Below are 72,089 nucleotides of genomic sequence, written 5' to 3'. Positions count from 1 at the left end.
TAGAGCGAAGTTCACACGGCCGGTGCCCATGTGCAATGAGCCGGACCGTGGGTAAAGTTACACGGACACCAATTATGCAGTGGGTCAGGATATGTGTATAATAGTCTATGGTTTTTGTTTGTGATGCCAATTGGTGGTGTAATGTCTCTGTGTAGCAGTAGTAATAGTGTCAACGATGTCTCATACCTTGGTATGCTGGACTCCTGGATCCTGGCTCACTTGCAATAAAATGAGTGTTGCTAGTAGGAGTAATTGAGGAACTTGGTAGCAATGAATGAGATCCAGACTTGGAATATAATTCAAACTGGTCTTTAGTTGATGCAGCAGTAATCCATGTGAGATACAGCAATAGTCTTGGGTCCCAGCAGGTATTGGCAATATGTGGCAGGAATTACTATCTTCTGCTCTGTCTATCTTCTGCTGTGTTGGGGACTGACTAGCTGAGGAGGAATTTGGCTTCTCCTGGTCTCTGGATGGTACTCACAGTTATGCTCACAGGGTATGGTTCTTCCTGGAATACTGGAAGTGGCTGCTTGCTTTCCACCAGCTGAGGCTGAAGGCTCAGGCTGGGAATAGTGATCTTTTGTCTCAACCGAGACAAGATCCTGGCTTGGATCCCTATTTCTGGGAGCTCCTACTCGCACAGCCTTCCCCTTGCAGGGAGAGCTGGAACACACCGGATCTAACTGGTTTTTCCCTCCCTTGCCGCAGGGCGTGGGAAACTCCACTTCCCTTAAGCGGGGGGAAGGGGGGGGGAGAACAGAACTGGAATGTTCCATTCTGAATGGCCATAACATTAACTATTCCTACCAACGATGCCGCCACCTGCTGGTAGACCTGAAACATTACAAAGAAAATATCACATTTAAAATGGTTTCATCTGCACAGTTGTGAATGACATGAGGGAAATCACATCAAATGACTGGGTTGATGTTCTTAGCAGATATTAGCGGGGTAAAAGCATCTAGTAACCCAACTCTGGGGTGTTACATTCCCCCTTACTTTGAATCAAGCAGTCCTCGGCATGTGCTTGGGATAAGAGGAATGAGCTCTAGGGTACCCAAATTAATACAAAGGGCTGCATGTATTACACATATGACATACAAAAACAAACATGAAACGGCTACCCTGAGGTTCCTGCCCGCATGAGTAGGGTGTCCTATTCACAGTTTCCCTCTTGGTATAACCAGTGAACCAAGGTCTGCACTAAGTAATCAATATTGACTAACTTTGGAGTGTTCTGGCCGCGAACACCAAAGAAAGCATGGGGGTGTCTTTACTCTGTAATCCCACCATAGTGTAATGAAATACTGGCAAATGGAAGGGTGGCTTTATCCTGTATTCCCTTTCCTGCACCAAAGTCTGAAAAATATGGCTTATAGAGCGATCACTATGGTGACTAAGGGTAGCTAAATTGTGGCTCTAAGGTTTGAGGGCCCGTACCTTAGGCAAAGGCTCAGAAGGGGAGGTATTTAGCGTCTTCATGCACTTCTGGCAATGTCACAGGATGAGGACATAGTGATCCTTTGGAACTCCTGGAAATAAAACACCTGAGGATGGGAGCAATCCTGAACATAAAACAAATGGGAAGGAGGGGTACCTTATTCCCCTAGCCATTCCCAAAGCAGCGGGGTTACCCTTGCTGGACCTGCCTGGGACTTACCACTTGGTCCTACCCTGGGTACCCGGGATATATGACTCCAGGAGTAGGCCATTAGTATTAAGCGTCCATATAAAGGCAGTCCGTGTAAAGACAACAGAGCTGTAAGGCAAGACACACAAAATTAAGGTGCTACTGCTCTGGCTAAAGGCAAAAGTTAGTGCAGTTTCTCAAACAGTGCATAAATTCACATTGCAGCATCTGTAAAAGAGTCCATACAATGGGCACCAGTGCTTGAACGTTGCTCAACCTGTAAACATTTAAGCAAAATTAGTGCAATATTTAAACAGTATAGGTCACAAAGAGCTCAGGTACACGTTTGAGTCCTTTCTTTGGGTGCAAGCGTGTAACGTTGCATAACTTGTAACAAGTAGGAAAAAGCACAAAAATTATTTGTAATCCAACATGAAGCATGGTTTGGTTGATAGATGGAGTCCATTAAGTCCAGGCACAAAAAGGTGAGATGAAAAAGGCCAAAAATGTCAACAATAAATAGTAGGCAATGTTTCTTACCAGTCAAAATGTGTCCATGGCTTGGCTCCTATTGTCTCTCTAGATAAATACTGGTTTCAAAGAATTCCCGATAACGGGCAGGTGGTTTACTTTTATTGGTCCGTTGGGATCTCCGCAAGGGCAGTTCTGAGTCTCCAGGGGTAGAAGTAGAGTCTTGGACTTGTGCAGGAGGATCAGCTGTCTGACTTGGAGTAATCTCAGCAACTGGCATCAGGACTCGAATTTGAGGCTGGAGTAACCACTGAAGGGGGTCAAGCATGGAAGGCAACTCTGTTTGAGTCTTACTTTCTGAAGACAATGGCAGCTCAGGTAATGTATCCTCTTCTCTTAGCTGCTCTTGAACAGGTTCCTGTAGGCATTTCTTGAGCCTGTTACGATGGACTCGCTGAGTACCTTTATCCTCTCTCTGGATTTCGTAGACCTCTGATGAGAGAATGGCCACTATTGTATATGGCTCACGCTCCCAGCGACTATCCAGTTTGCTTACAGGGTGATGTTTTTTAGCCAGACCTGGTCTCCAGGCTGTAAGGGCTCAGCATGTGCATGCATATCAAAGTCCTGTTTTTGTTTTTGTTGAGCCTTCTCTATTTTAGAGTCCACTATTTCTTTGGAGTCCTCCAGATGCTTCTGATGCTCTTTGACCCACTCAGATTGGGGAATGAGTGGTTTAGCGTCCGGTACAGGTGCGTCAAGGACAAGATCTACGGGTAGACGGCCATGTCTTCCGAACATGAGGTAGTATGGAGTGTTCCCAGTGGAGCAATGAGTGGTATTGTTGTACAGGTACACTAGTTCAGGGAGGAGTAACGGCCATTCGGCCCTCTTGTGAGGTGGCACAGCCTTGAGCATGTTGATCAGTGTCTGATTCATTTTTTCGCACAGTCCGTTTCCCTGAGGGTGGTATGCGGTAGTTCTCCGTTTTTTGCAGTTGTACAAGGCACAAAGTTCATAGAATAACTGAGACTCGAATGCAGATCCCTGATCAGTGAGTATTTTGTCAGGACACCCATACGGCAGAATGAAGCTCTTCCACATGGCAGCAGCTGTAGTTTTTGCAGTTAAGTCCTTTACAGGTACAGCCACATCAAACTTGGTATAGTGGTCTATGATTGTCATAGCATAGACATACTCGGATCTGCTGGGTTCCAGTTTCACGTGGTCGATTGCCACGATCTCAAGAGAACCTTTACTCACTATTGGATGAAGGGGGGGCTCGCTTATCATGTCTTTCCCCTTTTGCTACCGGTGGGACACTGTCGACACCAGGTTTCAATGTCACTTCTCATGCCAATCCAGTAGAAACGTTGTCTCTTAATGCAATGAGCCGGACCATGGGTACAGTTACACGGACACCAATTATGCAGTGGGTCAGGATATGTGTATAATAGTCTATGGTTTCTGTTCGTGACGCCAATTGTAGCGTGCGCAGGGTACTAATACAGGGCCCCTTTAAGGTGTTGCAACTCACGTACCAGGTTAGGATTGCCAGAGTGGTGTAATGTCTCTGTGTAGCAGTAGTAATAGTGTCAATGGTGTCTTGTACCTGTATCTTCTGCTGTGTTGGGGACTGACTAGCTGAGGAGAAATTTGGCTTCTCCTGGTCTCTGGATGGTACTCACAGTTATGCTCACAGGGTATGGTTCTTCCTGGAGTTCTGGAGGTGGCTGCTTGCTTTCCACCAGCTGAGGCTGAAGGCTCAGGCTGGGAATGGTGATCTTTTGTCTCAACCGAGACAAGATCCTGGCTTGGATCCCTATTTCTGGGAGCTCCTACTCACACAGCCTTCCCCTTGCAGGGAGAGGTGGAACACACCGGATCTAACAGTTTTTTCCCTCCCTTGCCGCAGGGCGTGGGAAACTCCACTTCCCTTAAGGAGGGGGGGGGCAGAACAGAACTGGAGTGTTTCATTCTGAATGGCCATAACATTAACTATTCCTACCAATGATGCCGCCATCTGCTCGTAGACCTGAAACATTGCAAAGAAAATATCACATTTAAAATGGTTTCATATGCACAGTTGTGAATGACATGAGGGAAATCACATCAAATGACCGTGTTGATGCTCTTAGCAGATAGTAGTGGGGTAAAAGCATCTAGTAACCCAACTCTGGGGTGTTACACATGTATTGTGGACCTGCTGTTTGCATTCCACAACATGGGCATGATGACCATATAGTCATGTGAATGAGCCCTTATTGTAATCATATGGTTACATGAATTTCCAATATTATATGTGTCTTAAAAAAATCTATTCCTTTCCCTTTACAGTTCCTGCCATCTACAGATGTAGCAGGGTTAACACACAAACTCTTAACTCAAATTTCTAAACTCATTGCGTTATCTTAAAACAAAAGCCAATGAACAGCAATTGAAGGTGATTTCTTAAAGCATTTAGTTAAGATAACACGTCTCATAAAGCATGTGTGTTAACTCTACAACATCCGTACATCAGCCTGATGCATGATTTCTTTCTTTACTTATGATGTCCATTAGATTCCAGTCTGACAATTCAGCTTGTTTTGTTCCCATTTGTGACTCAATGTCCCTCTGAGGGTGTATTTGTAGGAGGACTCCATACAGTACATTGAACAGAGGGGGCATATGAGTTCAGAAAATTGTGTTTCCTAACAGCAAAGCAAACAAGCAAAATTCTAAAGAAACAGAAGATAAGAAAGTGTTCAGACAGCTGTGATCACTAAGATTGATGTTCTCATTGTTGAGATGAAAAGGTTTTTTTACTTGGATGTTACAGCTTGTTCTTAATTATATTTGATATGATGCAACCTTTATATTATTCTCAATAAGTGAAACTTGGTTTCAAGGGAACAAGTGCAATGAACTATGAAAACTGACATTTTGGACTATCCAGATAAGAGTTTATTTTACCATGACATTAAACAATGTCAGGCTCTTGGATAAAGGCTTCTGTTTCCAAATATCGTGCTAGAATTGTTCCACATAACAGTCAAAACCGACTGGGAAGACATCCAGGAAGACAATGACAAGAACACATAGGCAGCATGAATAAACACTTGTGGTATGATTGAAGCTGACTACATAAGCGACATTTAGACATTGAACTGCTTAATACAATATTTGTATTTAATTTATTCTGCATTTTATTTAGCAATATAGCTGTGTATTCCCTATTCCTTAAGTTGTAATAATTTAAACAACCAAACTATAGAAATAAGAAGCACCCATGTATTAACAGCAATGCACTGAATGTGCTGTAAGGTCAAACTGTAATGTACTTAAAGGGTATGTACATTTGGGCAACCTTTCTTTTTCATTGCTCCAACATATCTAAATGACTTTGCAAGCACAGTTTATTAAAAATGTAAACCTGCTTTAAGTCGACAGCTTTATGCAATCTTATGTATTTCCATGGTAATAGACTATAAAGAAGTTTTGTGTGGTCTGATTCTGTAGCATACTACCCTTCCATCTGACCCCTACGTCTTGTTAACAATATGAATTACCCAGAATTAGGAAGCAGATGGGAGTACGACTGCTGATCAGACTATACATGGTTGTTTGCAGTCTGTAACCACGGAAACATATAGGTCTGGAGTGTAATAATATTACAGGTTATGGTTACTAGAGATGGGTCTTTGATCCAGGGAGTTATTCTGATTGCCTGATTGGAGTTGGGAAGGAATTCTTTTCCCATAAAGTAAGGAAAATTGACTTGTACCTCACAGGGTATTTGTTGTCTTCCTCTGGATCAACTTGCAGGATATCAGGCTGAACTGGATGGACAAATGTCTTTTTTCAGCCTAACAAACTATGTTACTATGCACGGGAGATGTAGAACCTAAGCAGCAAAAAAAAAATGAATCAAGACTATCTGCAAAGTTCTTTTATTTTTTATTTTAGAAAATGTTTGCCTATGTGGACATAGACTTTAATGGGGTCATTTATCAAGCTGGTGTAAAGTAGAACTGGCTTTCATTTTAGACAGCTCCTTTGGAAACTGAAAGGTAAAATCTGATTGGCTGTTATGGGACAACTAAGCCAGTTCTACTTTACACCAGTTTGATAAATGACCCCATGAATGTTATACTTACATGGATTAATGCTCTATTCTTTTAAATATGTGTTCCTGGCCATATAAACACATTCCCCCGTTGTATGTTACTTCTTTCAGGTTTATAAAAAACATTTGTCAAATTGTAATGCTAGTTTTGCTTTTCCCCTACAATCGAGGTATTAAATATTAATATTTAGAATGCCACTAAACTGTATAGAGAATATTTATTGCATACAAGCAGCAGACCTATCTAGTATCCTCAAAGCCAATGTCATGTTTGGTTGTGTTCACCCGTCCAAGGGACAGATTTGCCTGCTCCTGAAAAAAAAAAAATCCAAGCAGCACATACATTTGCCATGATCTGAGGAATCTGCAGCAAAGTCCAGATTGAAAGAGGTTGTACCAAATTTGCAAGGTATCCGCTATCTTCAGGATAGGGAACTAACTGATCACTCAGTGTCTGACTGATGGGATCTGACTGACAGAAATAGCCAAGCATTGTACTCATCTTCTTATGTCCATACTGTACTTACGTGTTCCTTATACAACTTGCTAAGTACAACACTGTGCACATTGGATCTGAGTGCTACTGTACAGGCTCCTTCAGATTCCATGTATACTGGGATATTTCCCTCTATTAACAATGAGAATCCGTGCATACACACAGAATGCAATGTAGCCATCAGCCCATGCGCCACGAGTGTATTAGTAGTAGATAGGTCAAGTATCAGTTTGCCCTATCTACCCTATAGTTGGTCTGGCCACATACTCTCCACATCTGGACTGTGGTCAAACTTTGCCTCTGTGCAGTGTTCGCTTTTGACATAATTGTCAGCGTTCCCTGCACAGTCTCAGCCCAAGCTCCGTGTTTCCCCTGATGGGACTAGGCAGCTGAGGGCTTTCTAGGGCGCACAAATTCCAGGGGTAGGTTCCTGCATTGGCTGATCGCGGGGATCCGTGATCAGGCCATTTAGGCCATTGTAGGGCCCTAGGGTATCATCACGGTCAGCAATCCTAGCATCCCTAACCCTGTTCTACACGTCTGCCTTCAATAACGGTGTGCACATCTATCAGCACTGGATGGGCAGTCGCGATACCAAGGAGCATCTCATCAGAGCAGTAGGACCACCGGTTTATAATTTATGAGTGCCGCCGAGCACCGCTTATTATGTTATGTGTTCTGGTTGCTAGCACTTGTTTTCCGGTGTGGTATACCACCGCGTCGCTCCTTTAATTCTGTACAATTGTATCCTATTATCATGGGACCTATTATTCTATATTTAGTATATTAAACGTTAAGTTTTAAATTTTGATCACTATATACTCCATCCCTAAATAATAAATAAAAAAAGGAATATGCTTTAATTTCCTCATTAAAGTGGCTCTGTCACCAGGATCAACCCTATTTAACCAGCTGCGGAGATATCAGCGTTTTTACCAATATGCAAATGAGAAGTTCGAGTACCAGGTGGTGGGGCTAAATCGTTTGAGCTCTGCATTGTAACACCCTCCCCTTCATTGACAGGGCTAGACATGCTGAGGGCAGAGCTGTGTCCTAGCATCTATATATCATACTGTATGCTCTATGTACTATAGCTTCACCATATTGAGATCTGTTCAAAAAGCTAATATACATATTACTGTTTTATTCATAAGAACAATATATGATTATAAAGACACCAGTAATAGGTTTTCGCTTATAAGCAAATAAAAAACTGGCTTCTTGGTGTTAAATTGTCTGCCATGCATGTAGATAATCTTTAATTCAAGTACCATGAGAGACTTACATAAGTTTATTTTTCTGTTATTTTTTCTCTCTCTCTCTCTCTCAATTAACCCATAATAAAAGGCTATACTATAATAAATAATATATAATCATATAATAACAATAAAAGGCTTTACTATATAGAGATCTTTTTTTTCTTAGAAAACTTAAACCTATTACTGGTTAATTTGCAGATAATATATAATTATAAAGAAACTAGTAATATTTATTAGCTTTTTATGCCTAAAAACATTATTCTCTATATGATAAGAACATAGACTTTTATTATGGGTTTAATGTTGAAGAAAAAAAATATCTGAAGAATAAACCTAGAAGTCTCTTCTAGGATTCAAACCTGGGATCTCTACATGCAAAACCATAAACTTACTACCAAGCTTTAGCATTACCACATAGAGATGCCTGTTTTTCTATGCTTATAGGATTACTGGTGTCTTTATAATAATATATTGTGCTTGTGAGTAAAGAAGTAATATGTAGATTAGCTTTAGTGTGGTAAAGCTATAGTACATAGAGTATATGATATGTACATGCTAGGACACAGCTATGCCCTGAGCATGTCTAGTCCTGTCAATTAATGGGAGGGGGGTCTTCAGAGCACAGGGAGTGTTACAAAGTAGAACTCAAATGATTCAGCCCCGCCTCCTGGTGCTCGAGCTTCTAATTTGCATATATAGCTGTTTAACATACAGACAAAAGAAAGGTATAATTTTAATCAGCATGATGAGCCCTACCAGGCGGTATGTCTGGTTTAGTAGGATTGATCTTGGTGACATAGTCGTTTTAAATGGGCTTTCTTATGAAGAGAACCCCTTCCTTACCCATGGCAGGAAGACCTACCTAGGATAGAAAAAACCGATTACATGACCTGTAGCAGGATCGTGGACCTGATTTCCAAGGCCTTGAAAATGTGGCTGAAACCATAGATAAACATTATTTGTGAAAAAACCTCTATAGTATTTAATTTAGCATTTTTGCCACTGAAAATGTTGTCTAAGTCATTAGATGCAGAAATGTGTGCAGAGTCAAACTTGGCAGAACTAAGAAGTTAGAGTAATAGTTTTGCCAGCTCATACAATGTGTGTGTTTTTTAAGATGTCCTTGTAATTACTTCTTCAAAACACAGATTGATGGAAATGATGTAAAACACTTGTTTGGGATGCCAGTGTTATGTCTGCACCTGTTGTCTTCAGTAATTATCTAGTTCTTTTCTTCATCTGTACTAAATACATTATGTGGTTCTTTCATGAAAATGTATAAGCCATAAAAAGTAAAACACACTCTTCAAATAATGAATAATGCGATACCTATACTGTATAACCTTGGGAAGTAACAATAAGAGGATGCTGAGGTACCATTTGCATGAGCTTTGGTGGATCTAATGTGGCAGCTTTAATCCCCTTCTGGACCTATGTATCTGATCCTGCCTGTTTCCAGCTGCTTCCTTCATCTATGCAAGATATTATAGAGAAAAACTGAGCTCTGTGATACAGTGCCTTGCAAAAGTTTTCCCCCACTTGACTTTTTCTTATTTTCGTACATTACAGCCTTAAGTTCAATGTTTTGTTAATCTGAATTCTATGTGATGGATCAGAACACAACAGTTTAAGTTGGCGAAGTGAAATGAGAAAAATATATAAATAAAACTATTGTTTAGAAATATAAAACAGAAAATTGGCATGTGCGTATTGTAGGAAGGAACAAGGGGCCATCATTGATGGTCGGTACGTGTCACCAAGGTTCCTGGCCTCGGTGAGGTCAACGCCGTTTTTTTTCCTGAAGTGTCATTATTGCTTTGCAGTCTGACACTTCAGCTGTTTAGTATGGCTGTAAAGCCGATCCGGGACGGCTCTTACTGGGAGTAGCCAAAGTGCTGGGTGGAGGTCTACTCACGACGTTCCAGGCCGGGTCTTGGGAGGTTTATAAAAGCAGTCATTAATCAGGTGGTGTGGATTATCCTCCATCTCACAGTGAAGCTGTGGAGTCTCTGTGGTTTGGGATCTGTAGACGTGTGCCGTGCAAAAGGGCTGAGAGCCACATGCTGATAAACAGGCCCCTAAAGCCTGCTGGGGACCGCTGATGCAAAACTGCTATCATGGTGAATGTCTGTGTTCTGTGGACTTTCCATGGTGTGAACAAACACTAAGACTGCAAACTATTATTTTGTTTTGCCTTCTGTGTGAATAAACACTGAACTATTTAAGTTAAAGGGAGTCTGTCATCAAAGTTTCACCTTTTTAACCCTTCCCATAGCATTCTAGCAGCCTTACAGTTAATAAAAACGTTACCTTTATGAGCAATCCTGGACTTATAAAATTGGCAAAAAACAACTTAGTAGCATATGCAAATGAGGGCTCGCAAGTGCCCAGGGGCAGCGTTACCCTCGTAGGTGCCCAGCTAGCTCAGCCTTATTGTCACTTCCCCCCGCCCATTCTTTCCCTCTGACCGTCCATCTACTTGCTTCTTGTTTCGCCGAGATCCCGCGCCTGCGCACTCAGTCCGTCGGCCGGCGCATGCGCACTGCGATGCCCATTCCTTGTACAGCATCACAGTAATTTGCTTCGCCGGATGCGGGCAAACGCAGTGAGGCAGGCCTGAACATTTTTTGTTTTTCCTGGGCACGAGTATATGTCCTATATTAAGCCGGCAAGGTTACGACCCGTGTCCTCTGACAAAATGGAGGCAGTCATGAAGCCCTTGTGGAGGCTAACTTTCAGCAGCGGGAGGCTAACAAGCAGCACCAGGAAACTAACCAGCTGTTATTACAACATGTGATGGCGTTGCAAGTGGCAGGAGCGTCCCAGAATGTCCACCATGCCCGGAAAGCTGTCCATGCGGCGATCCCTAAGATGACCACCTTCAATGACGTCGAGACCTATCTGGCAGTGTTCGAAAAGGTCGTTGTGAGAGAGAGGTTACCCAGAGATCAGTGGGCTGAGGTCGTTGCTCCGTTCCTGGCGTCTGGACCCCAGGAAGTGTTGTTCGATCTACCCGATAATCAATCGGCCGACTACCTGACCATAAAAGGTAAAATGGTTGCAGCCTGACGTATTGACTCCCACTGCTATGCTGTACCGTCTGTTGGCGGATGTGTTCTGGAGGGCTTTGCCGTACCCTCTCCACCAATGGATCGGCCAGGTGTCTCCTGGTAATGCTTTAGGCGAGAGGCAAGAGTCATCAATACACATGAGACAGGAATAATCGTAGCAGGGTGGCCCAGCTCAGAGGGGAGACCAGAACCCTGGGAACCTGAGACCGAAGGAGGAGACAATCCCGCTAAGTGTGATGATGGGAAACGTGGAGGACTTGCCGACGGATCCGGAGTTGGCAGACCTCAACATCACCAGAGATAATTTTGGTACAGCACAGCACCAGGATCCGACTCTATCTCGAGCCTGGGAAAATGTGGTAGTAGTTGAGGGTGAGCCGCAACAACTTGGAGCCGAGTCTATGTTCCCCCGTTTTGTGGTTCAACAGGAGATGCTGTATCGGATAAATCAACTATGGGGTGAACAGTTGGTGGTGCCCAAGGCATAACACAAGCTTGTGTTGGAGTTAGCCCACCAACATGTTCTTGAGGGACACCTGGGCCAGCAGAAAACAGTGTGTTCAGAGAGGTGGAAGAGAATTGCAAGTCTTGCCCAACCTGCCAGATAACCAGCCCCCAGCCACATTTCCGTAGTCCACTGGTCCCTCTCCCGAATATTGAGGTTCTATTCGAGCAGATCGCTATGAATCTCATAGGCCCAGTACCAAAGTCCGCTAGAGGGCACCAACACATCTTTGTAGTCCTGGACTATGCCACTCGATACCCGAAGGCTGTGCCGCTGTGACATACCTCGGCCAAACTCATAGCCAAAGAGTTAGTGGAGATGTTTCCCCGAGTGGGCCTTCCTAAAGAAATTCTGACCGACCAGGGGACCCCTTTTATGTCCAAGGTCATGAGGGAACTCAGTAAACTACTACAGATCAAACAGTTGCGGACGTCCGTATATCATCCGCAAACAGACGGCCTGGTAAAAAGGTTTAATCAAACTTTGAAAAACATGTAAAAGCGGGTGGTGTCTAAAGATGGAAGGGATTCGGATCTGCTCTATCTCATGTTCCCAGTGTGAGAGGTGCCCCAGGCCTCTACGGGGTTCTCACCCTTCGAGCTGCTGTATGGCCGACATCCGCGTGGGTTGTTGGACATAGCCAAAGAGGCGTGGGAACAACAACCCACACTGCATAAAAGTGCGACTGAGTATGTCACTCAAATGCAAGAGCGGATGGAGACAGTGTTGCCGCTGGTTAGGGAACATATGTAGGCAGCCCAGCGAGCCCAGAGTAGGGTCTATAATCGCCAGGTTCAGGTTCAAAATTTTAACCCGGGAGATCGGGTTTTGGTTCTGGTGCTGACGGTGAACAGTAAGTTCCTGGCTAGGTGGCAGGGTCTCTACGAAGTGCTAGAAAAAGTTGGGGAGGTAACCTACAAGGTACACCAGCCCGGGCGGAGAAAGCCAGAGCAGGTGTACCATGTAAACTTGTTGAAACCATCGAAAGATAGGGAGACCAGTGCGGACAACAGCCCCCGGCCGGGTTTTCTGGTGGTAAGGTTTCCAGTCCTGCGGTCTGATACGAGGGAAACAGTTGCCACAGTAAATATTAGAAGAGACCAAGTACCTGGGGTATGTAATTGGACGCGGAGTTATCAAACCTCAGGTGAACAAAATTGAGGCAATTCGGGATTGGCCCGACCTGTCACTTCTCGGCAAGTAAAGTCATTCCTGGGAATGGTGGGATACTATATGAGGTTTGTGCCCCACTTTGCCACAATGGCCACACCATTGACAGGCCTTTTGAAGGGACGTAAGTCAGTGACGGTCCACTGGAATGAGCAGGCGGAAAAGGCTTTCTCCGCTTTGAAGTTGGCCCTGTGTGGGTCCCCGGTTATGGTGACGGCCGACTTTAGAAGGGAGTTGATAGTAGAGACCAATGCCTCCGAGGTGGGTCTCGGTGCTGTATTGTTTCAGGAGGTCAATGGGGAGGAGTATCCCGTTGTCTTCCTCAACCGGAAGCTAACCCCAGGTGAGACCAGGTATAGTATAGTGGAGAGAGAGTGCCTGGCTATCAAGTGGGCACTCGAGTCTCTCCGCTATTATTTGCTAGGGAGAAAGTTTTGTCTGGTGACCGACCACTCCCCTCTCAAATGGATGAGCCAGGCCAAGGACAGAAATGCACGGGTCACCCGGTGGTTGCTGTCTTTGCAAAATTTTTAATTTTCAGTTGAACACAGGGCAGGACGGTTACTAGGAAACGTGGATGCCTTGTCCCGGGTACACTGTTTAACAGCCTAACACAGGATTGCATTCCGGAGGCGGTTGATTCATTCCACTTCGACATGCCGGCGCGTCATCTCGCGAGACTCGAGATTCCCTGTGAACGCGCGCACACAGGAGCGCGCGTTCACAGGAACTGCAGGTAAATGAGCTGATCTACAGCCTGCCAGCGGCGATCATTCGCTGGCAGGCTATAGATCTGATTTTTTTTAACCCCTGAAACGTATATTAGACGCTGTTTTGTTAACAGCGTCTAATATACCTGCTACCTGGTCCTCTGGTGGTGCCTTTTGCTTGGATCGACCACCAGAGGACACAGGCAGCTCTGTAAAGTAGCACCAAACACCACTACACTACACCCCCCTGTCACTTATTAACCCCTTATTAACCCCTGATCACCCCATATTAGACTCCCTGATCACCCCCCTGTCATTGATCTCCCTCCTGTAAGGCTCCATTCAGATGTCCGTATGTGTTTTGCGGATCCGCGGATCCACGGATCGCATCTGCGGATAGGCAAAACACATACGGACGTCTGAATAGAGCCTTACAGGAGGGTGATCAATGACAGGGGGGTGATCACCCCATATAGACTCCCTGATCACCCCCCTGTCATTGATCACCCCCCTGTAAGGCTCCATTCAGACGTCCGTATGTGTTTTGCGGATCCATGGATCCGCGGATCCGCAAAACACATACGGACGTCTGAATGGAGCCTTACAGGGGGGTGATCACCCCATATAGACTCCCTGATCACCCCCCTGTCATTGATCACCCCCCTGTAAGGCTCCATTCAGACGTCCGTATGTGTTTTATGGATCCGCAGATCCGTGGATCCACAAAACACATACAGACGTCTGAATAGAGCCTTACAGGGGGGTGATCACCCCATATAGACTCCCTGATCACCCCCCTGTCATTGATCACCCCCCTGTCATTGATCACCCCCGTGTAAGGCTCCATTCAGACGCCCGTATGTGTTTTGCGGATCCGCGGATCCGCAAAACACGGACACCGGCAATGTGCTTTCCGCATTTTGAGGATCCGCACATTGCCAGAACTATATAGAAAATGCCTTTTCTTGTCCGCAATTGCGCACACTTGCGTTCTGTCCGCCCCACCGCAGTGACAGAAATTTTTTTTTCTGATCACTGCAAAAACACCCTAAAATCGCTGCGGCGCTTTAAAAAGATTACTTTTGAGGGGCATGGCGAGTTCATAGAAGATTTTTTATTTTTTTGTCACAAGTTAGCGGAAATTGATATTTTTTTGTTTTTTCTTACAAAGTCTCATATTCCACTAACTTGTCACAAAAAATAAAATCTCACATGAACTCACCATACCCCTCACGGAATCCAAATGCGTAAAAAATTTTTGACATTTATATTCCAGACTTCTTCTCACGCTTTAGGGCCCCTAAAATGTCAGGGCAGTATAAATACCCCACATGTGACCCCATTTTGGAAGGAAGACACCCCAAGGTATTCCGAGAGTGGTATGGTGAGTTCATGTAAAATTTTATTTTTTGTCACAAGTTAGTGAAATATGAGACTTTGTAAGAAAAAAATAAAATAAAATAAAAATCATCATTTTCCGCTAACTTGTGCCAAAAAAAAAAATTCTAGGAACTCTCCATGCCCCTCACGTAATACCTTGGGGTGTCTTCTTTCCAATATGGGGTCACTTGTGGGGTATTTATACTGCCCTGGCATTTTAGGGGACCTAAAGCGTGTGAAGTAATTTGGAATCCAAATGCGTAAAAAATGCCCTGTGAAATCCTAAAGGTACTCTTTAGAATTTGGGCCCCTTTGCGCACCTAGGCTGCAAAAAAGTGTCACACATGTGGTATCATCGTACTCAGGAGAAGTTGGGCAATGTGTTTTGGGGTGTCTTTTTACATATACCCATGCTGGGTGAGAGAAATATCTCTCTAAAATGACAACTTTGTATAAAAATAATGGGAAAAGAATTTCTCTCACCCAGCATGGGTATATGTAAAAATACACCCCAAAACACATTGCCCTTCTTCTTCTGAGTACGGCGATACCACATGTGTGACACTTTTTTGCAGCCTAGATGCCCAAAGGGGCCCAAATTCTAAAGAGCACCTTTACGATTTCACTGGGCATTTCTTAGGCATTTGGATTCCAGACTTCTTCTCACGCTTTAGGTCCCCTAAAATGCCAAGGCAGTATAAATACCCCACAAGTGACCCCATTTTGGAAAGAAGACACCCCAAGGTATTTCGTGATGGGCATAGTGAGTTCATGGACGTTTTTATTTTTTGTCACAAGTTAGTGGAATATGAGACTTTGTTAAGAAAAAAAAAATATATATCATAATTTTCCGCTAACTTATGACAAAAAATAAAAACTTCAATGAACTCACTATGCCCATCAGCGAATACCTTAGGGTGTCTACTTTCCGAAATGGGGTCATTTGTGGGGTGTTTTTACTGTCTGGGCATTGTAGAACCTCAGGAAACATGACAGGTGCTCAGAAAGTCAGAGCTGCTTCAAAATGCGGAAATTCACATTTTTGTACCATAGATTGTAAACGCTATAACTTTTGCGCAAACCAATAAATATACACTTATTGCATTTTTTTTTATCAAAGACATGTAGAACAATAAATTTAGATAAAAATTTATATAGAAATGTAGTTTTATTTGAAAAATTTTACAACTGAAAGTGAAAAATGTCATTTTTTTGCAAAGATTTCGGTCAATTTCGATTAATAACAAAAAAAGTTAAAATGTCAGCAGCAATGAAATACCACCAAATGAAAGCTCTATTAGTGAGAAGAAAAGGAGGTAAAATTCATTTGGGTGGTAAGTTGTATAACCGAGCAATAAACCGTGAAAGTAGTGTAGTGCAGAATTGTAAAAAGTGGTCTGGTCATTAAGGGGGTTTAAGCTAGGGGAGCTGAGGTGGTTAATGTGCGTCCACCTCCTCAGGGTTGAACAAAGGTGGGAGGTATGTAGAAAGGAACAAGTGGCCATCATTAATGGTCGGTACGTGTCACCGAGGTTCCTGGCCTCGGTGAGGTAAGAGCCGTTTTTTTTCCTGAAGTGTCATTATTGCTTTGCAGTCTGACACTTCAGCTGTTTAGTATGGCTGTAAAGCCAATCCTGGACGGCTCTTACTGGGAGTAGCCAAAGTTCTGGGTGGGTGTCTACTCCCCACGTTCCAGGCCAGGTCTTGGGAGGAAGTCACCATTAATCAGGTGGTGTGGATTATCCTCCATCTCACAGTGAAGCTGTGGAGTCTCTGTGGTTTGGGATCTGTAGATGTGTGCCGTGCAAAAGGGCAGAGAGCCACATGCTGATAAACAGGCCCCTAAAGCCTGCTGGGGCCTGCTGATGCAAAACTGCTATCAAGGTGAATGTTTGTGTTCTGTGGACTTTCCATGGTGTGAACAAACACCAAGACTGCAAACTGTTATTTTGTTTTGCCTTCTGTGTGAATAAACACTGAACTATTTAACCCCTTAAGGACGCAGGGCGTACCGGTACGCCCTATTTCCCGAGTCCTTAAGGACTCAGGGCGTATCGGTACGTCCTAACTTTAAATCGTTATTCCGGCGCCGCGGGGGTTAATCGGAACGGGATGCCGGCTGAAATCATTCAGCCGGCATCCTGTCACAACGCCAAGGGTGGTCATGTGACCCCCCCCGTATCGGCGATCGCTGCAAACCGCAGATCAATTCAGACCTGCGGTTTGCTGCGCTTTCTGCAGTTTCTGATCGACCGCGGGGATCAGAAACTTTAGTGTCCCTAAAATAAAGATTTTGCGGTGATTGTGGGCGGTGGGGGCGGTGCGGCAGGCGGGATCGTGATCCCCCGCCCGCCTCCTCTTGAAAATTCGTTGGCGTCTAGTGGGTATACCAGGGTGTCAGCACATTGCTGACACCCTGGTATAAACGGCTGACATCTGTGCAGATGTCAGCCGTTTAACCCTTTCCATACCGCGGTCCATACGGGGGGCTGCTGTGCCTTTGCAGCCACCCGATGGAGAGGAAGAGAGCCCCCAGAGAGCCCCGTCCTTACCCTTCCCCGTCTGCAAAATTATGACCAGTACTGAGTAGACGGGGAAGGTTCCCATGGCAACAGGACGCTGTCTCAGGCATACTGCTGTCCATGGTGCTGAACTGATCTGTGCTAAAGGCAGAGATCTGTTCAGAGAAAGTGTAAGTAAAATACAGTACAAAACACTATATAGGGTACTGTACTGTATTATACAGACATCAGACCCATTGGATCTTCAAGAACCAAGTGGGTCTGGGTAAAAAAAAAAGTGAAAAAAAAGTGAAAAAAAAGTAAAAATCAAAAAACACATTTATCACTGATTAAAAATGAAAAAAATAAAATTCCCTACACATGTTTGGTATCGCCGCGTCCGTAACGACCTGATCTATAAAACTGTCATGTTACTTTCCCCGCACGGTGAACGCCATAAAAATAAAAAAAATAAAAACTATTAGGAAATTGAAATTTTGTCCACATTACTTCCCAAAAAAGGTAATAAAAGTGATCAAAAAAGTCGCATGTATGCCAAAATAGTACCAATCAAACCGTCATCTCATCCCGCAAAAATCATACCCTACCCAAGATAATTGCCCAAAAACTGAAAAAACTATGGCTCTTAGACTATGGAAACACTAAAACATGATTTTTTTTGTTTCAAAAATGAAATCATTGTGTAAAACTTAAATAAATAAAAAAAAAGGATACATATTAGGTATTGCCGCGTCCGTATCGACCGGCTCTATAAAAATATCACATGACCTAACCCCTCAGGTGACCACCGTAAAAAAATTAAAATAAAAACGGTGCAAAAAAAGCAATTTTTTGTCATCTTACCGCACAAAAAGTGTAATAGCAAGCGATTAAAAAGTCATATGCACCCTAAAATAGTGCCAATCAAACCGTCATCTCATTCCGCAAAAAATGAGACCCTACTTAAGATAATCGTCCAAAAACTGAAAAAACTATGGCTTTTAGACTATGGAAACACTAAAACATTTTTTTTGTTTTAAAAATGAAATCATTGTGTAAAACTTACATAAATAAAAAAAATTGTATACATATTAGGTATCGCCGCGTCCGTGACAACCTGCTCTATAAAATTACCACATGATCTAACCTGTCAGATGAATGTTGTAAATAACAAAAAAAAAACGTGCCAAAAAATCTATTTCTTGTTACCTTGCCGCACAAAAAAGTGTAATATAGAGCAACCAAAAATCATATGTACCCTAAACTAGTACCAACAAAACTGCCACCCTATCCCGTAGTTTCTAAAATGGGGTAAATTTTTTGGAGTTTCTACTCTAGCGTTGCATCAGGGGGGCTTAAAATGGGACATGGTGTCAAAAAAAACAGTCCAGCAAAATCTGCCTTCCAAAATCCGTATGGCATTCCTTTCCTTCTGCGCCCTGCCGTGTGCCCGTACAGCAGTTTACAACCACATATGGGGTGTTTCTGTAAACTACAGAATCAGGGCCATAAATAATGAGTTTTGTTTGGCTGTTAACCCTTGCTTTGTAACTGGAAAAAAAATATTAAAATGGAAAATCTACCAAAAAAGTTAAATTTTGAAATTGTATCTCTATTTTCCATTAAATCTTGTGCAACACCTAAAGGGTTAACAAAGTTTGTAAAATCAGTTTTGAATACCTTGAGGGGTGTAGTTTCTTAGATGGCGTCACTTTTATGGAGTTTCTACTCTAGGGGTGCATCAGGGGGGCTTCAAATGGGACATGGTGTCAAAAAACCAGTCCAGCAAAATCTGGCTTCCAAAAACCATACGGCACACCTTTCCCTCTACGCCCTACTGTGTTCCCGTACAGTAGTTTACGGCCACATATGGGGTGTTTCTGTAAACTACAGAATCAGGGCCATAAATAATGACTTTTGTTTGGCTGTTAACCCTTGCTTTGTAACTGGAAAAAAAATATTAAAATGGAAAATCTGCCAAAAAAGTGAAATTTTGAAATTGTATCTCTATATTACATTAAATCTTGTGCAACACCTAAAGGGTTAAAAAAGTTTGTAAAATCAGTTTTGAATACCTTGAGGGGTGTAGTTTCTTAGATGGGGTCACTTTTATGGAGTTTCTACTCTAGGGGTGCATCAGGGGGGCTTCAAATGGGACATGGTGTCAAAAAACCAGTCCAGCAAAATCTGGCTTCCAAAAACCATACGGCGCACCTTTCCCTCTACGCCCTACTGTGTGCCCGTACAGTAGTTTACGGCCACATATGGGGTGTTTCTGTAAACGGCAGAGTCAGGGCAATAAATATAAAGTCTTGTTTGGCTGTTAACCCTTGCTTTGTTAGTGGAAAGAATGGGTTAAAATAGAAAATTAGGCAAAAAAATTTAATTCTCAAATTTCATCCCCATTTGCCAATAACTCTTCTGCAACACCTAAAGGGTAAACAAAGTTTATAAAATCAGTTTTGAATACCTTGAGGGGTGTAGTTTATAGAATGGGGTCATTTTTGGGCGGTTTCTATTATGTAAGCCTCGCAAAGTGACTTCAGACCTGTAGTGGTCCCTAAAAATTGGGTTTTTGTAAATTTCTGAAAAATTTCAAGATTTGCTTCTAAGCCTTGTAACATCCCCAAAAAATAAAATATAATTCCCAAAATGCTACAAACATGAAGTAGACATATGGGGAATGTAAAGTCATCACAATTTTTGGGAGTATTACTATGTATTACAGAAGTAGAGAAACTGAAACTTAGAAATTCGCTAATTTTTCAAAATATTTGGTAAATATGGTATTTTTTTATGCAAAAAAATTACTTTTTTGACCCAATTTTAGCAGTGTCATTAAGTACAATATGTGACGAAAAAACAATCTCAGAACGGCCTGGATAAGTCTAAGCGTTTTAAAGTTATCAGCACTTAAAGTGACACGGGTCAGATTTGCAAAAAATGGCCTTAAGGTGAAATAGGGCTGAGTCCTTAAGGGGTTAAGTTAAAGATTTTCTGACTGCCTCTATACTGCGTTCGCTAACCAGAGCGAATCCCCACAGTATGTATTCACCCTCTTTGTTAGGAAGCCCATAAAAAGCTCTGGTGCAACCAATTACCTTCAGAAGTCACATAATTAGTGAAATGTTGTCCACCTGTGTGCAATCTAAGTGTCACGTGATCTGTCATTATATATAGAAGGCAAGGAGGGCATTAATCAGAGAGGCAGCACAGAGACTTAAGGTAACCCTGGAGGAGCTGCAGAGTTCTACAGCAGAGACTGCAGTGTACATAGGACAACAATAAGCCGTACACTCAATAGAGTTGTGCTTTATGGCAGCGTGGCCAGAAGAAAGTCATTACTTTCAGCTAAAAACAAAAAGGCAAGATGTGAGTTTGCGAAAAGGCATGTGGGAGACTCCCAAAATGTATGGAGGAAGGTGCTCTGGTCTGATGAGACTAAAATTGACCTTTCGGCCATCAAAGAAAACGCTATGTCTGGCACATATCCAACACATCACATCACCCAAAGAACACCATCCCCACAGTGAAACGTGGTGGTGGCAGCATCATGTTGTGGGGATGTTTTTCAGCAGCTGGGACTGGGAAACTGGTCAGATTTGAGGGAAAGATAGATGGTGCTAAATACAGGGATAATCTTGAGCAAAACCTGTACCACTCTGTGCGTGATTTGAGGCTAGGATGGAGGTTCACCTTCCAGCAGGACATTGACCCCAAACACACTGCTAAATACTTTGGCAAGGCACTGTATATATGTTTATATGACTTGGAGCAGGATTTATGAGTAAAAAGCAGAGTAAATCCTGTCAGGACTCCTATGACAGTGAGTCCTGATGACCTCACCAACACAAAGTGATTGACAGTCTTTTGTGTAGAAGTACTGATACAGAGAGAGAGCTGTTAACCCATGTGCATTCGAAGTCCCTAGGAGTCCCACAAGGATGTACTTTGCTTTTAACTCCTTCAGCTATTTCCAGAACTCCCCTAGAAATAAATGGAGAGCATGCAACATGTTGAGTACTTTCCTTAACTTTCAGGGGCCCATTCTGGAAATAAGTGTGGGTCTTAGAGTTGGGACCCACACCAATGTGACTTTGATGGCATATTCTAGTTAAATGCCATCAAAGTCTCAGACGATATATATAACAGTCCCCTGGATCCACCAAGCAATTACTAACATCAAGGGGGCTTCAAAACCATATTCATCAGAAACCGAATTTAGTTCTTTTCATATAGGCATTTCCAGTTTGGCTCCAACAGAATTGCATTTTCAGGTACCTCTGTATTTAATCCTCTTGTAGGTATGTTCTTCTAGTACATTAACGTGGATGCCATTGTAAAAGGTGTGTCTCTGGTCAGCTGAAAGCAGACACCTCACCTATGCTGAGTGATGTCGCTCCTATTGAACAGCAAAGCATACCGGTTGCTGCAAAGTCTGAGATCCTATGCATTTCTCAAGATGTAATCCTCCTTCCTCAGGAATAGTTCACCTCAGTGTTCCTATTCAATAAATAGGAATGGTGTGTGATAAATAGTCTAATCACAGCTCTGGACAGCAAACCCTACTGAAATGCAGAGTTCAATTTTACTGTTCAAACCACCTGGGATTATAGAGTTAAGTTAATCAGTGTTGAACGAGCATGCTCGGCCAAACACCAGTTCGGCTCGAGCATCGCTATGCTCGGCACATCGCGGAGTTCGACTGAACACCACGTGTGCTCAAGCGCGATGCTTGAGTCAGTGTATTTAAATCTAATTTAGCCTGTATTTCAGAAAAGTTTCTACTGAGATTCAAACTCACAACCTTCTGCATTAGAGGGAAGGCACTTAACCACTCAGCTATAATAGCTGCATAGCATTATATATTCTAAATATATAATATGTGTAAATATATTATGGCTAAAAACATATATATATATATATATATATATATGTTTAAATTAAGTTTAACCTCTATTTCTGAAAAAGCTTGTGACAGGATTTGAACTAACAGCTTCTGCATCACAGCGAAGAACTTTAACCATTACACTATATAGCTGCATACCCAATTAAATAAATAAAAAAAGAGACTGTATACGTCTCAGTAGAAGTACAGTACAGTAGAAGTGTCACGGCGGGGAGTGGGGAAAACCCCCACCGTGCGGTATCAAAGGGATAAAGGGTAGCTGCTAGGCCAGGACGCCGGGATCAGGGAGCAGGTCACCTCCTATTGCATCCCTAATCCTCTCCCTAGCTCCTAACCATATAGGCCATACTCCGGAACCTCGGGGCCCTACTAACCATCAAGAAATCCCTGGACTAGGAGCAGGGTAAAGACGACCTGTTCCTCCACAACACGGAGGAACAGGAGTCTCTAAAGGCCTAGCAGCAAGGTGAGGGGAACACATACAGCTTATTGAGATGGCAGGTAAGTGAAACCAGTAACACACTTACCTGCCACAGACACACTGACTGGAACCAGTGCACAAGTGCTAGTGTCCACACCAACATTAAAGGACACAGCACACACCACGAACCACACAGGGACCCAGGATACTCATAGCTGCAATAAATGTGAGACAGGGGAATGCCTTAAAAACATGCTGGACATCAAACACCACCAGACATGTAACACCAAAACTAGACATATCAACACCCTGAACATAACCCACTCCATACACATAAGGACAGGAGACACCGGGATAACATTGAACATCTGCGACCACAAGGGTGGCCCTCACTGGACAGATGTAAATAGCCAGGAACCGTGAACCACCAGCATACACCAAGGCTGGAGGAACCCCCCCGCTTCAGGCATCCAGCAGAGGCTAAATAGCCTAAGCAGCCACACCCACACACACATAAACCCAGTGTTCACAAAACACTAGGAAGGGAGTTAACCCTTGCAACAGCAGACAAGGGGAGGAAGCAACTTAAAGGGGAAGTGCACACACAAGCATACCAATCCACATGTTACCACCGGCAACAGCATGCGTGGCAACCATGTCACGACAATCACCCAGAAGGCCGAGACCCTGCCACCGCATGCTCTAACAGAAGTGTGGCAACAGTGTCACAGCGTACACCATAGGCCGTGACAAGAAGTCTCATAATTTATTTTTTATTTTTTTTGTGAATGGCTATGCAGCTATATAGTATAATGGTTAAAGTTCTGGGCTATGATGCAGAGGCTGTGAGCTCAAATCCCGTCACAAACTTTTTCAGAAATAGAGGTTAAATTAGATTTATATATTTCATTTTTTTTTTGTAATTGTAAAAAATGTATGGCACAAAATAAATGTGTAATTACAATAAATAAATATATATAATATATATATATATATATATATATATATATATATATATATATTATGGCTAAAAACTTATATATACACTGCCTGTCCCAAAAAAAAGTCGCCACCTGGATTTAACTAAGCAAATAGTTATGAGCCTCCTATTGGATAATTACTGCATGGGTAATTATCTTTCAGCTGCTCATTTCTTAAACAACCATGTCGAAAGACACATCTCGTGGTCGTGGAAAAGATGTTAGTCTGTTTGAGAAGGGTCAAATCATTGGCATGCATCAAGCAGAGAAAACATCTAATGAGATTGCAGAAACTACAAAAATTGGGTTAAGAACTGTCCAACGCATTATTAAAAACTGGAAGGATAGTGGGGACCCATCGTATTCGAGGAAGCTATGTGGCGGGAAAAAAATCCTGAATGATCGTGATTGGCGAACACTTAAACGTTTGGTGAAATCAAAATGAAGAAAAACAACAGTAGAACTCAGGGCTATGTTTAATAGTGAAAGTAAGAGCATTTCCACACGCACAATGCGAAGGGAACTCAAGAGATTGGGACTGAACAGCTGTGTAGCCGTAAGAAAAAAACTAATCAGTGAGGTAAACCAGAAAAAAAGGCTTCAATTTGCTAGGGAGCATAAAGATTGGACTCTGGGCGCATCAGAGTGAGAAGAGAGGCAGATGAAGTGATGAACCCATCATGCCTAGTGCCTACTGTACAAGCCTGTGGGGGCAGTGCTATGATCTGGGGTTGCTGCAGTTGGTCAGGTCTAGGTTCAGCAACAGTATGTGCTCCACGAATAAGGTCAGCTGACTACCTGAACATACTGAATGGCCAGGTTATTCCATCACACATACTGAATGGCCAGGTTATTCCATCAATGGATTTTTTTTCTTCCCAGATGGCACGGGCATATTCCAAGATGACAATGCCAGGATTCATCGGGCTCAAATTGTGAAAGAGTGGTTCAGGGAGCATGAGACATAATTTTCACACATGGATTGGCCACCTTAACCCCATTGAGAATCTTTGGGATGTGCTGAAAAAGGCTTTGCGCAGCAGTCAGACTCTACTATCATCAATGAGACTTCTACTGTATAGGTCTCAGTAGAAGTACAGTGAAATAGAAGTCAATTTTTTTTTTTAAAGTACCTAGCTATGCAGCTATTATAGCTGAGTGGTTAAGTGCCTTGCCTCTAATACAGAAGGTTGTGAGTTTGAATCCTGGCAGAAACTTTTCTGAAATAAAGGCTAAATTAGATTTAAATACACTGGGGTGTCCCCAAGCACTGCCTCCATATATGGACATAACTATATGTAGTCAGAGCAGGGACTCCTAAGCCTAAGCCGAACTAGAGTCTCGACATCCTCCACTCTTCAGAGCAGGGGGTGCCTGGGATTCTCCTATTGACTTCCATTGTGCTCGGTAGAACACCCAAGCATCCTGAAGTGTTCTACTCGAGCACACAAGGACTTTGGTGCTCGATCAACATTACTTAAGATCATTGCTAACATATTTGTATGAATGCTCGTTAGTGATGATCTGGCGGTGTAAAGGTGCTTACTCAATGAATGAGTAAATGCTTGTTCATCGGGTAATTGGAATCTTTCAGCAGGTTTAAAAATCATTGTTTGCCGGCTGCAGATTGTGCTGTGTAATTACGATCTTCTGCCGCCAAACAATGATTCACTATGGAGAAGAGTGATGGCATTAGTGATCGCTCCTCCCCATACTGTGGAGAAGATTGCTGCATGTAATAGCAGCGATCTGCCTCGCTGACGAGCAGGCGATTGCCAGAAAGGAACCCTTCAGACAATCGCCTGGATGACAGTGTAATATAAGCCTAAGTGTACCTCGGAGAATTGATGCTGTTTTCAAGGCAGAGGGTGGTCACCCAAACATTCATTGGATTTAGATTTCTCTTTTGTTCATTCACTTTGCCTTTACAGAATTTTATCCATAGTTGTTGGCGGCGGATTTCTGCTGGAAACCAAACTGGAATCACCCAAAGGAAAAGTAAAGAGCTCAGCACTGGTATGAGGACTATCTGAGGGCCAGTGGAATAAAGGTTAGTGTCACTCAACAATACCTGTTGTGGATTCCATTGTTGAAAATAGTTTTGTCTATAATGTTTGTCACTGATAATCAATGGTGGATTATAATAGGGGCGTTTGGGTTGGCAGCCCCGGGCCCATTGACTCTATGGGGCACATCGCCGCCCCAAACGCCCCTTATTGGTTTGCAGACACACAGTGTAAATCGTAGCACTGCCATGAGCAGCAGTACCGCATCGCGCCAACAACTTACAGCTAGGCCCAAAATGGATAATGTCCTGACACTTGAGTCAGGACGTCAGCACCGCCTCCTGGCCAGCTGCAAGAACAGGAGCATTGTGGCAAGAAGAGAAGACGGAGGTTGCTGGTGACAACTTCTTTGAGGGTGAACATAATGTTCAGAGCACCACACGGAACACAGAGCACTTGTGGGCAACTTCAGCAGTCAGGCACTGCCCTAACAGTGCTGCTTCAAGCCTGCAGTTCATCAGTGCTGGCTGCAGCTTTAAGTGTGAGCTGTGTAGTATGGGGCAATGTGGGGCTGGGAGTTACAGGCTGGGAGGGACATTTTGAATGCCAGTCAGGCATATGTGTATTTCTGCAGTTATATAACCACTGAATTTAATGACCTTTCAAGAAACGGCTTGGCCAAACGGAGAAAAGGCTCTTCTGATCTTCTCTTATGTTAGCTATACAGTTTATTGGGAGGCAGATAAGTGGCCATGCAAAATGGCCACGAAATTCACTGTTTATGTAATAGCAAAAAAATGGTGGATTGGCATGGAAAATTGTCTCCAAATGATAATGATACTGCTGCACTTGTATGTGAAGATGCTGCAGAATAAAAATATACCTTTATATGCAGTATTATACCTGTATACCCCTGTTTAATCATCCTCCCAATAGTAACCCTTAATTAGCATGATTAACCACTACCCTTCCACCCTACGACTCTGTATGTCAGCGATATAGTCTTTAAAAACAGCAATATGCTGTTTTTATGTCTCTTCATCCGCCTAAAAAAAATATATAAAAATGTCATACACAGCAAATTGGTAACAAATACGGTGTCACTATAATCGGATTGATGTGGAGAATGATGATAACAGGTCAGTTTTACCGCACAGGGAACGCTGTACAAAGAAAACCCATGCAACTATGGCACAATTGCGTTTTTTTCACATTCTCGTCCCATTTGCAAGCTTTTTCCAATTTTCACCTAAATTGTATGCCATATTAAATAGTGCCATCAGAAAGTGCAATTTATCCCGCAACAAACAAGCCCTTATACAGTTATGTGAACGGGGAAATAGGCACTATATGGAAACATCTAACTACTGGGAGCACATACCTCCTGGAGGAGCTATAGGGGGTAGTGTAACCATTGGGGTTGCTAAAGGGGGCTTAATAACTTCTCAGAGTACTTTAGGAGGTGGATGATGAAAACTGAGGAAAGTAAGATGTCTTAAACTCTGCACAGACGAGACATGGCTAAAATAACATGGCGTTCTGCTTCAAGTGAAGAAGATGAGGAAAGAGACCATCTACATAAGAGGAGACGGCACTGGATGTAACAGGTATGTGGTGCTGTATTATACTGTATGTGTGACTTTTAGCTCTATGGCTGGGGGGGGAAGGATATATTGTTCAGTGTACTGTTTTTCTGGGTTTTTTTTACTCGTGGGGCCCAAGCTTGAGGAACAGCCCGGGCATTTGGGCCCCTGCTGATAATAATTGGTTGGTTGATCCAGAGGATTATTTTATGATTCAGCAGAAGATAACCACAGTAGACAGTAATACAGCATAGCCACTGCCAGATATCAACCATCTTTTGAGCAACTTCTGGAGAAGTTCTGGTGTTGATCCATTCTATAGATCTCTGTATTTTGATTTACAGTATTTATACATAGTTTTAGATCAGAGGCCATTTTTCCTCTTCACTGTATAACTTTAATTTTACTAATACATTAATATTAATATGGTACAGTCCACCCATAGCTCTTAAAGGGGTTAGCCCATCTCATACATTGGGGTATATTGCTAGGATATGCCCCTAATGTCTGATAGATGCAGGTCCCAGAGGTGTGACCCACACCTATTTCTAGAACAGAGCCTGAAAAAGTGATGAAGGGTGCATCATGCATTTGCGGGTGTCCATTCATTTCTATGGGACGCTCGGCTATTTTCGGAAGTCGCATTGAAATGAATGGGAAGTGCACCGCACAAGCGCGGCCAGCGCTCCATTCACTTCTATGGGGCAGACAGAAATAGCTGAGCCAGAGCTCGGCTATTTTCGGCAATCCCATAGAAATGAATAGAGAGTGGCCGCACATGCTCGGTCTGCTTTCCTTCACTTTGCAGGCTCAATTCTAGAGTTAGGTGCAGGTCTCAGAGGTGGGAACTGCATCTATCAGACAATGGAGGCATAGCCTAGCTAAATGCCTCCAATGTATGAGATGGACCAACCCTTTTAATATGCACACTGCATGTCAATTTCCACATCCTTTTTTTTTTTGCACAGCATGTGAAAGATATTTGTTAACTCTTCTCCACTTTGTTGTTACTGTCATAACCTGTGAACATTTCTTCTGCAAATCTGGAAAGAAAATCCAAAGTGCATTCAAAGTGCGTTAAACTATCTTTCTATCATGTACTTTCACACCCCTTTTGATGCATTCCAAGAAGTTGACAATTGCCATCACTGGTTCTTTGTATTGTCCAGTAAAAGTCCAAATCTTTTCCATATAAAGTTTTCAATAATTTGTACCACATTTCTAAAAGATTATAGGTTTGTGAAACTTCATGTTTTTACCAAACTCCCTTGTGAAGTAAGGGCACTTTCACATTAGCGGCAGTGGACTCCAGCAAGCTGTTCCGGCGGGTAAACAGCCTGTCTGATTCGTCCTGCCGCTTGTTTACGTGTGCCCCCTGGACTGCCGCTCTGTCCCCATTGACTATAATGGGGGCGGGGAGCGGAGTTCCAGCAGCGGCACAGCGAGAGGCAGCCAGACTACTGCATGCAGTACTTTTAGTCCTGCTGCCTCTCGCCGTGCGCTGCCTTGCCGTCGCCTGAACTTCACCCCCATTATAGTCAATGGGGACGGAGCGGCAGTCCGGGGGGCACATGTGAACTAGCGGCAGGACGGATCCGACAGACAGTTCACCCACCGGAACAGCCTGCCGGAGTCCCCTGCCACTAGTTGAAACTAGAATAAGCTTGCACCTGTTTTCCAACCTGTTAAAAACGCCCAACATCCATCTGGTCCTTCATTGTAAACTACTAGTAATTAATTTATAACTTCTAGGAAGAATAAAAGAATAGCACAAAATAGAGTCATAAGAAAACATGCTCCAGGATATATATTTTTTTCTTTTCCAAAATTTTATTAAAAATCAAACAATTATTTTACATAAATATTCATATCGCCATCATTATTACTTTTCTACATTTTTAACCCCACCCAAAATCCCCTCCTTCCCACCCTCCCCTTAGCGATGTTTCTGTCTAAATGAGGAGTTAAGGCAGGAAGACTAATTGTAATGGTCCAGGTCTGGTTAGGAGTCTATATACCAACTACCTGGGATAATGTAGTCAGAAGGAAGCCAGTGGTTGATGCACAGGATAACATTAGCAAGCAGCGAGAAGTCAAATACCGTAGTCAGAAGAAAAGCCAGTGGTCAATGCACAGGCAGGGCCGGTACAAGGCAGGGGCCGAAGGAGCGGGTGCCCTGGGCGCTACCATTTGCGGACAGGAGGGGGGCGCAGGTGAAGTGCCAGCCACGGCCCCCCCTACATCATGCTGTGCCCCCCCATGTGCCCCCCCAACTAAAATGACCCCCCCCCCAAGTGAGCAGCCGCCGCCGGGCACAGGGAGATGAGCGCTTCCATTGCGCTCATCTCCATTGTAAACTGTCTGTGCCAGCGGAGGTGCAGGGGAGGGAGAGGCGTGTCCCTTCCCTTTCCTCTGATAGGCTGCAGGCAGGCACCGAAGTGGAGGAGAGGCCCCGCCCCCTAATTACTCCTGTTTACCTTTCTAAAGCTAAAGGACCTTTGATGATGTCATCACAGGTCCTGTAAGGGAACTGTACAGTGTAAAGTGTAGTTCCCAGGTTAGAACAGTGCATCTGCCAGGACCTGTGATGACATCATCTTCAACATCACAGGTCCTGCAGAATCTAGCAAAGGAACTGCACCAAAAATGGTGTAGTTCCTAGGTTTCAAAGGTACATCTGCCAGGACCTGTGATGACATCATCACAGGTCCTTCAACCCCTAACAGCAAGTATTAAAAGTTCACAAGCAGCTCTGTATTGATCCATACAGACTGGAATGGAGAGGTAAGAGGAGGTCCTCCACTTTTCATCATTTACCCCCCCCCCCCCCCTCCATGCCCTGTTTTTACTCATTGCTCACTCATGTATACTACTTCAGACAGTTACCACTACCTCATGTACCTCACAGTGACTATAATGCATAACTGACCACATATTTCTATAAACACTGCATCTACAGTATTATACCTTCTATGTGTCACATCAATACACTGCTCTGTATATATATATATATATATATATATACACACACATACATGCACACACACTGCATATATTACACAGTATTATACATGCAATATGTACAGATATATAGTATATACCGCAGTGCACTGATATGTGAGGTATGAGGTATAATAGATGCTGTGTGTACAGATATCAGTACACTTCTGTATATACTATATATGTGAGGTACGAGGTATAATAGATGCAGTGTGTACAGATATATAGTATATACAGCAGTGTACTGATATGTGAGGTACGAGGTGTCAATACACTGCTGTATTTACTATATACCTGTACACACTGCATCTATTATACCTCGTACCTCACATATTACACTACTGTATATACTGTATACACTGCATATATTATACCCCGTACCTCACATATCAGTACACTGCTGTATATACTATATACCTGTACACACTGCATCTATTATACCCTGTACCTCACATATCAGAACACTAGGGAATATACTATATACCTGTACACACTGCATCTATTATACCGCGTACCTCACATAACTGTACACTGCTGTATATAATATACATCTGCATCTATTATACCTCTTTTGTGTGCCAGGGCTGTTTTGTAATCCCATTCCGGCCCTGATGGCATAAATTATAAAACGCAGCAGCAAGAATAGTTCATGGAACAAAGGGAGGGGCTATAAAAGGGGAATGGGGGCCCAATTTAGATTCCTGCTATGGGGCCCAGTGATTTTTATGTACGCCCCTGGCTGCAGGCACTAGGCCGGCAGCCTATCAGAGGCCGGCGCAATGACGTCATCGTGCCGCCTGAGCCTTACATTACAGCGTGGGACACAGGAAGAGGCTGCATCGCATCGCTGACACTTAGGTAAGTATAAGTGTTTTTTTTTTGTTTTTTTTTACAATAGTGTTACTGGCACATTGGGGGGGCTTATTACAAAACTGGCACATGATGATGGGGGGGACTTTATACTGGCACATGATGATGGGGGGGAACTTTATAGTGTCTGTGACTTTCAAAGTCCCACAGTCCTTTGTTCTATTGCTTTAAGTATATTCTTGTTTTGAAACAACATTGATTCTTTCTTAAAAACGGGGGGGGGGCACAGTTTGCCATCTTCGCCCTGGGCACCAAATGGCCTTGTCCCAGCCCTGTGCACAGGATAACGTCAGCAAGCAGAAGAGACTAGCTTGATCACAGGCTAGGAGCACAATAATCTCACAAGGCAGGAAGTGTAAGGTTGGGCTTAAATAGGATGTTCAATCATGGAACAGGGTGGAGCAAACCAGGAGGTGGGAACTAAAACTAGAGGCACCGAAACTGTCCAGAAAGCAGAATAGCTCAGTTGGAAGAGTCCCTGAGTTCTAGTCCTGACACTAATATTTCCAAGCACCCCATATCTTAGTCCATTTTTCCTGTATATTTCTTTGTTTTTAAAGAACCTTCTTGCATATCTTGATCTTATTGACCAAGCTTAGTCATGTAGTTACATTTGGAGTATTCCGTGAAAACCAGACCCCTATAATCAAAAGTCTTGCCAAAAACATTACTTTTAATAAAATAATCATTTTAACTTTATGGCAGTTCATCTTATTTTGGCGCAATACGTGCAACTTCACATTTTAACAGGTCTGACTACTTATTATTGATTGGTGCACTAAGTATTGTTGTGAACTTGTGACATCACACCACTATGTATGTAGTATGTATGGACAGCAGAACCTATCAGCTACACTATATCAGTATCTAACCTACACTGACTACCTCCCACTAACTATCTGTATTATATACAGTTAGGTCCATAAATATTGGTACATCGACACAATTCTAACATTTTTGTCTCTATATATCACCACAATGGATTTGAAATGAAACTAACAAGATGTGCTTTAACTGCAGACTGTCAGCTGTAATTTGAGGGTATTTACATCCAAATCAGGTGAACGGTGTAGGAATTACAACAGTTTGCATATGTGCCTCCCACTTGTTAAGGGACCAAAAGTAATGGGACAATTGGCTTCTCAGCTGTTCCATGGCCAGGTGTTTGATATTCCCTCATTATCCCAATTACAATGAGCAGATAAAAGGTCCAGAGTTCATTTCAAGTGTGCTATTTGCATTTGGAATCTATTGCTGTCAACTCTCAAGATGAGATCCAAAGAGCTGTCACTATCAGTGAAGCAAGTCATGATTAGGCTGAAAAAAACTAAACAAACCCATCAGAGAGATAGCAAAAACATTAGGTGTGTCCAAAACAACTGTTTAGAACATTTTTAAAAAGAAGGAATGCACCCGTGAGCTCAGCAACACCAAAAGACCCGGAAGACCACGGAAAACAACTGTGGTGGATGACCGAAGAATTATTTCCCTGATTAAGAAAACACCCTTCACAACAGTTGGCCAGATCAAGAACACTCTCCAGGAAGTAGGTGTATGTGTGTCAAAGTCAACAATCAAGAGAAGACTTCTCCAGAGTGAATATAGAGGGTTCACCACAAGATGTAAACCATTGGTGAGCCTCAAAAACAGGAAGGCCAGATTAGAGTTTGCCAAATGACATCTAAAAAAGCCTTCACAGTTCTGGAACAACATCCTGTGGACAGATGAGACCAAGATCAACTTGTACCAGAGTGATGGGAAGAGAAAAGTATGGAGAAGGAAAGGAACTGCTCATGATCCTAAGCATACCACCTCATCAGTGAAGCATGGTGGTGGTAGTGTCATGGCGTGGGCATGTATGGCTGCCAATGGAACTGGTTCTCTTGTATTTATTGATGATGTGACTTCTGATAAAAGCAGCAGGATGAATTCTGAAGTGTTTCGGGCAATATTATCTGCTCATATTCAGCCAAATGCTTCAGAACTTATTGGACGGCACTTCAGAGTGCAGATGGACAATGACCCAAAGCATACTGCAAAAGCAACCAAAGAGTTTTTTAAAGGAAAGAAGTGGAATGTTATGCAATGGCCAAGTCAATCACCTGACCTGAATCCGATTGAGGATGCATTTCCCTTGTTGAAGACAAATAACTGAAGGGAAAATGCCCCAAGAACAAGCAGGAACTGAAAACAGTTGCAGTAGAGGCCTGGCAGAGCATCACCAGGAATGAAACCTAGCATCTGGTGATGTCTATGCGTTCCAGACTTCAGGCTGTAATTGACTGCAAAGGATTTGCAACCAAGTATTAAAAAGTGAAAGTTTGATTTATGATTATTATTCTGTCCCATTACTTTTGGACCCTTAACAAGTGGGAGGCACATATGCAAACTACACCGTTCACCTGATTTGGATGTAAATACCCTCAAATTAAAGCTGACAATCTGCAGTTAAAGCACATCTACTTTGTTTCATTTCAAATCCATTGTGGTGGTGTATAGAGCCAAACATCTTAGAATTGTGTCGATGTCCCAATATTTATGGACCTGACTGTATATACAGTTTGTTTCCAGAGAGACTGACACACTGTTGCATTCTATTAAACGGGGTGAGCTATAGATGACACATAACATAACTATACAGGAGAAAATGGCAATTAAATCATTAATGGAGGATAAATCCCTAGTCTTGAAGCCGGCGGATGGAGGGGGTTCTATAGTGATTATGGACAGAAGTAGTTATGTTAACAAAATAATGCGCCAATTATCAGACACCAATACTTATGAAATATTACAAAGAGAAGATCATCACTTTAGTGGATTATTACAGAGAAATGGGCATTATAGATGAACGTTTGAGAAATTTTCTTATCAACCAATCACCGGTCACTCCGGTTCTGTATGTACTACTTAAAGTACATAAAACACTATTAAACCCGTCCTATTGTTTCTTCAATGTATTCGATATTATCTCCTTTATCCATTGTGTTAGAGAAAGTCCTAACCCAGATGATTAGGAAAACACGATCGTTCCTTTTGGATACATCCGATTGTTTTTAAGGACAATTGCAGAATTGGGTTCTATTCCTTCAGATAGCTGGCTAGTAACTATTGATGTTGTAAGCCTATATACATCGATTGATCATGAAGTAGGGATTAAAGCAGTGACTGACTTGTTGCGAACCAGAGATTATCCCGATGAACATCAAAGATTTTTTATATAGTACTTACATTTGGCGTTATTTGAAAACTATTTTTTGTTTTCAAATACTTATTATTTGCAGCGCCCTGGGACCGCGATGGGGTAGAATGTGGCCCCGCCCTATGCCAACGCTTTTAATGACATCTTTTGAAGACTCACACGTATATATAATACTGAGTATTAAGAGAAAAATGTCTTAATATGGAAAAGATTCATCGACAACATTTTTTGCGTATGGGCGGGGACACAGGAGACCCTATTCGCGTTCTTTGAACCTCCTAAAGAAGCATGTGAGGGCTTGAAATTTACCATTACGGTAGATGAGTCCAGAGTGAGCTTTTTGGATACAATGGTTACGAAAAATGAGTATGGCCAGTCCTCTCCATGGACTTATACAGGAAGGATACAGATAAGAATAGTATTCTTCATTATACTAGTTCCCATCCTCCCTCGCTGAAAAAGGCGATACCCAAGTCTCAATTTCAAACTGATAGGATGGATGAAATGACTGATAGATTTATTGAGAGGGGATACCCTAGATCAGTCTTGGAAAAAGTGAAATCTGACTTACAGTCCCCAACTGTGGCAAGGGTAAAACAACAAAGGATCCCATTTTTTTGGAAATTCCATCCATTCAACATAGGTTTTGATAAAATAGTGAAAAAACATTGGTATATATTGACTGAAGCATATCAAGGGTTGGAGGATTTTAAGAGTCCTCCCCTGATTTGTGACAAAAAAAAAATCTTCCGGGATAAATTAGTATGTGCAGATTTGGGTAGTTCCAGAGAGACCATGAGACAAAGCACATTTGGAACTGTGAGGAGGGGTATTTTCCCTGCCTCCACTGTTTCCAATGTTCCAATATTATTAAGGGTACAGAATTCTACCATCCACGTACAGGACAAGCCTTTAAAGTAAAGGGCTTCTTTATCATTTTACATGATAAAGTGCCTGTGTGGTTTAGTATACATAGGCGAAATGATACAGGCAGTTAAGGATAGGATAGGGAAACATAAGGCCACAATAAGAACAAAAAATTTGCAACTACCATTACCACACCATTTTGATAAATGTGGACACACAGTGTCACTATTAAAATTTGAGGTATTAGAGCAAATTAAGAGACCAAGGAGAGGTGGGGACATCAAAAAGCTCCTTTTACGGAGAGAGGCATATTGGATTCATACTTTGGATAATGTATTGATTTCTGATTCTGATCATTGGTTTATATTGTTTTATAGACTTCTTCTCACTGATCCTGCGGATGAATAATACGGTATCTCCATTTATTTGATTCATTTATTTGTGTATATGTTTTGTGATTGCATATAGTAAAACTAAATTGCTGATTGGTGCTGACCCGCTTACTGCCGTAACCGGACGTCTGACGTCACCTGAGCATCACTTGTACTTTGTTATATAAGAATGACATTAATCACTGGTCTGTAACCTTGTTGACAAAGGCTATTACGCCGAAACGCGTCATAAGATACAATATTATGACAAAGAAATAAAGAACATCTTGAATAGCAACTGCCGGCTGCCGGGATTTCTTTTGAATTGTGCCACTCTGTGGCCTCTTCCTGATGCTGCTGTTGCCGACACCTCCAGACTCGGTCATTGTGCCACTCTGTGGTTTGCTTATGCTGCTGCCACCTTCAGACTCTGTCATTGTGCCTCTCTGTGGCCTCCTCCTGATGCTGCTGCCGACACTCCTCCTGATGCTGCTGCCGACACTTCCAGACTCAGCCTTTTCCTAATGCTGCTGAGGCTGCCACCTACAGACTCTGTCATTGTGCCACTCTGTGGCTTTCGCATGCTGCTGCCACCACCAGACTCGGTCATTGTGCCACTCTGTGGCCTACTCATGCTGCTTCCACCTCCACACTCTGTCATTGTGCCATTCTGTGGCTTCCTTATGCTGCTGCCACCTTCAGACTCTGTCATTGTGCCACTCTGCGGCCTTCTCCTGATGCTGCTGCTGCCGACACCTGCAGAGTCTGTCATTGTGCCACTATGTAGCCTACTTATGCTGCTGCCACCTCCAGACTCGGTCATTGTGCAACGCTCTGACCTACTAATGCTGCTGCCACATCCAGACTCGGTTATTGTGCCACTCTGTGGCCTATTCATGCTGCTGCCACCTCCAGACTCGGTCATTGTGCCACTCTGTGGCCTACTCATGCTGCTGCCACCTCCAGACTCTGTCATTATGCCATTCTGTGGCTTCCTCCTGATGCTGCTGCTGCCACCTCCAGACTTGGTCATTGTGCCATCCTGTGGCTTCCTCATGCTGCTGCCAACTCCAGACTCTGTCATTGTGCCACTATGTGGCCTTCTCCTGATGCTACTGCTGCCGACTCCTCCAGACTCAGTTATTGTGGCACTCTGTGGCCTACTCATGCTGCTACCACCTCCAGATTCTGTCATTGTGCCACTCGGTGGCTTCCTCATGCTGCTGTCACCCCCAGACTCGGTCATTGTGCCATTCCTCCTATTACTGCTCCTGCTACCTGCAGACTCTGTCATTGTGCCACTCTGTGGCCTTCTCCTGATGCTGCCACCTCCACACTCAGTCATTATGCCATCCTGTGGCTTCCTCATGCTGCTGCCACCTTCAGACGCTGTCATTGTGCCACTCTGCGGCCTTCTCCTGATGCTGCTGCTGCCGACACCTGCAGACTCTGTCATTGTGCCACTATGTAGCCTACTTATGCTGCTGCCACCTCCAGACTCGGTCATTGTGCAACGCTCTGGCCTACTAATGCTGCTGCCACATCCAGACTCGGTTATTGTGCCACTCTGTGGCCTATTAATGCTGCTGCCACCTCCAGACTCTGTCATTGTGCCATCCTGTGGCTTCCTCATGCTGCTGCCAACTCCAGACTCTGTCATTGTGCCACTCTGTGGCCTCCTCCTGATGCTGCTGCCGACTCCTCCAGACCAGGGCCGTTTAAAGGAATTTGGGGGCCCCAAGCAAAATAGACATGGAGGCCCCCCCTCCACGCCCTCCCCACCTTACGCATTCAAAGCCTACAGGAACCACAGTATAGCCATACAGTTTAAGTTCACCCACACTTTATATAAATAAAAAAGGAGGTTTACAGTGCAAATACTGCTGTTGCATTTAATGTGCATGAAATTTGAAAATTTTCAACAAATGAACATTTGCAAAAAACACCACTGTACCATACAATCCAACCACATACCTCTTACATCCAGAGACATCTCCTGTCATGTAGACCTTCTCTTTCCTCTACTCCTCCATTTGACCCAGACCACCATGGCAAATTCTTTCAGCCGCATCTCGTCTCTACAGTTTGTAACACAGACATGTTAGATTTCTAAATTTTTCCATCAACCCCCCCATCCTGGTGTCCCCACAGTGTCATCCTGCTGCCACCCCCAATACTGTGCCCGTTGTGCTCCCCAATGCCCAAGGAACTATACTGCTGAAAAAATAGTGACCCTAATAGACATAATTGGGGAAATTTATCAAACTGGTGTAAAGCAGAACTGGATTTCCAAAAGAGCTGTCAAATATGAAAGGTGGAATCTGATTGGCTGCTATGGGCAACTAAGCCAGTTCTACTTTACACCAGTTTGATAAATTACCCCAATGTTCCTATAGTGTCCACAGCAGCTATAATGTCCCCTAGAGACCCCCAGTAATAATACCACCCTCTATTGTGCTCCAGGCAAATATCCCTGTATAGTGTCTCCAGAAATAATAGAATTGCCCCTACAGTGCCTCCACACTGCCCCCACATAGTAATCCCCCATAGTAATTTGCCCCCACACAGTAATTTCCCCCAAACTGCCCCCATATAGTAGTTTGCCCCCACACAGTAATTTGCCCCACACTGCCCCCACATAGTAATTTGCCCCCACACTGCCCCCACATAGTAATTTGCCCCCACATAGCAATTTGCCCCCACACTGCCCCAACTAGTAATTTGCCCCCACATAGCAATTACCCCCACACAATAGTTTCCCCCACACTGCCCCATCTAGTAATTTGCCCCCACATAGTAGTCCCTCTCATAATAATTTGCCCCCACACTGCCCCATATAGTAATTTGTCCCCACATAGCAATTACCCCCACACAATAGTTTCCCTCACACTGCCCCATCTAGTAATTTGCCCCCACATAGTAGTCCCTCTCATAATAATTTGCCCCCACATAGTAATTTGCCCCCACATAGTAGTCCCTCCCATAAAAATTTGCCCCCACATAGCAATTTGCCCCCACACTGCCCCAACTAGTAATTTGCCCCCACATAGTATTCCCTCCCATAATATTTTGCCCCCATACAGCCCCCACATTCCCTCCCCCCATGTACTCGATTTATCTTCCCTAATATGTCCTCCTGTGTGTCCCCCCCAAAGTAGGCACATGAAATAAAAAAATAAAAAATGAACAAAAAATGAAAAGATAAATACTCACCTATGTCCAGGGCCAGGCGCTTGCTCGCAGAGGAAGGCGGGATGAGTCAGGCGCGTCACAGTGCTGCGTCCCGGCACAGGCGCGCGATGACGTCATCACGCACGCCTGCGCCGGGATTTCACTACCGCATAGGCCTCAGGCCTACAAGCTATGCGCTCCCGTGCCCCGCCACAGCATGTGGGCGTTCGGGTCAGCGTTGGGCCCCCCATCGGTGCTGGGCCCGGTGCTGCCGACCCGAACATCCCTCATGTAATCCGCCACTGCTCAGACGGCTGCAGCCTTAAAGGAAGCAAAACAAGCACCGGCTCTGCTTGGGGCCCCGGGCCAGCTCGGGGCCCCAAGCAATTGCTTGTTTTGCCTGTCTGTTAGCGACGGGCCTGCTCCAGACTCAGTTATTGTGGCACTCTGTGGCCTACTCATGCTGCTACCACCTCCAGATTCTGTCATTGTGCCACTCGGTGGCTTCCTCATGCTGCTGTCACCCCCAGACTCGGTCATTGTGCCACTCTGTGGCTTCCTCCTATTACTGCTCCTGCTACCTGCAGACTCTGTCATTGTGCCACTGTGTGGCCTTCTCCTGATGCTGCCACCTCTACACTCAGTCATTGTGCCATCCTGTGGCTTCCTCATGCTGCTGCCAACTCCAGACTCTGTCATTGTGCCACTCTGTTGCTTCCTCCTGATGCTGCTCCTGCTACCTCCAGACTCTGTCATTGAGCCACTCTGTGGCCTTCTCCTCATGCTGCCACCTCCACACTCGGTCATTGTGCCATCCTGTGGCTTCCTCATGCTGCTGCCAACTCCAGACTCTGTCATTGTGCCACACTGTGGCCTACTCATGCTGCTGCCACCCCCAGACTCGGTCATTATGACACTCTGTGGCCTTCTCCTGATGCTGCCACCTCCACACTCAGTCATTGTGCCATCCTGTGTGTCCTGTTCTCACAACATGTACCCCCGGGGTCTATATGCAGATCAACAGGCAGATATCACCATTCTACTAGTTAATAAGATGGGACTTCTTTCTGTAATCTGTGGTTTTATTAACCGGCAGTAGATAAGGTAAACTATTAGAAAATGAACATGCAAGAACTGAATATACAGTACAGTGTACACAAAACCAATACAAAAACATGAATTAATCCCTTACCGACGATGCTTAGTAGGAGACACACAATGTGCAGCTGCTCCTTCCATGAGGTGAGGAGAAAAGGAAGCAGGAGCCTGTCTCTTTCCCAGAAAGCACTGTGAGCAGGAAGTCAGGTGACCTAATAAATATGCATAACTTAACAAGGCAAAAGATGCACTTACAGATAAAGGTCACTAGATGGTGCTGAAGGCACACAAATGAACAGACTATGCAATAGTCAAGACAGCACACTCCCCGCTTGACATCAGCCGATGTCACTATTAGAGTCCTCAACAGATAACAGTAGGATTAGTTCGGAAGTAGGTCTGATAAACAGTTTGGTCTCATTTTGTTTGAAAATCTTGACCTCAACTTTACGGACATGTCCGTCTTCACTTGGAAACACTTTAGTAATGAGACCCAAAGGCCAATGATTTCTTTGAGCCTGAGAGTCTTTAACAAGAACAATGTCATCAGGTTTTAGGTTGGGCTTAACTGTGTGCCATTTGGTTCTTGTCTGTAAGGTGGGAAGATATTGCTTCTTCCACCTATTCCAGAAAGTATCGGCAAGGCCTTGCACTTGTCTCCATTGGCGTTTGTAGAGATCTTTGGTGCCAAACTCTCCAGAAGGAGCACTCACTATACCAGTCTTTTGGGTAAGTAGAGAGGCAGGTGTAAGCAGTATTGGATCTCCTGGGTCATTTGATATCGGAGCCAGGGGTCTGGCATTGATAATGGCAGAGACTACGGCCATAGAGGTTGTAAGTAGAGTTGAGCGAACACCTGGATGTTCGGGTTCGAGAAGTTCGGCCGAACTTCCCGTAAATGTTCGGGTTCGGGATCCGAACCCGAACCGAACTTCGTCCCGAACCCCATTGAAGTCAATGGGGACCCGAACTTTTGGGCACTAAAAAGGCTGTAAAACAGCCCAGGAAAGAGTTAGAGGGCTGCAAAAGGCAGCAACATGTAGGTAAATCCCCTGCAAACAAATGTGGATAGGGAAATTAATTAAAATTAAAAAAATAAAAATGAACCAATATCAATTGGACAGAGGTCCCATAGCAGAGAATCTGGCTTCACGTCAGCAGAGAATCAGTCTCTTCATGCCATAGCAAAGAATCTGGCTTCATGTCAGCAGAGAATCAGTCTCTTCATGCCATAGCAGAGAATCTGGCTTCATGTCAGCGCAGAATCAGTCTTCATGTCATAGCAGAGAATCAGGCTTCACGTCACCCACCACTGGAACAGGCCACTGTCACACATTTAGGCCCCGGCACCCAGACAGAGGAGAGCGGTCCCGTAACAGAGAATCTGGCCTTATGTCAGCGCAGAATCTGTCTTCATGTCATAGCAGAGAATCAGGCTTCACATCACCCACCACTGGAACAGGCCACTGTCACACATTTAGGCCCTGGCACCCAGACAGAGGAGAGCGGTCCCGTAACAGAGAATCTGGCCTTATGTCAGCGCAGAATCTGTCTTCATGTCATAGCAGAAAATCAGGCTTCACGTCACCCACCACTGGTACAGGCCACTGTCACACATTTAGGCCCAGGCACCCAGGCAGAGGAGAGAGGTCCCGTAACAGAGAATCTGGCCTTATGTCAGCGCAGAATCTGACTTCATGTCATAGCAGAGAATCAGGCTTCACATCACCCACCACTGGAACAGGCCACTGTCACACATTTAGGCCCCGGCACCCAGACAGAGGAGAGCGGTCCCGTAACAGAGAATCTGGCCTTATGTCAGCGCAGAATCTGTCTTCATGTCATAGCAGAGAATCAGGCTTCACGTCACCCACCACTGGTACAGGCCACTGTCACACATTTAGGCCCAGGCACCCAGGCAGAGGAGAGAGGTCCCGTAACAGAGAATCTGGCCTTATGTCAGCGCAGAATCTGTCTTCATGTCATAGCAGAAAATCAGGCTTCACGTCACCCACCACTGGAACAGGCCACTGTCACACATTTAGGCCCAGGCACCCAGGCAGAGGAGAGAGGTCCCGTAACAGAGAATCTGGCCTTATGTCAGCGCAGAATCTGTATTCATGTCATATCAGAGAATCAGGCTTCACGTCACCCACCACTGGAACAGGCCACTGTCACACATTTAGGCCCAGGCACCCAGGCAGAGGAGAGAGGTCCCGTAACAGAGAATCTGGCCTTATGTCAGCGCAGAATCTGTCTTCATGTCATAGCAGAGAATCAGGCTTCACGTCACCCACCACTGGAACAGGCCACTGTCACACATTTAGGCCCCGGCACCCAGACAGAGGAGAGCGGTCCCGTAACAGAGAATCTGGCCTTATGTCAGCGCAGAATCTGTATTCATGTCATAGCAGAGAATCAGGCTTCACGTCACCCACCACTGGAACAGGCCACTGTCAACATTTAGGCCCCGGCACCCAGACAGAGGAGAGCGGTCCCGTAACAGAGAATCTGGCCTTATGTCAGCGCAGAATCTGTATTCATGTCATAGCAGAGAATCAGGCTTCACGTCACCCACCACTGGAACAGGCCACTGTCACACATTTAGGCCCAGGCACCCAGGCAGAGGAGAGCGGTCCCGTAACAGAGAATCTGGCCTTATGTCAGCGCAGAATCTGTCTTCATGTCATAGCAGAGAATCAGGCTTCACGTCACCCACCACTGGTACAGGCCACTGTCACACATTTAGGCCCAGGCACCCAGGCAGAGGAGAGAGGTCCCGTAACAGAGAATCTGGCCTTATGTCAGCGCAGAATCTGTCTTCATGTCATAGCAGAGAATCAGGCTTCACGTCACCCACCACTGGAACAGGCCACTGTCACACATTTAGGCCCAGGCAGAGGAGAGAGGTCCCGTAACAGAGAATCTGGCCTTATGTCAGCGCAGAATCTGTATTCATGTCATATCAGAGAATCAGGCTTCACGTCACCCACCACTGGAACAGGCCACTGTCACACATTTAGGCCCAGGCACCCAGGCAGAGGAGAGAGGTCCCATAACAGAGAATCTGGCCTTATGTCAGCGCAGAATCTGTCTTCATGTCATAGCAGAGAATCAGGCTTCACGTCACCCACCACTGGAACAGGCCACTGTCACACATTTAGGCCCCGGCACCCAGACAGAGGAGAGCGGTCCCGTAACAGAGAATCTGGCCTTATGTCAGCGCAGAATCTGTATTCATGTCATAGCAGAGAATCAGGCTTCACGTCACCCACCACTGGAACAGGCCACTGTCAACATTTAGGCCCCGGCACCCAGACAGAAGAGAGCGGTCCCGTAACAGAGAATCTGGCCTTATGTCAGCGCAGAATCTGTATTCATGTCATAGCAGAGAATCAGGCTTCACGTCACCCACCACTGGAACAGGCCACTGTCACACATTTAGGCCCAGGCACCCAGGCAGAGGAGAGAGGTCCCGTAACAGAGAATCTGGCCTTATGTCAGCGCAGAATCTGTATTCATGTCATAGCAGAGAATCAGGCTTCACGTCACCCACCACTGGAACAGGCCACTGTCACACATTTAGGCCCAGGCACCCAGGCAGAGGAGAGAGGTCCCGTAACAGAGAATCTGGCCTTATGTCAGCGCATAATCTGTATTCATGTCATAGCAGAGAATCAGGCTTCACGTCACCCACCACTGGAACAGGCCACTGTCACACATTTAGGCCCCGGCACCCAGACAGAGGAGAGCGGTCCCGTAACAGAGAATCTGGCCTTATGTCAGCGCAGAATCTGTCTTCATGTCATAGCAGAGAATCAGGCTTCACGTCACCCACCACTGGAACAGGCCACTGTCACACATTTAGGCCCAGGCACCCAGGCAGAGGAGAGAGGTCCCGTAACAGAGAATCTGGCCTTATGTCAGCGCAGAATCTGTATTCATGTCATAGCAGAGAATCAGGCTTCACGTCACCCACCACTGGAACAGGCCACTGTCACACATTTAGGCCCCGGCACCCAGACAGAGGAGAGGTTCATTCAACTTTGGGTTGCCCCGCAATATAATGGTAAAATGAAATTAAAAATAGTATTGAATGAGGAAGTGCCCTGGAGTAGAATAATATATTGTTAAGGGGAGGTAGTTAATATCTAATCTGCACAAGGGATGGACAGGTCCTGTGGGATCCATGCCTGGTTCATTTTTATGAACGTCAGCTTATCCACATTGGCTGTAGACAGGCGGCTGCGTTTGTCTGTAATGACGCCCCCTGCCGTGCTGAATACACGTTCAGACAAAACGCTGGCCGCCGGGCAGGCCAGCACCTCCAAGGCATAAAAGGCTAGCTCTGGCCACGTGGACAATTTGGAGACCCAGAAGTTGAATGGGGCCGAACCATCAGTCAGTACGTGGAGGGGTGTGCACAGGTACTGTTCCACCATGTTAGTGAAATGTTGCCTCCTGCTAACACGTTCCGTATCAGGTGGTGGTGCACTTAGCTGTGGCGTGTTGACAAAACTTTTCCACATCTCTGCCATGCTAACCCTGCCCTCAGAGGAGCTGGCCGTGACACAGCTGCGTTGGCGACCTCTTGCTTCTCCTCTGCCTTCGCCTTGGGCTTCCACTGGTTCCCCTGTGACATTTGGGAATGTTCTCAGTAGCGCGTCTACCAACGTGCGCTTGTACTCGCGCATCTTCCTATCACGCTCCAGTGTAGGAAGTAAGGTGGGCACATTGTCTTTGTACCGGGGATCCAGCAGGGTGGCAACCCAGTAGTCCGCACACGTTAAAATGTGGGCAACTCTGCTGTCGTTGCGCAGGCACTGCAGCATGTAGTCGCTCATGTGTGCCAGGCTGCCCAGAGGTAAGGACAAGCTGTCCTCTGTGGGAGGCGTATCGTCATCGTCCTGTGTTTCCCCCCAGCCACGCACCAGTGATGGGCCCGAGCTGCTTTGGGTGCCACCCCGCTGTGAACATGCTTCATCCTCATCCTCCTCCACCTCCTCCTCATCCTCGTCCTCCTCGTCCTCCAGTAGTGGGCCCTGTCTGGCCACATTTGTACCTGGCCTCTGCTGTTGCAAAAAACCTCCCTCTGAGTCACTTCGAAGAGACTGGCCTGAAAGTGCTAAAAATGACCCCTCTTCCTCCTCTTCCTCCTGGGCCACCTCCTCTTCCATCATCGCCCTAAGTGTTTTCTCAAGGAGACATAGAAGTGGTATTGTAACGCTGATAACGGCGTCATCGCCACTGGCCATGTTGGTGGAGTGCTCGAAACAGCGCAACAGGGCACACAGGTCTCGCATGGAGGCCCAGTCATTGGTGGTGAAGTGGGTCTGATCCGCAGTGCGACTGACCCGTGCGTGCTGCAGCTGAAACTCCACTATGGCCTGCTGCTGCTCGCACAGTCTGTCCAGCATATGCAAGGTGGAGTTCCACCTGGTGGGCACGTCGCATATGAGGCGGTGAGCGGGAAGGCCGAAGTTACGCTGTAGCGCAGACAGGCGAGCAGCGGCAGGGTGTGAACGCCGGAAGCGCGAACAGACGGCCCACCCTTTATGCAGCAGCTCTGACATGTCGGGGTAGTTGCGAATGAACTTCTGCACCACCAAATTCAGCACATGCGCCAGGCAAGGGATGTGCGTCAAACCGGCTAGTCCCAGAGCTGCAACGAGATTTCGCCCATTATCGCACACCACCAGGCCGGGCTTGAGGCTCACCGGCAGCAACCACTCGTCGGTCTGTGTTTCTATACCCCGCCACAACTCCTGTGCGGTGTGGGGCCTGTCCCCCAAACATATGAGTTTCAGAATGGCCTGCTGACGTTTACCCCGTGCTGTGCTGAAGTTGGTGGTGAAGGTGTGTGGCTGACTGGATGAGCAGGTGGAAGAAGAGGAGGAGGAAGCTGAGTAGGAGGAGGAGGAGACAGGAGGCAAAGAATGTTGCCCTGCGATCCTTGGCGGCGGAAGGACGTGCGCCAAATAGCTCTCCGCCTGGGGCCCAGCCGCCACTACATTTATCCAGTGTGCAGTTAGGGAGATATAGCGTCCCTGGCCGTGCTTACTGGTCCACGTATCTGTGGTTAGGTGGACCTTGCCACAGATGGCGTTGCGCAGTGCACACTTCATTTTATCGGACACTTGTTTGTGCAGGGAAGGCACGGCTCTCTTGGAGAAGTAGTGGCGGCTGGGAACAACATACTGTGGGACAGTAAGTGACATGAGCTGTTTGAAGCTGTGTGTGTCCACCAGCCTAAATGACAGCATTTCATAGGCCAGTAGTTTAGAAATGCTGGCATTCAGGGCCAGGGATCGAGGGTGGCTAGGTGAGAATTTACGCTTTCTCTCAAATGTTTGTGAGATGGAGAGCTGAACGCTGCCGTGTGACATGGTTGAGATGCTTGGTGACGCAGGCGGTGGTGTTGGTGGTACATCCCATGTTTGCTGGGCGGCAGGTGCCAACGTTCCTCCAGAGGCGGAGGAAGAGGCCGAGGCGGCGGCAGCAGCAGCAGAAGAGTCCGAGGCGGCAGCAGCAGAAGAGGTAGCAGGGGGAGCCTGAGTGACTTCCTTGTTTTTAAGGTGTTTACTCCACTGCAGTTCATGCTTTGCATGCAGGTGCCTGGTCATGCAGGTTGTGCTAAGGTTCAGAACGTTAATGCCTCGCTTCAGGCTCTGATGGCACAGCGTGCAAACCACTCGGGTCTTGTCGTCAGCACATTGTTTGAAGAAGTGCCATGCCAGGGAACTCCTTGAAGCTGCCTTTGGGGTGCTCGGTCCCAGATGGCGGCGGTCAGTAGCAGGCGGAGTCTCTTGGCGGCGGGTGTTCTGATTTTGCCCACTGCTCCCTCTTTTGCTACGCTGTTGGCTCGGTCTCACCACTGCCTCTTCCTCCGAACTGTGAAAGTCAGTGGCAGAAGACTGGGTGGGAGATAATGTGAACGTGCTGGATCCACTGTCGGCCACCCAATTGACTAATGCCTGTACCTGCTCAGGCCTTACCATCCTTAGAACGGCATTGGGCCCCACCAAATATCGCTGTAAATTCTGCTGGCTACTGGGACCTGAGGTAGTTGGTTCACTAGGACGTGTGGCTGTGGCAGAACGGCCACGTCCTCTCCCAGCACCAGAGGGTCCACTAACACCACCACGACCATGTCCACGTCCGCGTCCCTTATTAGATGTTTTCCTCATTGTTCCCGTTCACCACAATTTTGAGAATGGCAAATTTGGGAATGCTTTTTCAACCCAGAACAAAAAGTCTGCTTTTACGGTTACTACAAATAACTTGACCAGCTAAAACTGTGCAGATTTGGTTGAATAGAGATGTGAGACCTGTTTTTTTTTGCGCTGTGTGACAGTTATAGGTTTAATCACAGAATGACACTTCTATCAGCACGCTAGCGTGTGTCTTAGGTTTTTCTGAATGACACTATCAATACCTTCAATGTAAGATTTTCTTTTTGGGATAGATTTCAAGTAGGCCTCAAATACCACAAACTAGTTATTTTCAGAATGGCAAATTTGGGAATGCTTTTTCAACCCAGAACAAAAAGTCTGCTTTTACGGTCACTACAAATAACTTGACCAGCTAAAACTGTGCAGATTTGGTTGAATAGAGATGTGAGACCTGTTTTTTTTTGCGCTGTGTGACAGTTATAGGTTTAATCACAGAATGACACTTCTATCAGCACGCTAGCGTGTGTCTTAGGTTTTTCTGAATGACACTATCAATACCTTCAATGTAAGATTTTCTTTTTGGGATAGATTTCAAGTAGGCCTCAAATACCACAAACTAGTTATTTTCAGAATGGCAAATTTGGGAATGCTTTTTCAACCCAGAACAAAAAGTCTGCTTTTACGGTCACTACAAATAACTTGACCAGCTAAAACTGTGCAGATTTGGTTGAATAGAGATGTGAGACCTGTTTTTTTTTGCGCTGTGTGACAGTTATAGGTTTAATCACAGAATGACACTTCTATCAGCACTCTAGCGTGTGTCTTAGGTTTTTCTGAATGACACTATCAATACCTTCAATGTAAGATTTTCTTTTTGGGATAGATTTCAAGTAGGCCTCAAATACCACAAACTAGTTATTTTCAGAATGGCAAATTTGGGAATGCTTTTTCAACCCAGAACAAAAAGTCTGCTTTACGGTCACTACAAATAACTTGACCAGCTAAAACTGTGCAGATTTGGTTGAATAGAGATGTGAGACCTGTTTTTTTTGCGCTGTGTGACAGTTATAGGTTTAATCACAGAATGACACTTCTATCAGCACGCTAGCGTGTGTCTTAGGTTTTTCTGAATGACACTATCAATACCTTCAATGTAAGATTTTCTTTTTGGGATAGATTTCAAGTAGGCCTCAAATACCACAAACTAGTTATTTTCAGAATGGCAAATTTGGGAATGCTTTTTCAACCCAGAACAAAAAGTCTGCTTTTACGGTCACTACAAATAACTTGACCAGCTAAAACTGTGCAGATTTGGTTGAATAGAAATGTCAGGTCTATTTTTTACGCGCTGGGTGACAGGCTCAACTTGCCCCTGATGTAATATATGGCCAAAAAATAACCACACTGTTGATGGTTAAATGCACTTGGGTGACACAGGCTCAGCCTGCAGCTGATGTAGTATATGGCCAAAAAATAATCAGACTGTTGATGGTTAAATGCACTTGGGTGACACAGGCTCAGCCTGCAGCTGATGTAGTATATGACCAAAAAATAACCAGACTGTTGATGGTTAAATGCACTTCGGTGACACAGGCTCAGCCTGCAGCTGATGTAGGATATAGCACAAAATAACCACACTATCGATGGTTAAATACACTTGGTGATAGCTCGTGCTGGCGCACCACAAGTCAAAAAATGGCCGCCGATCACCCCAGAAAAAAAGTGATCTAAAAACTCTCTGGGCAGCCTCAAAAAAGTGAGCAAGTATATAATAGCACTTCAATGATCCACAGCTGCAGATCGATCACAGAATGAAGTCTTTTGGAGGAGTTAATCTGCCTAATCTCGCCCTAACGTCGCAGCTGCAACCTCTCCCTATACTGATCATAGCAGAGTGACGTGCGGCGCTACGTGACTCCAGCTTAAATAGAGGCTGGGTCACATGGTGCACTGGCCAATCACAGCCATGCCAATAGTAGGCATGGCTGTGATGGCCTCTTGGGCCAAGTAGTATGACGCTTGTTGATTGGCTGCTTTGCAGCCTTTCAAAAAGCGCCAAGAAAGCGCCGAACACCGAACCCGGACTTTTACGAAAATGTTCGGGTTCGGGTCCGTGTCACGGACACCCCAAAATTCGGTACGAACCCGAACTATACAGTTCGGGTTCGCTCATCCCTAGTTGTAAGGCATTCATGAGAGAGTCTAGCATTGCCCACTTGTAGGAAGATAGAGTTCAAGATTCTGTGGGCTGTGTTCTCTAAGTTAGTGATAGCTCGCACAAGTGACTTCCAGGTGGAGAACCTGATGAAACGGTGGGTACCAAGCTGATTGTACGAATTTACAGTAAGTAGCACAGATACCTGGGGGCGGATTTCTTTGTCAGAATCTGCATCTAACAGCTCATATGAGTCACAGGCAGAAGAATGTTCTGAGTTGTATAAAAAAGCAGGACCCGTGAACCAAACTGTGTCCTTAAGGTGACTGGCAGCAACTGACCTGATTGCTAAGTCTGCTGGGTTATGGTCAGTAGGTACAAAGTGCCATTGCTTTGGGAAAGTGGACCTCCTGATTCTTAACACTCGGTTGTTAACGTAAATGTAGAAACGCCTAGTTTGGTTGTAAATGTAGCCCAGGACCACTTTACTGTCTGTATAAAACTCGGTGTCTCGAATCTCTAGGTTTATCTCTGATGTAATTAATTCAGCTAGTTCAACGGCTAGTACTTCGGCACAGAGTTCTAACCTGGGTATTGTATGTTCGAGAAGTGGTGCAAGTTTTGCTTTGCCCATGACAAACCCTGTGTGGCACTGACCTTTGTTGTCTATAGTTTTAAGATAAGCTACAGCGGCAATTGCTTTGACGGACGTGTCAGAGAATACATAAAGTCTTTGTGTTTTTACTTCTGTGGATGGCACAGGAGCGTAAGAACGTGGAACATGCAGGTTAGATAAAGTCTTTAGGGAGTTTCTCCACTCTATCCATATGTTTCTTTTTTCAGGGGAAAGTGGGTGATCCCAATCCAATGTCTCCTGAGTTAAGTCTCTAAGTAGTGATTTGCCCTGGATTGTAACGGGGGCCGTGAATCCCAAGGGATCATAAAGACTGTTTATGGCAGACAGGACACCTCTACGGGTAAAGGGCTTCTCTTCCTGGCTGACTTGGAAGGTAAACGTTTCTGATTTTAGATCCCAGAGGAGACCAAGGCTACGTTGAATAGGAAGGGAGTCAGTCCCTAAGTCTAAGCTCTGTAGGTCGTTTGAGTGATCTTGAGAGGGAAATGCTTCCATCAGCTGCTTACTATTGGAGGCTATTTTGTGGCGTCTCAGGTTCGAGCATGCAAGCATTTCTTGAGCTCACTTAAGGAGACTTACTGCGCCCTCAACAGTGGGTAGTGATTTTAGACAGTCATCTACATAAAAGTCTCTTTCTACGAATTGTCTGACGTCTGACCCATATTCTAGTTTGCCTTCCTGAGTAGAGTGTCTGAGACCATAAGTTGCAACTGCAGGGGAGGGGCTGTTACCAAAGATATGTACCCGCATGCGGTACTCCGCGATATCTTTTGTGGGGTCATTGTCAATAAACCAAAGAAATCTTAAGAAGTTTCTGTGTTCCTCTTTAACGAGAAAGCAATGAAACATCTGCTGAATGTCCGCCATGAAGGCAACAGAGTCTTTACGAAAACGAAGCAGTACTCCTAGGAGCTTGTTGTTAAGATCTGGACCTGAGAGCAGGACGTCGTTTAAGGAGACACCTTCATATTTAGCACTAGAGTCAAACACTACTCTAATCTGACCTGGTTTCTTTGGGTGGTAAACCCCGAAAATGGGTAAATACCAACATTCTTCTGAGTTTTTAAGGGTGGGAGCTACCTCAGCATGACCATTCTCAAATATTTTCCTCATGAAAGTAAAGAAGTGATCTTTCATTTCTGGCTTCTTGTGGAAGCTACGTCTTAGAGAGACAAAACGTCTGTAGACTTGCTCTCTGTTGTTAGGCAAACGTTGTCTTTGAGGCCTGAAGGGAAGGGGTGCGACCCAACTATTTGTTTCATCCTTACTGATTTCCTTTTGCATGGTTTCTAAAAACAATCTGTCTTCGTGGGACATTGCTACCTGATTGTCCTCCTTGGTCCTTTGGAACACTGAGCAACCTAAGTGGTCTTCGTCACTGTCACAAGCTATGTCGTGGTCTACAGAGTCTATGAAAGAACAAGGTAGTTGAGTACTATGTGGCAGTTCCTTTATGAGGAAGTTGTTTTTACATGGTTGGAAAATAGAGGGACGTCCATTATCTAATGTGCTTGTGAGCATGCTATTAATGGAGGTTGGTTTGTGTATGCTTCCTAAGCAGACATCTCCTACTATGACCCATCCTAGGTCATGCCTTTGGGCATAAGGAGCATGATGTGGGCCATTAATCTGTTCTCTAGTTTTATGAACTTGTAAGATATCTCTCCCTAGGAGTAGGATTATCTGAGTGTTAGGATCGAGTTTTGGTAAGAGATGGGCTATACGCTGTAAATGGGGGTGATGTATGGCTACCTCTGGTGTAGGGATCTCGTGTCTATTATCAGGGATTTGGTTACATTCAGTAATAGTTGGTAAGGAAAGACACGTTTTACCATCTATGGATTCAATTAGGTAGCCACTAGCTCTCCTACCCGCTGTTTCTACAGTACCCGCACAAGTCTTTAGAGAATAAGGAGTGTTAGGCCCTTTGATGTTGAAAATGTCAAAGAAAGTAGATTTGGCTAGGGACGCATTACTTTGGTCATCTAGGATAGATGGCTTTGTCTCTGCAGCCCTTTGGGTATACTTTTGTAAGGCAGATTTTTGAGCAGGACCTGCCGCCTATGAGTCCTTTACAGACTTCAGTGCATTGTGAAGTAACTGCTGGTGGGTTAGCTTCAGAGTTACTTTCCTCCCCGCCATGCACTCTGGCACTGTTACTCTGTGATGAGGTCCATGGGAAAGGCCCAGGATGTAGGGCCGTGTTGTGATCTGAGTTGCTGCATTCTGTGCATTTTACACTAACCTGACAGTCTTTGGCAATATGTGATGTTGATGAGCAGCACTTGTAGCAAATGCGGTTCTCCTTGAGGAAGGCTTTGCGATCTCCTATGGACATTTCTCTAAAGGCTCTGCACTTCAGAAGAGGGTGTGGTTTCTTGTGTAGAGGGCACTGCTTACCGGGATCTTTGACTGTTTCGTGGCTGGCGGAGCTGTAATGCCTGTAAGAATCTGCAGGTGAAATGTTAGTTTTGTGCACTGCCACTGATCCTTTGTGTGGTCTGTGGTCATAGGGAATGGCACAAGACTGTGATAGATCAAAGCTAGGGTCATTACGAATATTGGCCTCTAGCCTTACAAAGTCAACAAACACACTGAAGGGAGGGAATGGCACATTGTGGATATGTTTGTACCTTGACCCGTGGGAGACCCATTTCTCCTGCAGGTTGTGGGGAAGCTTTAATACAATCGGTTTGACACCTCTGGCAGTGTCGAGGAAAGCAAGCCCCTTCAGAGGTAAATCCCCTTCAGCTTTGGCAACCTATAATTCCATCAGTAGATCACTTAAATCCCTAAGTTTCTGGAACCCTTTGCTAGATATTTTAGGGAATTCGTCAATTCTTTTAAACAACGCATCCTCTATGACCTCTGCAGAACCATAACATTCATCAAGTCTATCCCAGATCATTTTTAGGCCAATCTCTGGGTAGTTTATATTAATATCCCTGATTCTCTTGGCATGTTCTACAGAGTCTTTTCCAAGCCGATCTACAAGGAAGTCTATCTCCTCACTGTGTGACAGACCCAAGTCTTTTGTAATGTTATAAAAGGAGACCCGCCATGCTCTATAGTTTTCAGGGCGATCACTGAACTTCGCCAGTCCCTTTGTAACTAGCTCACGTTTAGTAAAGAACCTGGCAAAGTCTATTGTGCTCTGGTTACTACTAAGGTTGGTTGGAGGTGGAAAGTCACAGTGAGAGTGTGGTGGGCGATCATACCTGTATGGAGTCTCTGACTTAGGCCAGCCCATATCATACCGTCTTGTGGGATAAGGTGGCTCTGTAGGCTGGACTGAAAGCTGGCTTCCTCGGTGCGCAGGGAAGTTATCTGGAGTTTTGTCACGTGGCTCTGGGCTCTCTTGTTTGTAGGACTGGGATCTGAGTGTGACTCTTTCTTTTGGATGGTATGATTATTCTCTGGCATAGGTGACGTCTTCGGTTCCTGGGAATGGATCAGCATTGCTGTTTGGTCTAGAGTGTTGACGGACGTACTCTGAAGTGCGTTGTACAGGATCTTGCTGGCCGAGTTCTGGGCTAAGCACACTGCGGTGACTTCCGGTTTTCGGGTATTCCATTGCTTCCAAGAACTCTGCTTCAGCTATGGCGGCTGCCGTTTCTTTCTCTACGGCGAGTTTCTCTAGCTTTGCATCTAAGAGGACCTTTTGCATGTCTATTGAAGCCTGTTGCTTTGCTTTCTCAGCCTCTAGCTGTGCCTTTTCTTCTTTCATCTTCATTTCTTGTTCAGCAAAGGCTGCTTTGACCTTCGCGGCTTCTGCCTTTGCGCGGGCAATGGTAGCCGCATTGCTAATGGAAGACGACTTAGTGGAACCATCCTTCCCTGATCTTGTCTTGTAGCTTGATACTGTGCTACGCGACATGGTGTTGGTGAAGACACTTAACTGCGTGGAGACTACCGTGCTGTGGAATCCCAGTCACTGTGCTTAGAGAGCGGTCACAGTATGCAATCAAATGTGTCTACATTGCTTGAAGCGGCTATCCCCTTGCAGCACTGGACTGTATAGAAGTCCCTGTGGTGTCCGTTTGCAGATATTGCGTGGACCGTAACAGACTTCTGTGTAGTCAGGTGCGTCTCTCTCGCTGGAAGTCGTCGTTTACTGTCCTGTTCTCACAACATGTACCACCGGGGTCTATATGCAGATCAACAGGCAGATATCACCATTCTACTAGTTAATAAGATGAGACTTCTTTCTGTAATCTGTGGTTTTATTAACCGGCAGTAGATAAGGTAAACTATGAGAAAATGAACATACAAGAACTGAATATACAGTACAGTGTACACAAAACCAATACAAAAACATGAATTAATCTCTTACCGACGATGCTTAGTAGGAGACACACAATGTGCAGCTGCTCCTTCCATGAGGTGAGGAGAAAAGGAAGCAGGAGCCTGACTCTTTCCCAGAAAGCACTGTGAGCAGGAAGTCAGGTGACCTAATGAATATGCATAACTTAACAAGGCAAAAGATGCACTTACAGATAAAGGTCACTAGATGGTGCTGAAGGCACACAAATGAACAGACTATGCAATAGTGAAGACAGTACACTGTGGCTTCCTCATGCTGCTGCCAACTCCAGACTCTGTCATTGTGCCACTGTGTTGCTTCCTCCTGATGCTGCTGCTGCCTCCTCCAGCCTCTGTCATTGTGCCACTCTGTGGCCTCCTCCTGATGCTGCTGCTGCCGACACCTCCAGACTCAGTTATTGTGGCACTCTGTGGCCTACTCATGCTGCTGCCACTTCCAGATTCTGTCATTGTGCCACTCGGCTTCCTCATGCTGCTGTCACCCCAGACTCGGTCATTGTGCCACTCTGTGGCCTTCTCCTGTTGCTACTGTTGCCGCCACCTCCACATTCTGTCATTGTGCCACTCTGTGGCCTACTCATGCTGCTGCCACTTCCAGACTCGGTCATTATGACACTCTGTGGCCTTCTCTTGATGCTGCCACCTCCACACTCGGTCATTGTGCCATTTTGTGGCTTCCTCATGCTGCTGCCAACTCCAGACTCTGTCATTGTGCCACTCTGTTGCTTCCTCCTGATGCTGCTGCTGCCTCCTCCAGACTCTGTCTTTGTGCCACTCTGTGGCCGCCTCCTCATGCTGCTGCTGCCGACACCTCCAGACTTGGTTATTGTGGCACTCTGTGGCCTACTCATGCTGCAGCCACCTCCAGATTCTGTCATTGTGCCACTCGGTGGTATCCTCATGCTCCTGTCACCCCCAGACTCGGTCATTGTGCCACTCTTTGGCTTCCTCCTATTGCTGCTTCTGCCACCTCCAGACTCTGTATTCGTGCCACTCTGTGGCCTCCTCCTGATGCTGCTGCTCCTTCCACCTACAAACTCTGTTGTTGTGCCACTCTGTGGCTTTCTCATACTACTGCCACCTCCAGACTCTGTCATTGTGCCACTCTGTGGCTTGCTCATACTGCTACCAACTCCAGACTCGGTCTTTGTGACACTCGGTGGCCTCGTCATACTGCTTCCACCTCCAGACCCTGTCATTGGGCCACTCTGTCATCTCTTCATGCTGCTTCCACCTCACCACTATGTCATAGGTCCACTATGTGAACTGTGAACTCGTGCTGTTCCCACCCTCCCCACTTCATGGTCCATTTTTGCTTTCGGCCTGGCTGACATCATCATTTATTTGACACTTCTTTTGCTCTGTCAGAAGGAAGGAAAAATGAGACGCACAACAGATCCTGTCTGTGTAGCAGCTTTAAGGTCTGTCTAGTCCCATCAGAATTGGCTTATGATTTGGTAGCCAAAAGCAGGAGTGGGTACAAAACACAGAAGACATGAAAATATTCCATTCACGTGTCATCTCTGTTTCGGATCCACTCCTGTTTTTTTGGCATTAGGAATACTGATGGATTATTGAGCAAATGCTGACCGAGTGAAGGTGTATGCCCCACAGACAGGATCCGTTTTTTGTGGGTTATTGTTCTGATGGATCAGAGAATGGGGAAAATTAATCAGTGACATCAACACAAACTTACTGCTGACACCCTCTCCACTCTGTCAGGGGGGATCTACTTGTATAATCGTTTAATAGAACAGGTTCTGTAGACATCTATGTGGAATCAGCTGATGTGGGTGTAAAAGGAGTGCGCTTCTTCTTGACGCTAACAGCTTCCTGTAAGGCTGAGTTTATACTTCAGTTATTTGATCAGTCTTGGCCCCAAATAAGTGAAGTATGCAGTGATTCTAATAGCGACTCCTGTCATCTGCATGTCATACTGACTCACAGTATTATTTCATTACCACAGCAGACTCCCTATGCATGTTACTGCAAGATACAGTGTTCTACACCCCTATAAAGGCTCTCTGCAGCCTGGAAATAGCAGTTTTTTAACGTAATTCACCGTAAATAAATATGAAATCAGCCGAGACGAATTTTGGAAAAATTTGCTTATCTCTATTAATGGCTTTGTAGCCAAAACTCTTGAAAAAAGCTTCATATCCGTATTTATTAGTGAAATCGGCCTATATGACTCCATATCCAAGGGATCCTTCTCTTTTTTTAATATAAATACTATCACTGCTTCTAACATTGATTCCGGAAGGATACCATCCTCCAATGATTCAGTAAACACCCTCAATAAACAAGGGAGGATAACCTCCCTATATTTACATATAATTCATATGGGAATGCATCTGAACCAGGGGTGAAGTTTTCCGAACAGGCTTTTATTGTTGTCTTTAACTCATGTAGGGAAAGTTCAAGATCAAGAGATTCTCTCTGCGTGTCCGTATCCGTAAGGGCTGGTAGAGAGATGGAATCCAAGTAGGCATGAATCATTACATCTGGGATATTCTCATCTGATTTGTATAACTCCGCAAAATGCCTAACAAGGGTTCCTTTTATATACTCTTCTTCAATTATTCCCTCAGATGAACGAATAATTAATATCTCTTTTTTTTAAATCCTGATTCGAGATTACCCTGGCCCATAATTTCAGTGGAAGACCTGATTCAGCAAAATATTTTTGTCTCTTAAAAAAGAGCCTCTGCTGAGCCTTATCCAAAAGGAAGTTAGAGTATACCTGGCTTGCGTTCTCCCTAATTTCCCTGTTTTATTTCTGGAGAATTCCATCAAGGCAACTGCCGCTGCTTCTTTTTAATCCCTCTCTTTTATACCATACCCCTTTCTTAAATTAGAAATATTACTGAGAAATACCCCCATCATAAAGGCCTTAAATGCATCCCACACTGATTGAATTTTCACTGAATTATAATTACTATCCCAGAATGTGAAAATCTCCTGGTCAATAATTTTATGATTAAGCATTAAGGAAATCCAGTGGGGGGGTTTAATCTGAAGGGCGGTCTTATCCCTTGTTTATTATCGACCATAGATACCTCAAGAGAGAGCAGTACATGGTCCAATAAAGCCCTGGCCTCATATATTTTATGCGCTTTATACATCTAAAATAGTTTTTATTTATCAGGGCAAGATCTATCAAAAACATGGACTTTCCAGATTTACTTACACAGGAATACACTCATTTTCCCCTTCCTGCAAGACCCCATACATCAACAAAGCCTGAGTCTTGACAAAATCGTGCCAAAGGAGGACACTTGTACAGGAATCTGGATGTCAGCCCCCGTTGAAATCCTATCAATTCCTGGTTTTATAACACAGTTAGAATCGCCATTAACTAGTGTGGGAAAGTCGGGCCAACGATCAATGAAAGTTAGCAGGGAATTAAGTATTTCAAGAGAAAAGGGTGGGGAATATAAATAAAAGCCAAGATGCATGGTCTTCCACTAAGCTTTCCATGAAGAAACACATATCTACCCTGCTTATCGACATAGGATGCCCGGCAGACAAAATCGATCCGTTTATGAACTAAAACCGACACTCCTCTAGAATAACTAGAAAAGGTGGAATTATACGTCTGCACGGCCCATCCTCTGTCGAGACGCGTGACCATCTCCCCAGTGAGGGGAGTCTCCAGTAGGACGCACAATTCCTGGCAGATGTCTGTGAACGAAATAAAAAAATGCTTGTCTTTTAAGCCTATCCCCCAGGCCCCAAACATTCAAAGTTAGGATTTTAGTCGACATCAACTCAACCAATAAAGTTAATAAAGAAAAAAAAAGAAAAATAAATAATAACTTCCTCTTCCCCTCCCCTTCCTTCTAAGAGATGCATCACAATCCCACCCATAAATCCCCCCAATCCTCTTGATCAGCCACATTACTGCACCAGATCTCTTACCTAAGACCACTCCTCCCCTCTCCTCCAACCCCACCACTACCAAAGAAAAAAAAACACATATAAAACAGCAATGCTTAAATATTCCGATCCAACCAGTCTGTCACGATATCAGTGGTATCAAAAAAGAGAATTTCCCCCTTAAAAATCATCCGAAATTTAGCTGGATAAACAAATGAGTATTTGATGTCCCTTTCTTGCAAGCATTTTTTTTACCGCAGTAAAACTGTGTTTCTTTTCTTGAATCTCTTTAGAAAAATCAGGAAAGAAGGACACTTTACTCCCGTTGTATATAATAGGAGGGCATGCCCTAGCCCTTCTCAAAATCATATCCCTGTCTTGTGAGACAAGTATTTTCACTAATTTTATCAGTGGAGGCCTTCCAGTGATTGGTTTACCCCCTGGCACCCTTTCTACCAAAAATAATGGCGAAAAATGTTTCTTTCCAAATTTCTCGAGAATTAGGGTCTGTATCATTTCAGCCAGGCTTTACATCGCCTCGACCTGTCCTCCAGGTCCATAGCCTTTTTTTTTAAAGATGTTAACATCCATCCTTAAGGAGGAAATTTGGATTTTAAAATTTTTTGCTTCACTCTCCAAAACCCCCATGGATTTTTCTATGGTTGTAACTCGGTCCCATATCTTTGAAACATCATCTCTTATCAGGATCACATCAGTCTGGATAACACCAAGCTGTGTTGAAATATCTTGTATTAAATCAAATTTTTTTTTTAAACGCCTCCAGAATTTATTTTTGTGGGGAGGATTCGGCATTGGACAAATCAGTAGTGTCTTCTCTCTCCACCCCCTCCTCCTGGGAATAATCGTCCGCCGCTTCTTCCACTCTAAATCCAGCATTTTTTTTTTACATTAGTATCATAGATCCCTTTTTGACCTGCTCCTGCTCTTGTAGGTACATTGAGATATTTCAGGAACTGATCTATTTTTGCTGTTTCTGAAGGCTTCTTTTGAATAGATGAGTGATCATCTATTTTGCTTGGGACCCATTATTTTTCTTCTCTTTCTCTTTGGATTCCCTTTTTTTTTTTTTTCTTCTTTTTTCTCCCCCTTAAAAAATATAAACCACTCTGAACTAGCTTTTTTATAATAACAAGAGGAGAAAAAAGCAACAGCAGTTCATCCAGGCCACAGCCAGCACAAGTCCAATGTTAGAATGAGGGAAGCAGCAATTGAAGCAGACCTTGGAGGCAACAAACCGAACACAAGGGGGTCAGAGAGGTGTACGCAGGATGGATCAGACATACAAACAGGGAAAAACACAAGGCAGCAGGTCTTCAAACCTTAATCCAGGAACCAGCGGAGAACCAAGAGAAAGGAGCGAGTAGTGGAGGAATCGAGAAGAACAGCCAGGAGTAAGAGACAATAACCATCCATAGGACACCATGCAGGAGCAGGTAGTCACGACATGGACACAAGGAGGGCGTTCAAGAAGACCAAAAGCGTAGAGGGCTCAGAAGCAGGTAGAAGCAGGTAAATCCCTCGGGTCGCTCAGAGCAGAGCATATGTTACGCTGCGTGGTGAGTTGGAATGAGAGGACTACGTCATCACGTCATCCCCCGGATGTTATTACACGGGGTATGCAAGTAGTTACTACAACAGACATGTCAGGAGAGTTAATAGGTTCCCTTTAACTAACCTTTTATGCATTACTGTACTTCACTAACAGCTTTATTATGGTCTCGTTAAGAACTCACATCAAAATTGATCAGATAGGTTTGACAATATGTGATAAATCAATGCTTCTATTATTCATAACTTCATACCTGTGTTTTAATTAAAAATCAATGCAGCATCAAACATTTAATTACAATGTGGGTGAAAATGTATTTCTGTCTATTAGTTTTAATAGTATCCATAGGACATTATGTGGGTCATTTATTATAGCTCTCCACTATTTTTTATTTATTTTTTTAACAATTTTTATTGTTTTTTAAATAATGATACATAGCTTAAAATAGCAATTGAGAATTAGTACAGAAGTACATATTACAAAATCAGAAAGTGTATTATTACATCTTAGCATTGTAACATGACTGTACAGGTCAAAAAATGAAAGAACATAAATTAACATAAAAGAAAAGGTAACTTGATGAAAGAACCAAACGTATGGTATAAATCTGGTTAGGTTCATGTTTTAGCTCACATTATGCCTCAACAGGATATGTTAGTGAGCCAAGAGTATAACTTTATTTGGAAATTTAAAAGAAGGGGTTTAAGGAAGATTGTAGAAAAGAAAGTGTGAAAAATTATATCTCAAGGGAGAGCTCTATAAGTTTTCCATGGAGCCCATATATCAAGAAATGCTGCATGGGTGCGGGTTTCCCAGTGAGAAAGTTCCTCTAGTCTATATATTTGGTCAACCTTTTGAATCCACCTAGCTTCATTTGGGGGGTCTGTGGATAACCATGCGCTAGCCACTAGGATTCTAGCTGCAGCTAAAAGAATCAGTAGTAAAGACCTAACTTTCCTGCTAATCTTATCCAGTCCCAAACTAAGGAGGATCATTTCTGGGGAGCATATAAGAGAGGAACCGCAGACTTTATTGCATATGTTTACCATGGAGTACCACCATTTCTGAATAATTGAGCATTCCCACCAAATATGATAGAAGGTGCCTTTAGAGGCATTGCACCTCCAGCAAGTACTAGAAACGTTAGGAAAGTATTGGGCAATATTGTCTGGCGTTTTATACCACCGCATCATAATTTTATACCCGTTTTCTTGGATTCGAATGCATCTCGAAATTTTATGCGTAGTAGTGAACATCACTTTAATCTCAGTGGGAGTCAATGAGCGACCTAGATCTTTCTCCCATACACCTACTATTGCTGGTTTGATTACAGTTACAGGGGACTTTAACTTTTTATATATGGATGAGATTAATTTCTGAGGCGCTTGTTTAGACCCAATTAAATCGTCAAACCAAGGGGTTGTAGGTGGCATTTGAGGAAGATTCTTAATAGAAGACATCACAGACTCAATACCGTTATATATAATAGCAAGCGACAGAGACTCTTTTAGACTATCAAACAGAGAGGGAAGAGGGGGAATATTACCATACTCCTTAGTAATTTCAGAGATGAGTAGATTAGAGTGCCTGATCATAGGGCTACATGACTCTTTGAGATCTACAGGTGCTAAATCAATAACATCCTTTAAAGTCAGGAGTGGTGAAGGAGTAGTAAGAACTTTATTATAAGAGGAGAGCCAATCCCATATTGCAAAAGAGCATCTTATCATAGGATTTTGAATTTGGTGAGAAGGCGGGAAAGGTTTTCCAGCAAGCAAAATAGCTCTGGGTGAGGATGGTAGAAAGGGGGGGCTCGAATCCAATCAACTACTCTGGCTAGATGTATGGCCCTCATGTACATTTCAGGATCTGGGAGATTAATACCTCCAAGATGCTTAGGCTTGGTAAGAGTATCAAATGAAATTCTTGGCCTACGACCCTTCCATATAAATTTACGGACCGCTTTGTTAAACCCATTAAAGAAGGATTTCGGAATTTTGATAGGCAAAGCCTGCATGAGGTAAGTTAGTTTGGGTAGAATCAAGGCGGATACTATGTTCTTCCTGCCAAACCATGACAGGTAAGGGAGGTTCAATGAGTCCATCTGAGCAACGACCGAATGTAGGAGTGGAGTATAATTCAGTTTAAATAAGTCTTTAGTGTTAGGGGAAATTTTTACACCTAGGTAAGTTAACAGCTGTGTAGACCAGTCAAAGGGGGAGTGAAGCTTAAGAGCTCTAATTGAAGAAGGAGGGAATCCCCTATGTATAAGTTGTGATTTGGCGGGGTTTAATTTAAAGTTAGAAAGTGAACCAAATAGATCTAGTATGGATAGAATAGAAGGGAGGGATTTTTTAGGGTTAGTTGTGCAGATTAATAAATCATCAGCAAAGGCGGCTAACTTAATTTCTAGTTCGCCAACTCTGAGACCCTTAATATCTGTTTGTTGTCTCAGGGCTTGTAGGAGCGTCTCCATGACTAGGACAAAAATAAGCGGGGATAGAGGGCAGCCTTGTCTTGTGCCATTCCGTATGCGGAAACAGGGTGATAAGGTGTCATTAACTAGCACTGATGCTGAGGAGGAGTGATACATAGCCTTAATTGCGTCCGTAAATTGGTCAGGGGTATTAAATTTGGCAAGCGTTAGGCTAATATACAACCAATCTATTCTGTCGAACGCCTTCTCAGCATCAGTACCCAGAAGAACCATTGGTATCTTGTTAAGAGAGGCGAAATATAGTGCATTTAATATCTTCATAACATTATCTTTACCCTCTCTACCCTTAACAAAGCCAACCTGATCTGGATGTATTAGAGAGGGAAGAAGTTTTTGTAGTCTAGTAGCCAGCATTTTAGCCAGTAACTTAAGGTCAGTGTTAAGCAAAGATATAGGACGATAGTTTGAGCATAGTGAATGATCTTTACCCGGTTTGGGAATGATTGTAATTGTAGCTCTGGACATATCAGGTGATACAGGGGAATTTTGTAAAGCATTATTACAAATTGGTAGGAAGTAAGGAAGTAAAATGTCAGAGTAAGCTCTATAATAAGTCAAAAGTAACCCATCTGGGCCTGGGCTTTTCCCAATTGGGGATGACTTTAGAGCCTCTTGAATATCTGATATTGTAAATGGGGCAGCCAGTTGGTCATGCTGGCTATCTGAAAGAGTTGGAAGTTGAAGTGAACTAAGGAAGGCGGAAATATTTTGTGTCCTATCCAAGTCAGGGTTCGGAAGGTGAGATGGGGGAAGGTTATATAGGGACTCATAATATTGCTTAAACTGTTCTGCGATTTCTTCTGTTTTGAGCAACATAGATCCTGATGGAGAGGCTATTTTATGTACATAACTAGTCATTTTCCTACGTTTAATTCTTTGCATTTGGTATTTTGTTGCTTTATCACCGTGGGCAAATATTTTTTGTTGTGAACTAAGGAAGAACTTCGCAGAACGTTCATTTAATAAATTCTTTAGCTCAGTTTTGAGTAAAAGTAAATCAGATAAGTGAAGTTGTAGCAAGGAGATTTTATGAGTCTTCTCAAGAGTGTTAATCTGAAGTAGAAGGGAGTTTATTTTTTTGTCCGACTCTTTTTTCAGATAGGAGCATAGACTTATCAAATGACCTCTTATGTAGGCTTTGTGGGCATCCCATAGGGTGTTTGGGGAAGTTTCTGAATTTTGGTTTATTTGGAAGTATTCTTTTAAAAGGGCCAGTATTCTTTTTTTATGGATGGTATTGTTTAAGATGGACTCATTGAACCTCCATCCTGATTTCTTACCCGTTCCTTGTGGAGGAGATATGGAGCAGAAGATAGGTGAATGATCAGACAACGTCGTTGGTCCTATTTTCACTGAGGTGCATAATTGTAGATGTTCTTTGGAGATCAGTATATAATCGATTCTGCTATATGAGTTGTTGGCTGCAGAGAAAAAAGAGTAATCAATGCTGTTAGGATTGAGGCTTCTCCACACATCAATTAGGCCCAGATTGAACATTCTAGCCAGAGTAGCTCTGATTGCCTTCGCGGGGAGAGTTGATTTTTTTGAAGACGTATCTATAAGGGGGTTTAAAGGCATGTTTAGGTCGCCTGCTAGTATTAGAATACCCTCACTCTGTTCTTCTACTAGGGATAGAAGATTGGCGATCCATCTAGTTTGTCCAGCATTAGGGGCATAAGCATTGACAAAGGTATATAGGGTCTGTCCAATCTTCCCTTTTAATAAAATATAGCGACCTTCAGGGTCTAGGGTATGACTTAAATATGTGAATGGAGTATTTCGCTTAAAACCAATACTGACACCCCTAGATGCTGCACCATCTGCTCCGCAGTGATACCAAGTGGGGTATTTAGAAAATGAAAGATCTGGGAAGTTATCTTGCTTAAAGTGGGTTTCTTGTAATAAAATCACTGTACTTTTTTCTTTCCAAAGGAGAGAAAAAATCTGGCTGCGTTTGGAAGGGGATCTCAGCCCTTTCACGTTATAAGAGACTACTACTAGGTCAGACATACCTTGAGTAAAGAGAGATAAGTGGCATAGCAATGTGTATTGAGCATAAGAGTTTTTTTTAAAAACCAAGAATTATACCATAATAACTTAATAACCATAACTTGAGACCACAATAAGTGGAATATCAACAACATGAATAGTCACTCGTATAGCAACTATTAAAATGGATAGGGGGAAAGTGAAACAAGTTCACAGGTAACCTGCATCGTGGAGGGAACAGGTTTGCATATTAAAGTATAATATTGTAAGAGACATATTATTAGACCAAGGTGTAAGAGTGAAGGTGACAGTATCTCAAAAATAAGATAGAAAAAATATTTAAGAGCACATTAGGAGAGGGTGGAGGGTGAGAGACTGGCATGACAGAAGGAGGATATAGCGTAAGAGCACAGAAAAAGAAAAATAATATAAGATGACATGAAACAATTGAGAAAATATATAAGAGAAATTCAAATATGTCTATAACTATAGTTCACCCGGAGGTTAGGGTGAAGCAACAGTCAAGACAGAGAATTCTATCATAATGAGTAAAATATTAAAGGAGAAAAGACTACATGATTCAGGAGTTATCATGGGTGAGATGGGTCTTCTTTGGCGTTGAGACCTCTTTGGACTTCTTAGATCTCGATTTTTTCGGCGTTGCTGTGATCTCCCAAGGCTGAGGAACAGGTAAGGCAGGTAAATCTGTGATATCTTGAACTTTGTCCCAGTCCGGGATGTTCAGAGGGGAAGAGTCCAGAACTGTATAGGCTTCTGGTAGATCTGCAAAGGAGGATATCATGATCCTTTTTCCAGCAACTATAAAAGACAGTCCAAATGGAAAAGTCCATCTGTATAGGATCTTCTTCTCATTAAGTAATGAAGTGAGAGGCCTTAAAAACCGCCTCTTTTGAAGAGTAGATGGGGATAAGTCCTGGTATATTTGTATCTGTGCTTCCTCCAGGAGGATCGATGATGCGATTTTAGCAGCTTTTAATATTGCTTCCTTATCTTGAAAGTTCAAGAAACGACAAATAACGTCTCTGGGAGGATCATTTTCCTTTGGACGAGGGCGTAAAGCTCTGTGCGCCCTTTCAATTACCGATCGAATTCACCCAGTAAGGAGGTAACAATCTTTGTAATGGCACTCAGTATTTCTGAGGGAGATACCGTCTCCGGTATCCCTCTAAACCGAAGATTATTACGTCTTCCTCTATTTTCCTGATCCTCCAGGGAAGAGTACAACTGATTAATGTGTCGCTGACAGGCAGACAGTGAATGGGTGACTGCAGCACTATGATCTAACGCCGCAGCCTTCGTAGTCTCAAGTGCGTCTACTCTGTGGCCTATCTGCTGTATGTCTTGAGCCACTTCATGTAATTTAGAGATAATCGGGTGCATTGCCTCCTCTAATGCTTGTTTAATGAAGCGGCGTGAAACCGGGAGGTTGCGTGACTCACCCTCTTCTCTTATGTCTTCCTCTTCTTCAGAAAGGCTTGAGGTGCGGCCTCGTGTAGCTCCGCCGGGTGCCGCGGCCATTTTGGTTTCTTTGGCCGGGCCGGCTGCTGGCTGCTTTTTCAGATATTTAGTCATGTCCGAGACTGCAGATGTTGCTTTAGCTTGCAGAGCTTGGTCCGCTGTTTTCTGGCCACCATACTTGACCATTTTGAGCTCTTTATGCAAAAGATTGCTGTTCCCTCAGCAGGTTGAAAGCAGGAGCTCTAACCCGACGCTTCCATTCAGCTCAGGCGCTAGCTCCGCCCCCCGTCCTCCACTAGTTTTTTGGCTGAGAAAAGTCACAAGTGTTGTTCCAAGTGCTGGCTTGCAACACAATTTGAGACTTAAGGTTTTTCCAGCACCCTTGGAACCTTTCCAAAAAGTGGGCAGGGTGTGGATGTAAGGAGGTGGCCCGAAGGTAGGACCTCCATGGCCCGATCCATTTAACAACTTATGTGCCAGAAAACTGCCACACATTACACCAGAAATTTATGCTAGAGAAAATTTTGGTTCTGCTCATGGACAGCAGAAGATGCAATACATTTTGGTCAGATCTTCCACCAGCAAACCTAGGTTTTTGTTTCTTGACCCCTTTGACATTGTAAAAAGGTTAACTCCATATACAGTCCTGATCAAAAGTTTAAGAGCACTTGAAAAATGGCAAAAAATCATATTTAGCATGGCTGGATCTTAACAAGGTTCCAAGTAGAGCTTCAACATGCAACAAGAAGAAATGGGAATGAGACAAAACATTTTTTGAGCATTCAATTTAATGAAAACAACGAATAAACTGAAATAGGCTGTTTTTCAGCTGATCAAAAGTTTAGGACCACACCTCCAAAAAAAAACTAAACCCCCCCAAAACAGAAATCCAACTTCCAAACATGAACTCAGTAATGAGTAGCTCCGCCGTTATTGTTTATCACTTCAAAAATTTGTTTCGGCATGCTTGATGCAAGCGTTTACATGATGTGAGTGGGAACATTTCTCCAAGTGGTGAAGACGGCCGCACGAAGGCCATCTACTGTCTGGAACTGTTGTCCATTTTTGTAAACTTCCCTTGCCATCTATCCCCAAAGGTTCTCAATTGGATTTAGATCAGGGGAACACGCAGGGTGGGCCAAAATAGTGATGTTATTCTCCAGGAAGAAGTCCCTTGTCCTGCAGGCATTGTGTACTGTAGCGTTGTCCTGTTGAAAAACCCAGTCGTTACCACACAGACGAGGGCCCTCAGTCATGAGGAATGCTCTCTGCAACATCTGGACATAGCCAGCGGCTGTTTGACGCCCCTGCACTTACTGAAGCTCCATTGTTCCACTGAAGGAAAAAGCACCCCAGACCATTATGGCGCCCCCTCCACTGTGGCGCATAGAAAACATCTCAGATGGGATCTGCTTGTCATGCCAGTAACGTTGGAAACCATCAGGACCATCAAGGTTAAATTTTTTCTCATCAGAGAATAAAACTTTCTTCCACCTTTGAATGTCCCATGTTTGGTGCTCTCTTGCCAAGTCCAAACTAGCAGTTCTGTGGCGTTCAAGGAGACGAGGTCTTTGAAGACGTTTTTTGTTTTTGAAGCCCTTCATTCTCAGATGCCGTCTGATGGTTATGGGGCTGCAGTCAGCACCAGTAAGGGCCTTAATTTGGGTCAAGGATCGTCCAGTGTCTTGACGGACAGCCAATTGGATCCTCCGGCTCAGTGCTGATGAATTTTTTTTGGGTCTTCCACTTTACTTTTTTATTCCATAACCCTCAGGATCATTTAAGAAATTCCAAATGACTGTCTTACTGCATCCCACCTCAGCAGCGATGGCGCGCTGTGAGAGACCCTGCTTATGCAGTTCAACAACCCGACCACGTTCAAAAAGGGCGATTTTTTTTGCCTTTGCCATCACAACGTGAGACTACCTAAAAGAAAATGACAATGAATCCACATCTTTGCACAGATTTGGCCTTTTAAAGGCATGTGGTCCTAAAATTTGGATCAGCTGAAAAACAGTCTGTTTCAGTTTAATCATTATTTTCAATTAATTGAATGCTCAAAAAATGTTTTGTTTCACTCTCATTTCTTCCTGTTGCATGTTGAAGCTCTACTTGGAACCTTGTTAAGATCCAACAATGTAAAATATGTTTTTTTGCCATTTTTTAAGTGGTCTTAAACTTTTGATCAGGACTGAACTTGCTTATATACATTCTACAATTGAGTATATGTACGGTTTTGTCAATGTTTTGTTTTCTAGCAAGTACTGTATATTGTATATTTTGAACATCAATCATGGACAGGCATTTAATATATACATATACACCTATGTACCTAGTAATCATGTAAATTGTTTAAGCATTGCCAGCTGTTTTCCTGTAGAGCCTAGAGGATGCACAGCTGCATTCAATAATTGGGGTCAAGGGAATAGCCCGTGCATGGGATGTTTGTTATAAACCACTATGCTTAATTAGTTTTCAGCATGGAAAACTTTCAGGAATACACAAAAGGATTAATGAGAATGAGCTTGAAGTCCATAGAGAAAGGAACACAAGATTTATAGTTATATTGTTGATGGAGTAATCTGGATTTCACTTGAAGCTACCCTCCAGTTCAAGAAAAAAAACATCACATTAACTGTGCACTTGGGGAATACAATATCTCCTTTTGGTGAGCACCTTAACTTTGAGCAAATAGAACACTTACATGGTACCCTCCTTTTCATCATTTCATCTGCAGGTCTCCAGAATCCTGGGCCCCTTTTCACCTGTCAACCAAGACGGCCACACAGCTTCTCAGACTACCTGATGTACACTGTGCATTTGGTAGCTCAAGACTCTTCCTGCTGGCTTCGGATTGGCCAGCACTGCACAGGTGAGCAGATTAGCTGGGCAAGTAGGAAATGTCTTGAGCTACCAAAGCATAGTGTACATCAGTTAGCCTAAGCAGTAGTGCAGCCATCTTGGAGAGGAGCCTGAGAATCAGCAGATCTGCATCGGAAAGATGAAAAGGAGGTCACCATATAAGTGGTCTGTTTGTTCGCCAGTTAATCTGATTTGTTTTTTTTTGTACTGAAGGGTCACTTTAATTATATTAATATCATTTGTATACTCTTTTTTGTTGGCAGAAAATGAGGCAATGTATGTTGCTATGAGCAACAAAAGTCTTTGCCACTTTCCCATTGCTTGCTACCGCCCTACCCTACTCACCTCTACTTGGTTTTAGTACCAGGTAGCTTGTTTTAGCAGTGTAGTGATGGTTCTCTTTGACCAATCACTAGTCAGCAATGTGGTCACGTGCCATTCATGGTACCGACTTAGGGTACTTTCACACTAGCGTTTTTCTTTTCCGGCACTAAGTTCCGTCAAAAGGGCTCAATGCCGGAAAAGAACTGATCAGGTATATCCCCATGCATTCTGAATGGAGAGCAATCCGTTTAGGATGCATCAGGATATCTTCCGTTCAGTCATTTTGACTGATCAGTCAAAAGATAAAGCCGCAGCATGCTACGGTTTTATCTCCGGCCAAAAAAACTGAAGACTTGCCTGAATGCCGGATCTAGCATTCAAGCATAGGAATGTATTAGTGCCGGATCCGGCATTCAAAATACCAGAATGCCGGATCCGTCCTTCCGGTCTGCGCATGTGCAGACCGATTAAAGGTGAAAGAATAAATGCCTGATCCGTTTTGCCGGATGACACCGGAAAGACGGATCCGGCATTTCAATGCATTTTTCTGACTGATCAGGCATTTTTAAGACTGATCATGATCCTGTTAGCAAGGTGGCAGTTTTGTTGGGACTATTTTTAGGATACATATGATTTTTGGTTGCTCTATATTACATTTTTGTGAGGCAAGGTTACCAAAAATTGAAATTCCTAAATTTCATCGCCATCTGCCAATAACTCTTGCGGAACACCTAAAGGGTTAACAAAGATTGTAAAATCAGTTTTGAATACCTTGAGGGGTGTAGTTTCTTAGATGGGGTCACTTTTATCGATTTTCTACTCTAGGGGTGCATCAGGGGGGCTTCAAATGGGACATGGTGTAAATAAACCAGTCCAGCAAAATCTGCCTTCCAAAAACCACACGGCTCTCCTTTCCCTCTACGCCCTACCGTGTGCTTGTACAGTAGTTTACAACCACATATGGGGTGTTTCTGCAAACTACAGAATCAGGTCAATAAATTTGAGCTTTGTTTCGCTGTTTACCCTTGCTTTGTTACTGGAAAAAATGGATTAAAATGGAAAATTTGCCAAAAAATCTAAATTCTTAAATTTCATCTCCATTTGCCAATAACTCTTGTGGAACACCTAAAGGGTTAACAAAGTTTGTAAAATTCAGTTTTGAATACCTTTAGGGGTGTAGTTTCTAGAATGGGGTTTATGTAAGCATCACAAAGTGACTTCTGACCTGAACTGGTCCTTAAAAAGTGGGTTTTAAAAAATTTCTGAAACATTTCAAGATTTGCTTCTAAACTTCTAAGCCTTGTAACGTCCCCAAAAAATAAAATGTCATTCCCAAAAGGATCCAAACATGAAGTAGACATATGGGGAATGTAAAGCAATAACTATTTTTGGAGGCATTACTATATATTTTTGGTAAATTTGGTATTTTTATATAAATAAAAAAGATTTATTTATTTTTACTCAATTTTACAAGTGTCATTAAGTACAATATGTGACGAAAAAACGATCTCAGAATGGCCTGGATAAGTAAAAGCGTTTTAAAGTTATTCACACATAAAGTGACACTGGTCAGATTTGCAAAAAATGGCCTGGTCCTTAAGGTGAAATATGGCCGTGTCATTAAGAGATTAAGACTACAGTGCATTTATCGAATCATTGACCTTTGACCTGTTGATGAATTCTTTACATAGTGCCACAGGCCGCCGTTTGTATAGTGAACTGGTATCAATCAATTTTCTTCAATGCACGTATAATAGGGGAAATGTATTATGCATATTGGGGAAACGGATTTATCAAGCCCTGCACTCCAGAATTTGGGCTTAAAAAGTCTCACAATGGAGCTTCTGGGCTTATTTGTTCAAAACATTCTGACTACTGCTCATGACAAATTTCTCCCACTCATCTGCACCAGAATTTAAATTGAGAAACAAACTGGTGGATGTGTTGTGAGTAGAGTTGAGCGAACACCTGGATGTTCGGGTTCGAGAAGTTCGGCCGAACTTCCCGGAAATGTTCGGGTTCGGGATCCGAACCCGAACCGAACTTCGTCCCGAACCCGAACCCCATTGAAGTCAATGGGGACCCGAACTTTTCGGCACTAAAAAGGCTGTGAAACAGCCCAGGAAAGAGCTAGAGGGCTGCAAAAGGCAGCAACATGTAGGTAAATCCCCTGCAAACAAATGTGGATAGGGAAATGAATTAAAATAAAAATAAAAAAAATAAAAATGAACCAATATCAATTGGACAGAGGTCCCATAGCAGAGAATCTGGCTTCACGTCAGCAGAGAATCAGTCTCTTCATGCCATAGCAAAGAATCTGGCTTCATGTCAGCACAGAATCAGTCTCTTCATGCCATAGCAGAGAATCTGGCTTCATGTCAGCACAGAATCAGTCTTCATGTCATAGCAGAGAATCAGGCTTCACGTCACCCACCACTGGAACAGGCCACTGTCACACATTTAGGCCCCGGCACCCAGACAGAGGAGAGCGGTCCCGTAACAGAGAATCTGGCCTTATGTCAGCACAGAATCTGTCTTCATGTCATAGCAGAGAATCAGGATTCACGTCACCCACCATTGGAATAGGCCACTGTCCCATATTTAGGCCCAGGCACCCAGGCAGAGGAGAGAGGTCGCGTAAAAGAGAATCTGGCCTTATGTCAGCACAGAATCTGTCTTCATGTCATAGCAGAGAATCAGGCTTCACGTCACCCACCACTGGAACAGGCCACTGTCACACATTTAGGCCCCGGCACCCAGACAGAGGAGAGCGGTCCCGTAACAGAGAATCTGGCCTTATGTCAGCGCAGAATCTGTCTTCATGTCATAGCAGAGAATCAGGCTTCACGTCACCCACCACTGGAACAGGCCACTGTCACACATTTAGGCCCCGGCACCCAGACAGAGGAGATCGGTCCCGTAACAGAGAATCTGGCCTTATGTCAGCGCAGAATCTGTCTTCATGTCATAGCAGAGAATCAGGCTTCACGTCACCCACCACTGGAACAGGCCACTGTCACACATTTAGGCCCCGGCACCCAGACAGAGGAGAGCGGTCCCGTAACAGAGAATCTGGCCTTATGTCAGCACAGAATCTGTATTCATGTCATAGCAGAGAATCAGGCTTCACGTCACCCACCACTGGAACAGGCCACTGTCACACATTTAGGCCCCGGCACCCAGACAGAGGAGAGCGGTCCCGTAACAGAGAATCTGGCCTTATGTCAGACCAGAATCTGTCTTCATGTCATAGCAGAGAATTAGGCTTCACGTCACCCACCACTGGAACAGGCCACTGTCACACATTTAGGCCCCGGCACCCAGACAGAGGAGAGCGGTCCTGTAACAGAGAATCTGGCCTTATGTCAGCGCAGAATCTGTCTTTATGTCATAGCAGAGAATCAGGCTTCACGTCACCCACCA

The sequence above is a fragment of the Bufo bufo genome, chromosome 5, assembly GCF_905171765.1.
Source record: "Bufo bufo chromosome 5, aBufBuf1.1, whole genome shotgun sequence".
NCBI lineage: Eukaryota > Metazoa > Chordata > Amphibia > Anura > Bufonidae > Bufo > Bufo bufo.
Note: the sequence above shows the minus strand (reverse complement) of the source record.